The sequence below is a fragment of the Homo sapiens genome, chromosome 20 (assembly GCF_000001405.40).
Source record: "Homo sapiens chromosome 20, GRCh38.p14 Primary Assembly".
NCBI classification, from domain to species: domain Eukaryota; kingdom Metazoa; phylum Chordata; class Mammalia; order Primates; family Hominidae; genus Homo; species Homo sapiens.
The window spans coordinates 24,188,537-24,260,625 of NC_000020.11; the positions used below are offsets into that span (position 1 = coordinate 24,188,537).

At 41.1% G+C, this 72,089-nt stretch overlaps 1 long non-coding RNA gene and 1 pseudogene across 1 annotated transcript, besides 1 other annotated feature; both read left to right on the forward strand.

The window, feature by feature from the left end:
* Positions 1-11,230: 11,230 nt before the first annotated feature.
* Positions 11,231-36,052, forward strand: LINC01721 (long intergenic non-protein coding RNA 1721). The gene is made up of 4 exons (NR_040102.1): positions 11,231-11,298; positions 22,813-24,155; positions 31,087-31,166; positions 35,168-36,052. It is a non-coding gene; the product is annotated as a long intergenic non-protein coding RNA 1721 (long non-coding RNA).
* Positions 23,393-23,935: an enhancer, noted in NCBI's record as "OCT4-NANOG hESC enhancer chr20:24192565-24193107 (GRCh37/hg19 assembly coordinates)". NCBI's record gives its function as "activates a minimal SCP1, AML or CMV promoter by ChIP-STARR-seq in naive H9 embryonic stem cells {active_cell/tissue: H9 hESC(naive)}" and the evidence as "EXISTENCE:reporter gene assay evidence [ECO:0000049][PMID:30033119]".
* RNU1-23P (RNA, U1 small nuclear 23, pseudogene) lies at positions 48,719-48,862 on the forward strand (annotated as a pseudogene).

Genomic DNA, 72,089 nt, shown 5'->3' on the forward strand with positions numbered 1-72,089 from the left:
GTTGACCTGGCTGAGGTAGTGTTTGTCAAGTTTCCCCACCTCAAAGTTACTCTCCTCTCAACCCCCTTTTCCATACTGTACTATTTTGGAGGCGGCACCACTCATATTTAGGGAATTAGGAGTTATGCTTCATCTTCCTGAAACTGGAATATCTGCATATATTATTTGGAATTCTTATGCATAGGAGACTTATCACCAGTCCCCATTTATTTATTTGTTCAATCATATCTTTCATGAACTCATAGTTTTTTTTTTGCACTTTGGGTTATAATCCAATGTTAGACTACTTTATGTTATCAAATTATTCCAACCTTGGCTATTGGGAGTTTTTTGGTCAGTCCCTGTGCTTTTTTGACAAACCCTCATGAATGTAGCTTTATTTTACCTATTTCTTACTTTCTTGCATCACAAGGCGCTCCAGTCTCTATTTCGTATATTCCCTATCCCTGTCTTAGAATCAGCTCTTTTGCCAAGAAGCTGTGGTTCCTTACATTGGAAAACGGTATTTGAAACCAAGATGTGAGCTTGTAGTGTGATCATTGCTGCTGGGATGTGGTCTTTTCTAAGCTACCTCAGCTGACAGAGCAAGGAAACATGTGTATATGAATGTTTATACCATGTGTCTATGTATAGATGCACACACATATATAGGCTGATGTATACATATACATAAGCTAGTAAACCACATCCCAGCAACAATAATCACACCTCAAGCTCAGATATATATACACACAAACACACGTGTATATATATATATATATATATATATATATTTGAGCTTGTAATGTGATACATATGTGTGTATGTAATGTGATGTGTGTGTATATATATGTATATATAAAAAACCACATACATACATATATGTATATATGTGCATATATGTATAACCACATTCCAGGAGCAATGATATATATACACATATATGTATCTATGTGTGTATATGTACATGTATACACATATACATATATGTGTGTACACTCGTACATGCATACACATGTGTGTACACTTGTACATGCATACACATGTGTGTACACTAGTACATGTATACACATGTGTACCTGCATGTATACACACATACATACATACTAGCCCATATATATGTACACGCCTATATATAAATGTTTTGATATAATCATTTGTATCTATACTTAACTAAATAGGAGTTAATACTGATGTTTCCAACTAAGTCCATTATCATGTAAATCATTATAGCCTCCTCCCCTTGCTTGTTGGTAAACTCCCACTCTAACAGTGAGAAACTTGGCTTCCACCATCCACCACCATTTACTTAATTGTTCAATTCCAGTACACATGTAAAATAGTATCAGAATTGTTGACTCCTATTCCCATGGGAAACAATGTTATTAACTAGAGCACAGTGCTTAAATTCAGTTCCTTCACCCTTAGTTTCACATACTCCACTAGGATTTCCTGTTATGTCTTCCAAAGTTAAACAGTCGTCATAAGGATTCCTACCGAGCAATACAAAATTAATTGAAATCCCATCTTTATCATTTATAAATATTAGATCTCACTTCTGAGCCTTTATATGTTTCAATGATTTATGTATTTTTATGCAGATGTTTTAATTATTATACCTTTATTATGTGTTTTAATAACAGGTAATACACACATTTCTTCATTATTTTTGCTTAATGTTTGTTAAATATGTTTAATATTTAAAATGTATTCCCATTAGTCCTGAAAATTATCTTGTATATTTTCACAGTTTGTTTCCAACCATCTGGCCCTATGAAATACTTTCTGTCCCTACCTGTTCTAGAATTTCATCAAGATGAAATAACACAGTTATATATGCTTTCAGGCCAGCTTCTTTTGCTCAACATGATGATTTTAAAATTCATCCATATTGTTGTGTGTATTCATTAGTTAATTCTGGTTTATTGATAAGTAGAATTTCATTGTGTAAATTTACTACAATTTTGATGAACATTTTGGGTTGTTTCCAGTTTTGACTATTATAGGCAAAGTTTCTATTAATATTCTTATATAAACTTTATTGTAAACATTATATTTTATTTTGAGAATATCTAGGAGTCAAATTTCTGGGTCATATGGTCAGTGTTTTTTAACTCTTATTTTTAACAGCTTTATTGAAATATAATTGAGATTATACAATGTAACCACCCAAATGTATAATTCAGTGATTTAAAATCTATTTTCTGTTATTCCACCATGACTGCTATGAATTTTAAAACATTTTCATCACCACAAAAAGAACCTACACAACTTTTAGCAGTTAGTTCCCATTTCTCTCTGACATCCATGGTCCTAGACAATCATTAGTCTACTGTATATCTTTCCTGATTCACCTATTCTAGACATTTCATACCAAAGGAATCATTTGTGTTTGGGGCACTGGCTTCTTTCACTTAACATGTTTTCAAAAAGTACACTTACTTATATTGAATAATGTTTTGACATTTTATTCCTTTTTATGTCAAATAGCATTCTATTGTAAGGATATACCGCACTTACTTATCCACTCATTTGTTGATGAATATGTAGTTCTTTTCCACTGTTTGGTTGCTATGAATAATGCTTCTATGTACATTTTCACACAAGTCTTTGCATGAACATGTTTTCATTTCTCTTGTGTATATACCTGGGGGTGAAATTTCCAGTCATATGGAAACTCTGCTTAACATTTTGAGCAAAGGCCAAACTGGTTTGCAAAGCAGATATACCATTTTACATTTCCAATAATGTGTGAGGGTCCCACCTCCTTCACACTCTTGCCTACACTTTATATTGTTCATCTTTCTTAATTTTAGCCATCCTAGGGTATATGAAGTGATATCACCTTGGTTTTGATTTGCATTTCCCTAAGGGCTAGTGATGTTGAACATATTTTCCTGTGCTTATTGGCCATTAACATATCTTCTTGGCAGAAATGTTTATGTAGATCTTTTGCCCACTTTTAGTTCATTGTATGTTCTTTTTATTGTTAAGTTATAAGAATTATTTGTATATTTTGGATCCTAGACTTGTATCTGATACAGTCAATCCTCATTATTCACAGATTTTGTGTTTGTGAATTGCCTACTTGCTAAAACTTTTTGGTAGCTTCAAAATCAACACTCACAGTGCTTTCACAGTTATTCACAGATATGCACAGGGTGGCAAAACGTTTGAGTCACTTGGCATGCAGCTTCCCAGCTACAGTTCAATAAAATGATGCTTTACCTTGATGTTTTAGCTCTCAGACCGTAAACAGTTGTCCTTTTTTTGTCTACTGAATGCCATGATTTTTACATTTTTATGCTTTTTGTTGTTGTTGATTTCTCTGTTTTATAGGGGCTGTGTTGATGTGCTGACTACTGTCCCTAAATGCAGGAAGGCTGTCAAGTCCCTTACATAGAAAATACTTGTGTTAGATACATAGCATTCAGGCATGAGTGATAGTGCTGTTGGTTGTGAGTTCAATGTTAATAAATCAAAAATATTTATTAAATAAGGTGTCTTTAAATAGTACCATACATAAAGCAAGGTTAGGTATTGATTGGTTGACACAAAAGTGATATGGTCAGAAGCTCACAGAAATCTAACCTTGTATTTTTTACTTTAGGATCAGTGGTTCTGTATTTGCTAATTCAGCGTTTGTGGAGACTTTATGGAACATAGCTACTGTGAATAATGACAAATTGACCTTATATTATTTGGAGATATTTTCTCCCAGCCTGTAGGTTATCTTTTCACATTTTTTATTGTATCCTTTGAAGGACAGTGTTAAGCTTTGATAAAGTATAATTATCTATTTTTTCTTTTGTTATTTTTGTTTATGCTTTTTGTCTAAGAAGACATGACAACAAAGATTATGAGATTTGCCCCTATATTGATATTATAATCATGTGGGCCAATTTCATATAATAGGTCTCTTTCTATAGATACATATTATATTGGTTCTGTTTCTCTGGTGAACCATGATTGATTTAAAAAAATTGTTACCAAGAATTGAACAGAATCTTAAAGATAAATTTTCTAAATTGATTCTAGGGTTTCTGGAATTGGCTGTCTAATTTGATTAAATAAGACACTAATGTCTCTATGTCAGGTAGTAAAAAGAGGACTGATAGTCCATGGTGTGTTCTGGCAATAGAGATAGGCACAATATCATCATTGGATACTTCTAATCAAACACACATAAGAAGCAAAGGTCTGACTGTGTGTATAATACTTTCAAACATTTTTGTCAAACTAACAAGTATGGTGAGCACTTCTTGGATGCTTTCTTCTAATATCACTGGACATAGTTGGAAAATAAAAGGGTGCTCTCACTTTAACAGTAGATATTCTACAAGGCTAGAAATTCAATCTCTATTGTTAATTAGCCACTTGCAGGATAAGATTTTGGGTTTCGTTTTCAGCAATCTCAGCCTTGCGGCTACATGAGATAAACTATCAGAACAGACATAGATGCTTTCAAGTATTTCATGCAGAACTTGACCTGAAATTTTGAATCCCTGAGTTCTTGAACATATCCTGTAGCTATTTTTCCAGTTCTAGTTTACACAAGTGTAACACTCATCAGTTGGCAAAATCCTCACATTCGTTACCTGACCTATGGGGTGAGGGAAAAATTATAATGAAGAAGGCCAAGTGGAAGCCACTAGAATGGTTTCTACCTAGAAAAATAGTAAAGCAAAAGCAAGACTACATTCTAGAGGAATTTAAATAATTAGCACCACCATCAAGGACTTCAAAAATGCAGGGGCATTAATTTTCACTGCATCTCCAACTCACCTATTTGGCCAGTGCATAAGACAGATCTTGGAGAATGGCAGTGGATTATTTTAAGCTTAATTAGATGTTGACTCCAATTGCAGCTTCTGTACCAGATGTGATTTCACTACTTAAGGAAATTAACACATCCTGAGGTACCTGGTATGCTGCTATTGATCTGGCAAATGTATTTATGTCCATCCCTGCAAATAAAGACCACCAGAAGCAGTTTGCATTTAGCTCCTGAGGCTAGCAATACATCTTCACTGTCCTACCTCAGGGGTGTATCAACTCTGCAGCCCTATGTCATCATTTAGTTCACAGGGACTTTGGTTACCTTTCCATTTCACAAGATATCACTCTGGTCCAATACATTGATAATATTATACTGATTGGAACTAGTGAGCAAGAGGTAACAATTATTCTAGACTTATTGAAAAGACATTTGCATGCCAGAGGGTTGGAAATAAATTTAACAAAAATTCAGGGGCCTCATACCTTAGTAGAATTTTTAGGAGTTCATTGATGTAGGATATGTTGAGATTTTCCTTCTAATGTGAAAGATAAGTTGTTGCATCTGGCCCCTCCTATAACTCAAAAGAAGGCACAAAGCATACCGAGCTTCTTTGAATTTGGGAGGGTGACACATTCCTCATTTGGGTGCACTACCCCAGCCTATTTACTGAATCACCTTAAAAGCTACTAGTTTTCAGTGGGGCTCTGAACAAAAGAAGACTCTGCAATAGGTACAGGCTGCTGTGCAAATTGGTCTGCCAATTGGGCCATATGATTCAGCAGATCCAATATTACTTGAAGTGACCTTGGCACATAGGGATGCTGTTTGGAGCCTTTGACAGTCTCCTACATATGAATTACAGTGTAGGCCTTAGGATTTTGAAGCAAAGCCTGGCCATCCTTTGTGGATAACTACTTCCTTTGAGAATCAGGATGTGGACTGCTACTGGGCCTTAGCAGAAAATAAGCCATGGGTCACTAAGTTATTGTGCAACCTGAGCAGCCCATAATGAGCTGGGTGTCATCTTACCCACCAAGCCATAAAGTTGGGCAAGCAAACAACACTGTCATCAAATGGAAGTGCTGTCTGCATGAGACCAACCCAGGCAGGCCCTGAAGGCACAAGTATGTAACAGGAAGAAGTCCCCGAAATGACCATGTTTTCTACTCCTGCTGCACTGCGTTCTCTCTCCCAGCCTACATTTATGGCCTAATTGGGAGTTTCCAGGATCAGTCGACAGATGAAGAGAAGTCTTGGGCCTGGTTTACAGACAGTTCTGCATGCTATACACGCAATGCCTGAAAGTGGAATGCCGCAGCCCTACAGCCTTTTCCTGAAATACCCTTGAAGGGCAGTGGTGAAGGAAAATCTTTCCAATGGGCAGAACTCTAGGCAGTGTACCTGGTTGTGCACTTTGCTTGGAAGGAGAAGTGGCCAGATGTGTGATTGCATACTGATTCATGGGCTGCAGCCAGAGGTTTGGTGGATGGTCAGGAACTTGGAAGGAGCATGAATGGAAAATATGTGACAAGGAAATTGGGAAAGAGTATATGGATAGACCTCTATGAATGGGCACAAAGACATTTGTGTCCCAAGTGAATGCTTTCCAAAGGACGACTTCAGCTAACAATTTTAATAAATGTGATAGGATAACTTTAATAAATGGAGTAGGATAACTTTCTCTGTACATACCAGTCAGCCTCTTTTTTTAGCCATCCCTGTCATCACCCAATGAGCTCAGGAATAAAGTGGCTATGGTGGCAGGGAGGGATGTTATGCATGGGATCAGCAACATGGACTTCCACTCACCATGGCTGACCTCCTCACAGCTACTACTGAGTTTGTAATCTGCCAGGAGCAGGGAGAGACCAACACTGAGCCCCTAATAAGGCGCCATTCTCTGGGGTGATCAGTCAGATACCTCGTGGCAGGTAGATTACATTGGACCGCTTCTGTCAACAAAAGGGTGGTATTTTATACTTAATGGAATAGACACTTAGTTTGGATAGGGATCTGTTTCCCTGAATACAGTACTTCAGGCAAAACTGTCATTTATGGAATTACAGAATGCCTTATCCACCATCATGATATTCCACACAACATTGCTTCTAATCAAGGAACTCACTTCACAACCAATGAAGTGTGGCCAAGGACCCACGCTCATGGAAATTGCCATCCTGAAGCAGCTATGTTATAGAACCTTGAAATCGTCTTTTGAAGATTGGTTACCATGCCAGTTAGGCGGGAATACCTTTCAGGGCTGGAACAAGGTTCTTCAAGAGGCTGTATATGCTCTGAATTGGCATTCAATAAAAGGTGCTGTATCTTCCATAGCCAAGATTCACAGGTCCAGGAATTCAGGGGTGGGGGTAGAAGAGGTGCCATTCACTATTATCCCTAGTGACCCACCAGCAAAATGTTTGCTTCCTGTTCCTACGACCTTATTCTCTGCAGGCCCAGGTGGCTTAGTGCCAAGGAGAAGAATATTTCCACTGGGAGACACAATGGTATTTCCCCTGAACTGAAAGTTAGGACTACTTAACTTTGGGGACCTCAGGCCCCTGTATCAATAGGAAATATGATAGTTACTGTACTAACTGAAGTGATTGATCCTTACTACCAAGAAGAAATTGGTAGTAGAGATCAATCACTCCTACCAAGGAGGGCTGTTTAAGTTATATTTTTCTGTTGGTATTCTGTTGTTCATAGTTTTCCATTATAATCTTTTTTATTTCTGTAAGGTCAGTAATGATATCCTCTCTTTCATTCTTGAATTAATTAATATGTGACTTGTCTAGTTAAAACTTGGTCAAATGTGTTGATTTTGTCAAAGCACCAACTGTTGCTTTGTTTATTTTCTATATTTTTAATTTTATTGATTCATGCTCTAATCCCTATTGTTTCCTTCCTTTTGTTTGCTTTGTGTTTAGTTTGCTCTTCTTTTTACAGTATCTTAAGGTGTTCTTTGATTTGAATTTTTTCTTCTTTTTAATATAGGAATTATACATAAATTTCTCTCTAAGCATGGCTTTAGCTTTTTCTTGTGAGGTCTGGTATACTACATCTTCATTTTCATTCATCTCTAAGTATTTTCTAATTTACCTTTTGATATCTTCTTTGACCCATTTGTTGCTTAGAAGTGTGTTCTTTAATTTCCACATTTCTAAAAATTTACCTAATTGATTTCTAATTTCATTCTATTGTTGTTGGAGACTATATGTTATAATATTTCAATCATTTAAAACTTTTTGGTGTTCTTTTAATGACCTAGCATGTGGTTTATCCTTGGAAATGTTCTTTGTGCACTTGAGAAGTATAGGTATTTTGCTGCCATTTGGTCAAATGTACTATATGTGTCTATCAGTTCCAGTTGATTTATAGTGTTTGAGTCTTCCATTTCCTTATCGATCTTCTACCAGGTTATTCTACCCATTATAGAAAGAGGGGTATTGACATTTACAACTATTTTTTATTATGCATCTATCCCTTCAATTCAGAATTGTTGCTTTGTGTGTTTGGGGGCTCTGTTTTTAGGCTTATGTGTATTCCAATCATGATAGCTTCCTGGTAGATTTACATTTTCTCCTTTAAAAATATCTATCTTTATCTCTAATAATATTTTTGGTAAAAACATATTTTGCATGATATTAGTATAGCATCCCCATCTTTCGCGTACTTGGTGATTAGTTGATATATATTTTCCTACACTTTCCCCTTCATCTTATTATATCATTTAGTCTTAAGTCTGTTGTCTGCAGATAGTGCTTAGTTGGACTTTTTTTTACTCTGATAGTGTATGTCTTTAATAAAATTTTAAATCTACAGAAAATAATATAATTGCCATAATATAGCTACATGGTAAGATACCCACCCTGGGAGGGTTTCTTTCTGAGTTGTGCCTTCCTGAGGGTTGGCACAATTTTAAACACCTAATTAGCAAGTCATCTGCCCTCACTTAAAAGGGGACGTTTTATGAAAGATGGCCAGGATGAGAATGTATCCTCTCTCAGTAAAGGTACTAATTAATGCATGTAGAGCTTACAGCTAGGCAGGGAATGGTTTCTATTCTTTTTCTGGTGTAATAGTTGACCAGGACTGAACCTTTCTCCATTAAACAATTGACTGTCCCCACCTCCCAAAAAGAGAATTTTTTTAGTCTGGTGTTCAGTGACATTTGAAGGGCCCATAATAAGCTCCAGTTTGACTAAATGTGATCACCAAAATGGCACTTTGTCTTCTCTGGCTCTCAAACACACACAGAGTTTTAATAGGCAGATGTATATCTATTAGGGTATTTCAAAAGAAGCCCTTTGAGTCCTAAGGAAACAGGTAACTACTTACATATTTCTGTAAACTCCTTTGCACTGATGTCCAGCCTCAATTCCCTGCTAACTGTAATTTAAATACAATTTATGATTCAAGTCAAAATCCTGATTGCATTTAGTTTGCTAGTGACAGAATCAATCCATTTTGGTCAGAAAAAAATGATGCATCTGCTGTCAGACTTCCAGTCTCTGAGACATTGAGGCTTCCTAGAGCCATCTCTCTGCATTTTAGAGTGGTCTGCCTTTCTTTCTCCACTGATATTTCACAATGAGCAGCATTAAACATCATCTCACCTACTCAGAGGTCAGGGGCAGTATATTCTGATATATCATCCAGAGATAGCCAAGCAGAATGACTTCATCAACAACAGAACAGCTTCTTTACGAGGAGGATAGGACAAGCATAGAGACGTGTTGTTTAGTTTGCGGTAAAGTAGGCTTTTCACACATTGGTACTATTGTACAATGTGCTGCTAACCAGGATAAAAGTACTTACATGGCCAGGCGCAGTGGCTCACACCTGTAATCCCAGCATTTTGGGAGGCTGAGGCAGGTGGATCATGAGGTCAAGAGATCAAGGCCATCCTGGCCAATATGTTGAAACCCCGTCTCTACTAAAAATACAAAAATTAGCTGGGCGTGGTGGCATGCACTTGTAGTCCCAGCTACTCAAGAAGCTGAGGCAGGAGAATCGCTTGAACCTGGGAGGCAGAGGTTGCAGTGAGCTGAGATCGCGCCACTGCACTCCAGCCTAGGGACAGAGTGAGACTCCATCTAAAAAAATAATAATAAAAATAAACTCACACAGAGAATAATAACAGCAGGCAGGTGTGTGGTACTGTAGCTATTAGGTGCATGTAGATGGCCCTATCAAATATTTTTAGAAGATTCGTTCCTTATAAACGACCACTCATTCAATTTTTACATAATTTGCTAATCTCACACATCGCTAATTCAAAAACCAACTTTCTTTTAGAACTTTTAAATATCATAATGAGTTTAAACCAACACAATTTGGCACAATGCATAGACCTGAAATGGTGAAGTACACACTACCTTCCCTTTAAATAAGGTAAAGCTGCCATATCACTCAGGTAAACTATTAGTGTTCATGGCAAACACTTGGGGAAAAACACTGTCACTCAGATGACAGACCTTCACTTTCCTCTGTCCACACTCGTCTAGCAATCTGCAATCAGCTGTGGATCTCACTGTCAGTGAAAAACTCCAGACTCTCCCATCATCTGCCTGCCTGTCAGTTAGTCTTGTCTGGTGGGGCCATCACAGGTATTGAGAGGACTGGCTGAGACTCACAGACAACTACAAAGAGAGTCAGACACAGAGACCAGTATGTGCAATGCACAATCCCAAGTGAAGATACACAAGGATCTGTTTCTCAAATGCAGCCCAAGCCAGTGAGTGTCTTTGTATGCTGGCCCTTGTGCCAGGCACTGCTTACCTGCTCAATGTCTCACAACAGCCAGCAAGGTGAGATGCATCCTTCTTTCTCAGAAAACCATGATCTTACAAATAAGTTCCTGGGAGAAGGGAATGGAAGGAACTGGTTTGGAGAGGTCTTCTGGCACCAAAGCCTGTCTGTCCTTCTATTAGCAACCACCTGCCGTGCTGCAACACTGGAGCCTGAGCACAGCAGTCTAACTCTAGAACCCGGGGCTTTAGCCACCAGATGGACTGCAGCTCTCCCGCAGGACATAGAAGCCTGGCTTCCCCAAATAGGAGGCGGGAACTGAATCAGTCAGGATTGGTTCAGTTACAAAGGACAGGCAGATTTATCAGAGGCTCAAACAAGGCATAAGTGTGTTCCACTCTCACATGAACGTCCAGAAGTCTGAGACAGCCATGACCCTCCACTGTGCCAGCTACCCACCTTCCCTATCCTGTTTCTCTGCTGAGCATGACCTCAAATTTATGGCCTATGGCAGCCCTTTTATTTTCCAGGCAGTAGGATTAAGGGGAGAAGGAACATGGTAGAAAAATCACAAAGGCGCTCATCAGCTGTGTCTTCGGGGAGGCCTTGAATGCTGTTGCATTCCTGTGCTTTTATATCCCTGGACACGCCTGAGTGCAAGGGAGGCTGGGAAGTGTAGTCTTCCTTCCAGATGGCCAGGGGCTGCTACAAGCTGTAATACGACAGGAAAAATGGAGAATGGATAGTGAGGCGTGATCAGCAGGCTCTTCCATGACAACCAGCAGGTAGGGTGGATCTCTACTTGCAACTGTAAGAGACTCTGCAGAAGACACACCTTCCCGTCCTCTGCCTTATGGACTGTGAAACTGTCTTTATGTATACGGCCATCTGTTTAACTGTTACCTGGTCTGTGCAATGAATAACAGTGATTTCTTTCTGAATAATAGGGAAAATAGAGGGATGGGAGGAGGGTAGGAGGTTCGTGGGCTTTGGGCCAAATTGCTTGGGGGCTGCTGTCTTTTCGATAGTATTGGTGGTCAGTTTGGTTGAGAACTTGTACCACATGGAAGTTGAAGTCTGGAATTCATTTGTTTCCTAGAGATAGAGAAAAGGAAGTAAACGAGTAGAATACATCCAGCCACTCACAAATTTGGGGACCAAGCTGTCCACTGCCTAGCCCTCCCCTTCTCTAAGAGTAGGAGGCAAATGAGAGCCCAAGAGACTCTTGGATGAGGGCCCAACTGGGTAGTTAAAGGAAATATTTACATCAGCAGACACATTCCTTGCCTTAAAACAAGCATCCCAGAGGAAAACTGGTCCCCTCCTCAGTCTTCCCTTCAATAGCTGATTAGACAAGAAGCCCTGGGTACTTGGGCCAGGTCACCCACCTCGGATTCCCTTGGGTGCCGGTGTCCTAGGAGACAGTCCATTGCTGGCCGTGGTGGCTCAAGCCTGTAATCCCAGCACTTTGGGAGGCCAAGGTGGGCAGATCACAAGGTCAGGAGTTTGAGACCAGCCTGGCTAATATGGTGAAACCCCGTCTCTAATAAAAATACAAAAATTGGCCGCATGTGGTGGTGGGCACCTGTAATCCTAGCTACTCAGGTGGCTGAGGCAGGCGAATCCCTTGAAACCAGAAGGCGGAGGTTTCAGTGAGCTGAGATCGTGCTACTGCCCTCCAGCCTGGGTGAAAGAGCAAAACTCTGTCTCAAAAATAAATAAATAAATACAGTATGCCTCAAAACGCAGTGGGCCACTTCTCCACTGCCCTGCAGAGCAAGGAATTCTTGCTTCAATATGGATGCCTTAATATACAATTAAGTATCATTTAACGATGGGAATAAGCTCTGAGAAATGCATTGCTAGGCAGTTTTGTCATTGTGCAGACATCATAGAGTGACTTGCACAAACCTACATGGTTAGTCTGCTACACACATAGGCTATGTGGTAGAGCCTATTGCTCCCAGGCTACAAACCTGTACAGCATGATACTGTACTGAATACTGCAGCAACTGGAACATAGTGGTAAGTATTCGTGTATCTAAACATTAAAAAGTACAGTAGAAATATGGTATGACCTTATGGGATCACTGTCATTTACGCAGTTTATCACTGGCCAACATATCACGTGGAACGTAACTGAAAACATTCCAGACCCTCACTGCTGAGTGGGATTTATTTAAAGCAAGAACTGGGTCATGAAGAATCTGTTTCTGTCCATCCCAGTGAACAGTTACCAAACCCCCAGACAATATTGTTGTAAGTGGTGGCAGTTGATTCCTGTGGGTTCAGTACGATCACAGGTAAAGAATGTCTACGCACTTTACACATCTAGAAGCAGTAGACAAAATTTCACAGGGAAAGCTAGAAATCTTATCTTACTCAAACTACACAATGCCTCATTTTCCCACCATAGGGCCTGCTGAATCATTCCTGCTCCTGTGGAGATGAGTTTGGAGTTTTATGCTAACATCATCTCTGCTTCACTTTTTCTCCATGGCGAGTAATTTGAAGGGGATCACTGACCGTGCCATGGCACACAAAAGCACAACTTCAGAAACAAGATGTGGCTCGGGGACAACTTAGAGGTTATTTGAGACGCTGCAGGTTTTCAGCAGGTGCTTCCAATCCATGGACTTGGAGAAGAATGTCAGCTAATGGCTGCCACTGTGCTGCCAGGCTTCCATCCAGGGACTTTAGTAAAGTTCTGCTGAAAGAGATGTAAACCGGGAGAGGGATGGAGGCTGGATCCTGGAGTGTGAATATTTGACCATCCTTTACCCCAGCAGCACCTCCACGCAAGGTTTTACATAGCAGTGGGTTTGTGTTCCCATCAAACTGGGCCTGGTCAGGGTCAAGCAAGCCCAAGCCTCTGCCCCCGCATGCTGAGTAGGGGGGCAGTACTCCTGAAGGTGTTCTCACCAGTTCGAGGCCTGCTCTGCATAGCCTGGGCACTGCCCAACCAGGAGGATGTGTGTTTAGGAATGTTTCCCTGCAGAACTAGCTAAGTCTGGCTGTGCCTGGTTGAAGCCTCCTACATTCCAGAACATAAGCTGTGATCCCCAAATGAGCACGGTTGTCCTGCGAGAGATGTACTTTGCTCTAGTGGTCTGTGGAAGGGTAGAGATGCAACACCCTCTTGGTTAAAATGACAACTCACTTTAAGAGACACCGAAACTGTACAATCCATCCTGAAAGTCAGGTAAGTATCACCATCATACCTTGATTAATGACAACCCAGTTAAGCTTTGTCCTCCCATATCTTGTATGGCTCTCTGCAAAGGCTAAGGAAGGTTACATCTCAGACAACCAGGAAATTTGAGTATGGATTTTGTCTTCAGTTTCTCATCCTCTAAGTTGGGTTCTAGCCTCTGGGACAAGACAGCCTATGGAAGAATAGCAATGACAGCCTTGGAGCACCAAGGTCTCCTGCAGGGACAGCCGTTCTGAGGCACCCTTCCCAGGAAGAAGACCTGCCTTGTTATTAATGCAAACCTTAAGAGAAAGCTTCTGTCAGCTTCTTAAATTGTGCAAGATTGTCCAGTTTGAGAAAATTAGCTTTACGGAAAAGGCAGGCAGTGTATTATTTATTTATTTATTTATTTATTTATTTATTTATTTTAGATGGAGTCTCACTCCATGCAGTGGTGCCATCTCCACTCACTGCAACCTCCACCTCCCTAGTTCAAGCGATTCTGTGCCTCAGCCTCCCAAGTAGCTAGGATTACAGGTGTACACCACCACACCTGGCTAATTTTTGTATTTTTAGTAGAGATGAGGTTTCACCATGTTGGCCAGGCTAGTCTCTAATCCTGACCTCAACTGATCTGTCCACCTCGGCCTCCCAAAGTGCTAGGATTGCAGGCATGAGCCACTGTGCCTGGCTGGCAGACAGTGCTTTTAAAAGGAAGCCAGTGATGCCCCCACCTGAGACATGGGAATCAGCTCTCTCCAGTCAACTTGCATGGCCCAGCATGCTCCACTGGGGAACAGGCACAGTGACCTGGCACAGAGCACTGACTGTGTCCCAGGGCCCAGGTGCTCATCACACACCCAAGGGGAGGGCCACATCATAAAGCATCCCCAAACCCAGATGGCCAATGCTTCCTCCACCCTCATCTTGAACTGCTCCTAATATTAGGCTGCTTCAGCTCAGCCTGTGTTATGCCAGGCGTCCCACCCAGAATGAGCCTTCTGGCTCCTGGGGCAGTTCTGAGACTGCCCCTTCCCCTTCCTGGCTCCACACTCTCTGTTTCCCCTCAGGGCCCCCTCCCGTTTTCATCAGCAGCCAAATGAGAAACAAAGGTGAGGTGGACGGTGGACTCAGATGCACTCTTGAATCACCTTCATTTTATTCTTAATACTTTCTGTGTGTTTTCTTGGCAGCTATTTAGGGCTATTGGGATGGAAAAAGTGGCCGTAAAGCAAGGTGGGACTCAGAAAATGCATCCTCCCTGTCTGTTGGCCCTTGATGGACATAACACAGCCCCCTTCCTTAGCTCTGTGCTTGCTCGGGGACCTGGGACCCTTCTATTTTCCACAAATCCACTCCCTCTACTTGAAGACATGCCTGGCTTGCAGGAATTCTAGAATGAACACAGATTAGACTCTGACCGAGTCCTCTGTGGCATGAGACTGGACACATACCCACACACCCAGCAGCGTGCGCAGCCAGGAGGCTGCAGCTGCTTCACATGCAATCTCACTGCAAGTCACTTTTCATCGTACAGCATGTGAGTTAGATGAGACATGTAAAAGCATCTTCAAAATATGGGCAGATTGGATCAATGGACCCCATTTAAAATAAATAATAAACTCCACCTCCAGACCTTTAATAGCTCATTTCAACAGATAAAAATGAGCTGCTAAGCAGGCTTTTTTTTCAGGGTAGCTCTCCTCCTTCAGAAATGAGGATCTTGAAAGCAGAGGCCAGCATCACAGCCACGCATGTTAATGAGTCCCTCAGGCAGATAGGAAATAATTCTGCAGGAGTTGGAGTTGATATTCAGGCTCCGTCTTTATTTTCTCTGACTGATGGGGCTCATTGCTGCTGTTTTCAGACTGAGGTCCCAGCTATTAGTTGATGGTGGGCTGTAAAGCATCAGCAAATATGCAGTGCTAAATAAGATGAGAAAAATCAATATTTGTTCCTACTACATTTGTTAGGTCTGCATATGAGTAATTTTAATTTTAAAAACATGCAGCTTTAATAGGGGAATAACCAAATACTGCACACTTGCTGATTTTGGACATAAGGATAGAGAGTAGACAAGCAGCTTCGGAATCCTGAATTATTTAAATACAAATGGCCCTTCTTTTCCTCTGATGAGTGTAGAATTAATGTCACAAAACAGACAAATGGGAAACTACAGACCCATTATTAATAACAACAACAGCAGACTTTGAAACCAGAAAAGGTATGCATTGCACAGCTAAAGTGAATTTCAGGGAAGCTTTAGTTTTTGTACTTTTCTCTCAGTGCATCCCAGGAAGTTGGGTTAGTTTATCCGCTGCAGTGATGCAGGTGTGAGGACAAGGTGCCCAGCCCATTAGGGCCAAGAGGGAACATGAAAGAACCAGGACCAAGGCTTGAGGCAGCCTGGGGGAACCAAAGACAGTTGGTCGCCAAAGCCATAAACACCAAGAGGAGTAGATAAAGGAGGAGGTGAAGAAGTCAAAAACAGCCTAATTATTCTTGTCATCAAGGCATCCCAGAGTGCCCCCTGAGAAATGACATTAAGCGTCCTGTTGTCTGTGCTGAGAGTTGAAAGTTGCAGCCTTGTCCCAACCTCACTCTCAGGCAGACGCGGATCCTAGGGGCTTGGCAGATGTGAGAGCTCTCAGTGCCTTTGCTGTTTCTTTTTATCATCTGTAGAACTCACAGTCTGCAGGAGCCTTGAACTTTCTGCTGGGCTCTGGTTCTAATGAAAATACATCACAATAAAGACAAGACCATTAAATCAGCAAAGAGTGGATGTACGGGACCGAGAAAGCTTGTTGACAGCCATGAGCTCAAGGGTTTAGTTAAGTCGGAACACATGAGGCTTCACTTCCTAGGGACATTGCTCTTCTCAGTCTGAAAGCTCAGCTCAGGTCTGGCCAGGGTCCTGGTGCTATGGTCCAAGGTGAGCTGATGACTTTGGCATCCTGTTGTGACATCTTTACATTCAAATGACCAGAGATTGTGTTTCTAGTGAACTGCAAATCAGAAAAACTTTATCTCCAGGGCCTTGGAGTGAAAGAGAGGAGCAGAGGGCAGGGGAGGAGAGGGCGCTTAGTTGAAAGCAGAGCTTGGCGATCGCTTCCTCTTTCTGAGCTTTGATTGGAGCATTGCACCTCAACAAGAAATCACTCTGACTCTGATGGGCATTTGCTGGGTAACACTGCCAAGGCCATGCAGCAGGTGGCAGGAGAAGAGCTGTTCCAGCGACCTCACAAACGGGTGCAGATACAAGCAGGACTTTCCACAAGACCTTCTTTCAAATACAAGCACAGCCCTAGGGAGGCCCAAGTGTTCTTTCAGTTTGGCCTTGAAGTAGCAAGAATTTTGATGAGGAGAGAGGAGGTCTATTGGACAAGAACCTTGTGAGATGGTTTGGTGGTGAGAGTGGGGAGGCAGGGGAAGTGCGCAGAGAGACCATCGCTTCCCTCTGCTCCTTGGTCCATGACACAACATCTATTTCTCAGAAGCTCTGGGCTGGTGACTTCTCTCCAGCTGTCTGGGGGCGTCTTGTGGAATGGGAAGGACCTCTGTGATTGGTGATCTGGTGAGCCTTTTCCCCATAGGGGCCAGGTGTGTGCCCTGGAAAGTCAGTGGGTTAAAGGTCATCATTTCCTCACAGCCTTTATGTCTAGGACTCTGTGTTCTATGAGGCTTAGGGCAGCTCAAATCTTCCATGAACCTCACCCCACAAGCAGGTGGTGGAAGGGTGTCCCTGACCCTACCTAACTTTGGTGTGAACTTCCATTTTTCTAAGAATGTTGAGCATTAAGTGGCAAGTACAGTGGAAAGTTGCTCAGCATGGGTGGCAGCAGGGTAGCTGGGAGGACAACCCTAGACAGAATTGGAAAGTAAACATCGCCCATGTTCCAGGATGGATCTCCATGTCTTGGAGCAAATTTAAAACTTTTCCACTTGGGAGGGGGGTGTTAGGAAGAAGCTAGTTGTTTCCAAAAGACAAAGCTCATGGTAGTGTGGCGATACACTCAGGGGTGGTGTCAGGCCTCCAGACACAGAGTGCTCAACTGCCAAGAAGGCAGGTACAGGCAAAGAAAGATGGTGGCTCCAGGTGTGAATCTGCAGATTAAGAGTCCTGGGGTCGGAGAGGACCCAGTAGCAAAGCAAATTTGATGCATTTGTATAGTTTATGCATCAACTTGACTTGATCAAACCATGGAGTGCCCAAATGTTTGGTAATAAAATATTATTCCAGATGCACCTGTGAGGGTGTTTCTATGGGGTTAACATCTGGATCAGTGGACTGAGTAAAGCAGTCGGCTATCCCTAGTGTGGATGGGCCTCATCCAATCCACTGAGGGCAGAAAGAGACAGGAAAGCTCATGCTCACCAGCATTTCCTATAATTCCGCTACAAATCCTTCTAATAAGCCCCCCTGGTAGATTCATGGCAAAATGGTCCTATTTCTCCACCTCTCCTTGTATCTGAGCCCTCCGCAGCTCCTCCCACTGAGATGTGGAGTTCCTCTCCCCACCCCTCCAGTTTCGGCTTCCTCGTGATTCTCTTTGGCCAATAGAATGCGGCAGAAGCCATGCTATGCCCTCTGCATGACTGCTCTGGGACCCCCGTTCTGCCAGTGGCATGTGCTATTTTCAGTCACCGTTACATTGCTGTGGCAATAAGAGCAGCTGATGTTTGAACCAGCTTCAATTGCTTTCTGGCTTTTTGCTCCCAGGTGGTCCTTGGAGAAGACCTGAGCTCCTTCCTATATCTTTCTGCACAGAGCTGCTTGGCTGGGCTGAGGTGGACAGACTCTTTGATTCTGCTGCCCTGTATGGTTGCTCCCACTGTTAATGTGTCGCTGAACTGCCTCAAATTGAGCCCCCTTATCCTCTGGGGGTGGGGGGAGAAAATGCTAGCTCCGCTGTGAAGCCGCTAATCCTTGATCACTCACTGTTGTAATGTCTTAGCTCTTATCTACAAGCATGAGTCATCACCATTCTCCTGAATAACATGCTGTTCCATTCTGTTTCCATTTCTATGGACAGGGCAAGGTGACCACAGCAAGCCAGGTTTCCCAGACGATTTCTGTCGGTTGTTGAGAAAAATCAGATGGTTTGGTGGAAAAATAAGGTTTCCTGTTTTCTGGCAATTCTTCCCACACAGCACTCTGGTATCTCAACTGAACTCCACCCAGCCCTTCTTTGGGGCAGGAACCCCTCTTCCCCCAGACCCTCCTCTAAGGCCTAAAGAGCCAGGCAGGACCAGTTAATACAGGATCTTATGTCAGAAACTTAACTTCTTTAAGCTTCATATGCTCATTATATCATACGTCTGGGAATATTTTCTGTCATGGGTTATAGTGAGAAATGTAAAAATACATATATATATACATATACACCTGTGGAAACACCTACAACAATATCTGGCACCAAGAAAAAAGAGCTCAGTGAATGTTATACACTCTAGTTCCCTTCCCAAAGCATTAAAAAACAACAACAACAACAACAACAAAAACGGGCAGAATGAAGGAAAGGGTTAAAGAGCAAACTTCAGATTTTGAAGGTCAACTTGGGCCCTGGGTTTGGTAGTAAGCCAAAATCACTATCTTAGTTAAGATAGAAGTGATATGGGTTGTGTGTTTGTGTGTGTGTGCAAGCATAGGCATGTGTGTGTAATCTCCTGTGTGTGTGTATGTGTGCGTGCGTGTGTATGTGTAATCTCCTGTGTGTGTGTGCGTGCGTGTGTATGCAATCTCCCGTGCGTGCGTGCGTGTGTGTAATCGCCTGTGTGTGTGCATATGTGTGTGTGTAATCTCGTGTGTGTGTGCATGTGTGTGTGTAATCTCCTGTGTGTGTGTGCGCGTGCGTGTGTGTGTAATCTCCCATGTGTGTGCACGCACGTGTGTGTAATCTCCTGTGTGTGTGCCCGTGCGTGTGTGTAATCTCCCGTGTGTGCGTGCGTGTGTGTGCAATCGCCTGTGTGTGTGCATGCGTGTGTGTGTAATCTCGTGTGTGTGCGTGCTTGCGTGTGTAATCTCCTGTGTGTGCGTGTAATTTCCTGTGTGTGTAATCTCCTGTGTGTGTGTGCGTGCATGTGTGTAATTTCCTGTGTGTGTGTATGTGTGTGCGCGTGTGTATGTGTAATCTCCTGTGTGTGTGTGTGCGCGCAAGTGTGTGTAATCTCCTGTGTGTGCCCGTGCGTGTGTGTAATCTCCCGTGTGTGCATGCGTGTGTGTGTGTAATCTCGTGTGTGTGCGTGCGTGCGTGTAATCTCCTGTGTGCGTGCGTGTGTGTTTGTGTGTGTAATCTCCTGTGTGTGCGTGTAATTTCCTGTGTGTGTAATCTCCTGTGTGTGTGTGCGTGCATGTGTGTAATCTCCTGTGTGTGTGTGCGCGTGCATGTGTGTGTGTAATCTCCTGTGTGTGTGTATGTAATCTCCTGTGTGTGTGTGCGTGCGTGCGTGTGTGTAATCTCCTGTGTGTGTGTGGTGTGTGTGTGCGCGTGCGTGTGTGTGTGTGTAATCTAAGGCAAGGCTTGCGCCTGGGTAATTTATTTGGGAACTGGACCCTAGAGGGCAGAAGTACAGGACAAGGAGCTGAGACAAGAAAGAGGTTGATCTTCTATGTGTGAGCCCCCATGTGGGTGCACCACGCCAGTGCGATCATCTGAGGAGCTTATGAAAGGAGTCTCAGAACTGTTCACATGGAAAAAGAAAAGAGAGGGAAGTTTTTCCTCACACCCATCCTGCAGCCAAGGGGACCTCTGCTCTTCTAGGCTATTCTTGTTTCCAGTTTCTTCCCACCTGAACAGGTGAATACAACACAATATAAGTTTCTCAGAGCCAAGGGCAGAATCCTGGAGCTGGTCAGAGCGGGAACAGATGTGAACCGGTATCCTAAGGAAATAAGATTGGGGCAGAGCTTAAACTGGAGGGAAGAGCACCACCCTGGACTAAAAGGAAGTTTTCTTCCTCAAAAGGAAAACATAGAGCTTCTTGAATCCAATGAGGAGTTAAACTCAACTAGGTGATAACTCGGTTTTCAATTCTCCCGGATACTGCATCACCATTTCTATGAAACTTTGGAATCCTGGTGTCTCTACAGGCCCTCTTCCGTTTGCCCCTGCATTCATCTGACTGTCATCTAATGCCCCAGAAAGCTCATGAGGTACATGAATGATTGAGACACACAGCAGGGTAATGAATTTCAGCTCCATTCTTGGGGGAGCAGGAACAGGCAGACAAGCACAGTGAAGCTGCCCACACCAGGCGAGTGCTGTACTGGTTAATTTACCTCCCCAGTTCTGCTCAGCCCACCTATCCCCATGCTGCTTGTTTAATACAGAGCCCAGGTTGCTACCCCATCTTTTTCTTCCTCCCCTAGCACCAGCCATGTGTCCTTGAGGTGAGAGTAGGGCTCTGGCATGGCCTCCATTGTGCCCACAATGGTGTAAACCACAGCAGCCCCAGTGCCTTTGCACAATCCCAGCAGACTGTGCAGTTCTGGCTTCTCCTGTGATTTCACAAGCCACATGTGCTCCTTTACCAGGGGATAGCATTCTGGCTTTCCCACTAGCTATGGGAGTGGCTGCTGATGCTATCTGGAAGGGTGCTGGGGAAGGCAATCCCCCATGATGAGAACTTTGTCCTGGGAGAGCAGGAGCCAGGAGGGAACAGACAGATGAATCCTTTTCTCTGTTTTCCTCTGGCAGACCCTTCTGCCTGGCCTGTTTATACATGTCTCATGTGACGAGAAATTAGAAATCAGTCGTGTTTCCTTTCCTGTAAAGCTGTTGCAAGCTCAGGATCACCCTCTTCTCCCCTCATTTTTGGTGCTGTAACATTGCACCATGAAATGGTAGGCCGTGAGCTCTGCCTATATTTTACTCTATTCGTGATGTCATAACAAAATACTATAGACTGGGTAATTTATAAAAACAGAAATCTATTTTCTCACAGTTCTGGAGGCTGGGAAGTCTAAGATCAAGGTACCAGCCAGCAGATTTGGTTGTCTGGTGAGGACTGCTCTCTGCTTCCAAGATGGTGCAGACGACCAAAACGAGTGACTGAAGCAGGTGTCTCAACCAATCAAGGTGTATTGAGCCAGCCTGAGAGTGCGCCCACAACATGAGCCACAGACACAACCATTCTTTCCAAAGAGGTTCTCAGCAGGCTTAGTATTTATACATTTTTTCTTAAAAAGGAGGGGAGGCAGTGAGGAGAATGGTTACATACTTGTGAGACTTTACTTCTCACTAAATCTACATTTTACATAAGATAAGGTGAACCTTTGAAGAAAAAAGGAATACAGAAATAAAACAATTATGTAGCCAACTCAGGGAGGGGTGAAGGAATGATTAATCTCATCTTGCCTTTGTTCCGCACCTGGGGAGATAAGCTAGTAATTGACATTATCAGTGTGGAGCTTCAGGAACTAGATTTGGATTGCAGACCTAAAGTTACAATTGGCATGACCTTGCTTATGGGAGGCCAGCAAAGAAGTTACTCGTGAGTGGTCTGTGGGGCCAGACTTTCCAGATGTCTGAGGCCTTTTGCCTTTCCATGGGGTATCTGGAGGGTGCATACTGCTGGTAGCAGCTGCTTACTTGAATGACAGTGTGGCAATGACTGAACTTTAGGGCTTAATCTTCACTTTTGCATGAGGTTTTATATATATATATATATATATATATATATATATGTATATATATATATTCAATTTTACTTTAAGTTCTTGGATACATGTGCTGAACATGCAGGTTTGTTACATAAATATACATGTGCCATGTTGGTTTGCTGCACCTATCAACCCATCATCTAGGTTTTAAGCCCTGCATACGTTAGGTATTTGTCCTAATGCTCTCCCTCCCCTTCCCCCCGACCTCCCGACAGGCCCGGTGTGTGATGTTCCCCTTCCTGTGTCCACGTGTTCTCATTGTTCAACTCCCACTTATGAGTGAGAACTTGCAGTGTTTGGTTTTCTGTTCCTGTGTTAGTTTGTTGAGGATGATGGTTTCCAGCTTCACCCATGTCCTGCAAAGGACATGAACTCATTCTTTTTTATGGCTGCATAGTATTCCGTGGTGCATATGTGACCCGAGATTTTTATTTCCCTTTGCAGTGCCTTCTTGCTGCATCCTCTGGAGAGAAGGAGCCCTGCGTCCTCAGGGAAGGCAGAAGGGCAGGCAAGCCGGATACTGTGATGGTGCCTCTTCCATTCACAAGGGAGGAGCCCTCACAGCCTTGTCATCACCTCCTAAAGGCCTTGCCTTTTAATTTGATCACATGGGCCATGAAGTTTCAACACCTGAATTTTGGCAGAAATGCATTCAAACCACAGCAGACCCATTATCCTATTTCTAAGGAACCTGGGATAAGACAAGTCCATAGGACAGGCATGGACAAGCGTCCTGAGCCCTGGGGCCAGGGGAAATCCAAGGTAACAAGGGAAATTGGCGATCCCAGCCAGGTGCATGGCTAGAGCAGTTCTTTCCTTCGGAAGGGCAGCGATGGAAATTTCAGCTCTACTTTTTCCTTTTCCCGAGCTGTGTGATCTTGAGCAGCTTCCTTGCAGCTCATCCTTCATGTCCTAAAACAGATGATACAGCAACATCAGCAAGGTGGCAGACTAAGGAACTTCAGACACTACTTACTACCCCCAGAAACATTTTTTTAAAAACAATTAGAGGACCTTTGGAAAATAGTGAAAAGGTACAGGAGCCAAGCAACTGCCCATTCAAGAAAAAGCAACATTCAAAATGCAGGAGATTTTGTGGATTTGTACTCCCCCTTTCTGCACCCTTCCCTGGCACTGAGCAGTGTTGGTTTGGAGGAGGTGGCAGCCCAGCTCCCAGTTCTTTCCCTCTAATGTTAGTGAGCAGAGTCTAACCTGTCTGGGGATGGCTTGAAGGATTAGTCCTGCTTTGTTCAACTCAGAGCTCAGAATAAGAGAAGCAGTTTAATTCAGATTGCAGGCTGAGAAAAAGCTATGGAAAGCAGCAGGAACTGCTCTTAAAAACTGCAGGGAGGCTACAGAGACTGAAGATGCCTGGGCAAGAGATTTCAAATGGAAGCATGTAATAAACCCTCTAAGGGCACACAAAGAAGCTGGAACAAGACTTTTGGAAAATTAAGATGTCTAAAAGGAGCCATGTTTATGGGGAAATAGTTAAAGCCACATGAAGGCTCAGACGAGATGCATACTCAGAAAAAACCTGAGAAGATCTTAAGCTACTCCTTGGGCTGACTCCAAGGCTCAGAACATGTCCTGAGAATTAGTGAAGATCTTCCCCATCACATAGCCTGTCCGCAAATACTAGGAGAAGTGGCTGTTTTTTCAAATTCTTAATTCTCAACAACGACAACAAAAATCACAAGGCGTACAAAGACACCAGAAAATACAACTTCTTCAGGGAAGAAAATGAATTGTCGGAAACCACCCGTAAATCCAAGAAAATGATGGAGGCAAGTCTCAACCTTTTTAGAAGTATATTTTGCCGAGGTGAAAGACACGCCCAGGAGAAAGGAACACGTACCCACAGGAAACATCTGCGGTCTGTGCTTTTTCCACACAGGGTCTGGGGGCTTCATTATTTATAGGGAAAACAGCAGGCAGTAGGTGAAAGAGGAAGAGAGAAAAAAAGGGAGGGTAGGTAAGGCGAGCAGTTGCATTCCTTTCAGTCTTTTGATTATTTTCACTGAGTCCACATTTTTCATGTGAAAGAAGCCGGCTAAGGAAAAGTCAATTATGCATTCTTCTGGTTCCGTGAATCTGCGTTTTTAACATAAGATAAAATAATCATAGAGTATAGGAAGCAGTCAGGTACGGATTTGTCTCAGTTGAGCAGAGAGAGGACTTTTTGTTCTGTCCTTTGCCCTATGCCTGTGAAGATAAGCTGTTAATAATGTACATTGTCAGGGTGAAATTTAACAGAACCACTTTAGGGTAAAGATCTTGGGGCCCATAGGAAATTTTCTTGTGAGAAAAACTTGAGGAAGGATGTAGCCATCTATTTGGGAACAAAATAGGAGGCAGGTTTGCATGACCCAGCTCCCAGCTTGACTTTTGCCTTTGGCTTAGTGAGCTTCAGGTACTGAGATTGTATTTTTCTTTCACACACCCTTGAAGAAACATGCAAATATCAATTAAAAGAGAGGAAGTGTGGCTATATTAACATGAAATAAAATACACTTTAAGTCAAAAACTGTTACAAGACACAAAGAAGGACATTAAATATAGTTGAAGGGTGACTTCATCAGGGAGCAATGACAATTATAAACACATATGCACCAAACATTAGAGTGCCTAATTATTTGAAGCAAACATTGACAAAATTGAAGAGAGAAATAGATAGTTCTACAATAATGGTAAGACACTTCAATGACCCTACTTTCCACAGTGGATGAAACAGCCAGAAAGAACATAGATAAGAAAATAGAGGACTTGAACAGCACTATAGACCAATTGGATCTAATAAATATATGCAGAACACTCCACACAACATACGAGGAGTACACATTGTTCTCATGTAAATGTGAAACATTCTCCAAAACAGCCCATATGTGTGATATTATATATATAACATACATATTTTATATGTATCATAGATATTATATATCTCTCTATAGAATTAATATATAGATATAGATAGAGAATGGGATTGTCCACAGTTTCTGGCTCATAACTCCCATCATCCTTGTTATAATGTTGGGTGCTTTAGGCCTCAGAAGCAGACCTCAAAAACAGAATCTCTCTCTCTCTCTCTTTCTCTCTCTCTCTCTGACCTCCACCCTCCTTTCATCTGATCATTTTTCTCCACAAGACAACACTCTAATTTTTCCCACCTTTCCATAAAGGTCATCTGACCTATCTTGTCTGATGAGAAAACTCCTGCCCCATACCCTGGAGATGGGAATGCTGCAGAGAGAGGCCAAGGTGCATCTGAGTACACAGGCCTTGCTGAGTTTCCCCACTCATTCTATTAGCACTAGATCACACCCTTTTTGCCAAATCACATTTCTAACCTATGTTACAAATCCTTTATAAAACCCCAAAGAGGACATGTTGGGGAGCTTCTGGATAGCTGAACATGTGGAGGCTCCTGGAGTGTGAGGCACAAGGAGAGCATGGAAGCTCCGCGCCCTTTCCGCCATGCCTCACCCTATGCACCTTTTCATCTTTATCCTTTGTAACATCTTTTATGATAAACTAGTAAATGCAAGTGTTTCCCTGAGTACTGTGAGCTGCTCTAGCAAATTAGCCTAACACAAGGAGGGGGTCATGGGAGTCCCAATTTACAGCCAGTTGGCCAGAAGGCTCATGTCCGTGGCAGAGTTTATTGCTTGCTTGCTGGTGAGGAGAAATGCTGACAGTCTGTTCACAGAAATTGTCTGTATTGATTGTTGTGGTGTGAGAGCAGAGAAAAAAACTTTGTGTTATTTTTTAATTCACAATATATTAGGTCACAAAATAAGTCATAATATTTCAAATATTGAATCATACAAAATATTTTTTTCAGAATGGAATGGAACTAGAAATAAGTTACAGAAGGGAAACTAGGAAGAGGAAAATATAGAGAATCGCAATTTACCACAACAGAAAGCCCAGAGCAGCAATCCTTGTGGGAACCAGTGTGGGGACAGGAAAGCCTGAACTATAATTTGCAAATTGCTGGAGGCTTAGAGTGGACAAGTCTGAGAAGTAAAATCTCCAAGGGGACCTTTCCATTGTGGGCTATCCAAATGCTATGGTTTGAATGTGTCCTTTCCAAAATACTACCCATTGAATGGGATAGTATTAAAAGGTAAGGCCTTTGAAAGGTGATTAGACCGTGAGGGCTGCTCCCTTGTGAATGAGATTAATGCCTTTATTAAAGAGGCTACGGGCAGTGTTCAGTGCACTTGCCCTTCTGCTTTCCACCATATGAGGACATGCTGTTTCTCCTCTCTGGAGGATGTGTTATTTGAGGCACCATCTCAAAAGCAGAGCCCAGGTCGTCAACAGGCAACCAAACCTGCTGGCACCTTGACTGTGGACTTCCCAGCTTCCAGAACTGTGAGAAATTAATTTCTCTTATGTATAATTTACCCAGTCTCAGGTACTCTGTTATAGCAATACAAGTGGACTAAGACACCACCCTTGTGTGAGTTTTAACTTCTGGAGCTTTATTAGAGCCTCACAGTGAATATCACAGAAAAACTCCCTCATGCTTCTGGCAGGAAGAGGTGAAAAGGAATCATTTTAAACTATCCCAAAGCATTCTGTTTTCTTAACAAGGTCTGCCCTCAGGAGAAACTATTCAACCAGAGCCTAACGTGATGACGTTTTATAAGAGCCTAAGTGTCCTGGAGAAAGGGGAATACCCCAGCAGCCATGGGGTACCATCTAATGGAGGGGGAAGGAATTGAGAAGCACAAGTGAAGTTCACGATACAGAGGCACAGACTCACTAAAAGGCTGACACTTCATCATCTGACCATAAGACTACAGAATGCTGGCCTTCCTTCTCATATGACCACCACATGGCTAAAAGTCTGTTTACTGCAGTCCCTTTTATCAAGTATATTATTTATGGTTACCAATTAAAAATTATAAGACATCTTAAGAGGTAAAAACACGGTTTGAAGAGATAGAGCAAGCATCAAAACCATAATCTGATATAGCAGAGGTGTTGGAATTAGCAGACTGAGAATTTAAAACAACTAGAATGAATATGCTAAGAGCTGTAATGGATAAATCAATTGGCATGCAAGAGTGTCCGGGAAGTGTAAGGAGAGAGATGGAAATCCTAAGAAAGAATCAAAAATACATGCTGGACATCAAAAACACTATAACAGAAGTGGAAAATGCCTTTTATAAAAAACACATTTTTATAAAAAGGCATTTTTAGGCACATTAATAGACTGGACACAGACAAAGCTGAGAAAAGTCTGTTTTCAGCTTGAGGATATATCAGTAGAAACCTCCAACACTGCAAAGCAAAGAGAAAAAGACAGAAAAGAGAAACAAAACAGAACATACAGGAACTGTAGGACAACTACAAAAGGTATAAATATGTGTAATAAAAACTCTAGAAGGAGAAAAAGAGAGAGAAAAGAACAGAAGAAATAGTTGAATTTATAATGACTAAAAATTTCTCCCAAATTAATGTTTGGCACCAAACCACAGATCCAGGATCTAATAGACATCTACAGAACTCTCCACCCCAAATCAACAGAATATACATTCTTCTCAGCACCACATAGCATTTATTCTAAAATTGACCACATAATTGGAAGTAAAAAACTCCTCAGCACATGTAAAAGAACAGAAATCATAAGAGACAGTCTCTCAGACCACAGTGCAATCAAATTAGAACTCAGGATTAAGAAACTCACTCACAGCTGGGTGTGGTGGCTCACGCCTGTAATCCCAGCACTTTGGGAGGCTGAGGCGGGTGGATCACGAAGTCAGGAGTTCAAGACCAGACTGGCCAAGGTGATGAAACCTCGTCTCTACTAAAAATACAAAAATTAGCCAGATGTGGTGGCAGGCACCTGTAATCCCAGCTACTTGGAGGGTTGAGGCAGGATAATTGCTTGAACCTGGGTGGCAGAGGTTGCAGTGAGCCAAGATCATGTCACTGCACTCCAGCCTGGGTGACAGACTGAGACTCCATCTCAAAAAAAAAAAAAAAAAAAAAGAAAAAGAAAAAGAAAAAAAGAAGCTCACTCAAAACCGCACAACTACATGGAAACTGAACAACATGCTCCTACTGGATAAATAAGGAAATTAAGGCAGAAATAAATAAGTTCTTCGGAACCAATGAGAACAAAGAGACGATGTACCAGAATCTCTGGGACACAGCTAAAGCAGTGTTTAAAGGCAAATGTATAGCACTAAATAAGCATATTAGAAAGTGGGAAAGATCTAAAAGCAACATCCTAACATCACAATTAAAAGAACTAGAGAAGCAAGAGCAAAGTCAAAAACTAGCAGAAGACAAAAAATAACTAAGATCAGAGTAGAGCTGAAAGAGATAGAGACAAGAAAATTCCCCATTTTTAATCAGGTTCTCACTTAGGTGAGAATGTGACCAAAACTTAGGGCCCTAGCACCACTGTGAGTTACCATCATTTTGGCTTTCTGGTCTCAGCATGTCATTCATAGGTTACGGTGTCCTCATGGTCACATATTTCTTTCAGGTCTTGTCATTCTAGTTGAAGAGAGACCATTAGACATTCCAGACATGGCTGCATGCAGGCATTGAAAACTTTTGAGAGAACACAGTGCACCAGGGAGACTACTATTATGACTATTGGGAAGATAATATCGAGAGTTTGGAGTATGGTTCTTACCCAGGATCCCCATAAACCAAACCATCTAAAATGAAATAGATCAAACAATGAGCTAGATAAAGAGTCTGCTCGCTTAACTAAGCAGTCTCTTTTCTAATCCCCTACAACTGAATCTCTATACTACCCAATGTTTTCTCCATGTGCCACAAGTGTCAGCAGCTGCACAGATACTTCTGTTTAGCCAGTAAGTAATCTAGAGTAAATCTATTATTTAGCATAACTTTCACAAGAGAATTTAAGGTCTGTTGTGTAACCATAGCCTTTACAGTAGAATCTGCTATAGAGCCTATCATGAGGGATACATTTTTAATCATTGCCTCTTTTACTCCAAACCATGGAAAAAGGACCTAACAAATGATGCCCTTATAGAACAGTGAAGCCCTCCTGGCAATGTTCTTTTTAACCCATGATGTGGGTTAAGAAGAGTGAAACAGTGCTCTGTTTCTGACTATGAGGCAACATATGTACCATTAAAGTTTCTCACCTACATTGGGCCTTCATCTTTCATCTATCAAGGTATAAGGTTATCCATGCATAAGGCTGGCTGCAAAATCCTTTGCAAATAAAAGTATACCCATAAGTGCACACAACAGATCCCCTTTTCATTTCTATTGTTCATAGAGGCATAAGCAAGGGAAAAATATGCAAAGATAAGAGTTTTATGATAGTAGAGAAGTCTTGATCTGTGATCTTAGAAAAAGCTGTTCACATCAAGGATGCCATCTTCTTTTGGGGATAAACTTCCCTGGTTAGCTTTACCTTAAGTGTTCCAATGGGTGTACAGTTCCAAGAGTGTGGAGGGACCCTACTCAGTTGTGAAATTATGAACCCAATGTTCAAGGTCCTGAAGTTTAGTTTCAGTGTGGATGGCAAGGTCTGTCTTTCTCTGATATTCTCAGAAGATCCAGTGTTTGGGTTCTAGATTGTGAAGGGGTTGATTGTCCTCAGTCTGTGAACCATAAAAAGCTTTCTTTACCTGGTGAAAATAGACTGTGGCATAATAATCTACTGTTATAGCATTAGCCTTCTTGCTAATGGGAAAGCTTTTATACAACCAGAAAACATGCATTGAAAATGACAATGGAATGAAATTCCTCTATAAATGTTTAAATGGCTCATCAAGTAGCTGAATGTTTCTGAAGCTTTCATTGTCTTCCCAGGAATACGGATTTGACAAACCAAACATTGGTCATAAACTACTTTAGCAATTTAGAAGTCACCATACCAATATGTATTTAATTTCGTTCATTTTATCTTTTCCAGGATGTATCATGTAATGTGGAACTTTTAACTACAAAAGCTATAAGAACTTAGGAAGGGCAGGGAAGCTGTCCTGGTTCTCCATGAGTCCATGCTTAACATTGGACTTATGTCGTCTTGAATACCAGTTGTTTCTCCAATTTAGGCGCACAGCACTGATAACTAATGGGTTACTCTAGGTAATTTGACTTAGACCATGGAGTTTATTCAAATTGTATATCTAAACAATTTCAGTGTTGGCTGATTTAGGATGAAAATATGGCAAAATATTTTCTTGGTTTCAATTAATTTTTGTTCTCCTTGGGTTAGCAGTTTTATAAACCAGTCAGTTTTTTCAGTAAAGTTCCAGGAATTCCTACCCAGTCCAAATCATGATTTTAAAGTTACCAGAAACCTGTATTAAAGAGTGCTTTTCAGGGTCCTTTTCATCCTTTCATGAACCTCCTAAAAGATACCATATTCTCAGTTTTTGTGTGCTTGCAACGTTTTCAGAAACTGCATCAGCATTAAGCAATTAACAGTGGAAATGACTTTAAATAGTCACAATTAAAGACACAACTGACAAAGCAATCTAGTTATTTCTGTGGTTTTAATAACATAATAATCATAATTATGATTGATAGCATATACTCAGACATATTCGAATTTTACCATGACATATAATTTTGGAACATATATTAATGTCATTCACTAAAATATAGCCTGAAGAAAGTTATACATTATTTTTTATTTTGACAATGCTTCCCATGTAACTTGGAATGTCAGATAGTCCTGTTTTCCTCTTTTTTTGGATGTTTCAGGGACTCTCTGTAGTATTGTGTCCGGAATTGGTGGGTTCTTGGTCTCACTGACTTCAAGAATGAAGCCGCGGACCCTCGCGGTGAGTGTTACAGCTCTTAAGGTGGCGCGTCTGGAGTCTGTCCCTTCTGATGTTCAGATGTGTTCGGAGTTTCTTCCTTCTGGTGGGTTTGTGGTCTCACTGGCTCAGTAGTGAAGCTGCAGACCTTCGCGGTGAGTGTTACAGCTCTTAAGGCAGCGCGTCTGGAGTTGTTCGTTCCTCCCAGTGGCCTCGTGGTCTCTCTGGGCTCAGGAGTGAAGCTGCAGACCTTCGGGGTGAGTGTTACAGCTCTTAAGGCAGCGCATCTGGAGTTGTTCATTCCTCCCGGTGGGCTTGTGGTCTCGCTGGGCTCAGGAGTGAAGCTGCAGATCTTCGTGGTGAGTGTTACAGCTCATAAAAGCAGCATGGACCCAAAGAGTGAGCAGAAGCAAGATTTATTGCAAAGAGCAAAAGAACAAAGCTTCCACAGTGTGGAAGGGGACCCGAGCGAGTTGCCACTGCTGGCTCCGCAGCCTGCTTTTATTCTCTTATCTGGCCCCACCCACATCCTGCAGATTGGTAGGGCCGAGCGGCCTGTTTTGACAGGGCGTTGATTGGTGCGTTTACAATCCCTGAGCTAGATACAAAGGTTCTCCACGTCCCCATCAGATTAGTTAGATAAAGAGTTTCGACACACAGGTTCTCCAAGGCCCCACCAGAGCAGCTAGATACAGTGTGGATTGGTGCACTCACAAACCTTGAGCTAAACACAGGGTGCTGATTGGTGTGTTTACAAACCTTGAGCTAGATACAGAGTGCCGATTGGTGTATTTACAATCCCTGAGCTAGACATAAAGGTTCTCCAAGGCCCCGCTAGAGCAGCTAGATACAGAGTGTTGATTGGTGCACTCACAAACCTTGAGCTAAACACAGGGTGCTGATTGGTGTATTTACAATCCCTGAACTAGACATAAAGACTCTCCACGTCCCCACCAGACTCAGGAGCCCAGCTGGCTTCACGTAGTGGATCCCACACCGGGGCTGCAGGTGGAGCTGCCTGCCAGTCCCGCACCATGCGCTCGCACTCCTCAGCCCTTGGGTGGTCGATGGGACTGGGTGCCCTGGAGCAGGGGTGGTGCTCGTCGGGGAGGCTCGGGCCGCACAGGAGTCCATGGAGTGGGTGGGAGGCTCAGGCATGGGGGGCTGCAGGTCCCCAGCCCTGCCCCGCGGGAAGGCAGCTAAGGCTCGGTGAGAAATCGAGCACAGCGCCGGTGGGCTGGCACTGCTGGGGGACCCAGTACACCCTCTGCAGCCACTGGCCCGGGTGCTAAGTCCCTCATTGCCCGGGGCCAGCAGGGCTGGCCGGCTGCTCCGAGTGCGGGGCCCTCCAAGCCCACGCCCACCCGGAACTCCAGCTGGCCCGCAAGAGCCGCATGCAGCCCCAGTTCCCGCTCACGCCTCTCCCTCCACACCTCCCTGCAAGCTGAGGGAGTGGGCTCCAGCCTTGGCCAGCCCAGAAAGGGGCTTCCACAGTGCAGTGGTGGGCTGAAGGGCCCCTCAAGTGCCGCCAAAGTGGGAGCCCAGGCAGAGGAGGTGCCAAGAGCAAGCGAGGGCTCTGAGGACTGCCAGCATGCTGTCACCTCTCAGTATCTCAAAGTTAGAGGTCAGAAAAGACCATTTTGAAGCTGAAATTTGATTGTGGGAAGTCTAACATATATATTAAATGTTTAAAATACTTGATATAAAATAGAATTCCAGGTCACCATAAGTCATTCATTTAGCCAAAATGATGACTTAAAAATTTTTTTAAGCAAAAAAACTTTACTCATTGATAGAGGGAAGACTTAGCTTTCCAAACAATCTGTCTCTTGTCTTTCCCTTCCTTTTTTGGTAGTTTATTCAAAAGGCAAACAAAAACCTTTCATTATCCTTTAATATTACATGAAAGTCTTTTTCAAGATAGAAAGCCAAATTTCACCCTTGCATTAGTGTACTAGTAATGTTAACTCCAATCTTTAATAAAACCTTATAGACAAATTTATCCAATCTTAATGTGTTTGACCCTAAGGTAAGATTCTCATAAACCTTTTATAACCCTTTACAAATTTTTGCTAAGGAGCAGATCAGTGTTCTAGGAAAAAGTCTGTTGTACCTTTATTCCATTGTTCAATTTCCAGATAAACTGAATAAAACCCTTTTGATTTTAGCCAATATATTAACACATATAATTTTTTACAAGATTTTTTTTTACAAATCTTTTACAGCTTGCTCAAGTGTTTAGCTTTATTCTATCTCATTTAAAACAATCATTTAACCTTCTAACCTAGGCAAAAATGTACATTCTTATGGCTTCTTATAATCTTTTCCTAAAGGTGCATTTCACTGTCCTTACACACCTTGCATGTAAAACTGTTTCTTCAGTAGTTTCAAGTATATGTTACACTGTTACCTCTCAGCAACTTTTGGTGAAAAATCTGGCTAGTTAGTGATTTTATTTAGGTACTAGGTGTGGAGCCTAGGGCACCAGACAGAAGTGCAGATAAAAAGACTCTTTCCAGCATAGCTAGGGAGCATGGCTATCTCCACATGTTCCTAGGCCTTACTTAGCTGTAAAGTAGGCAACTTGAACAATTTTCAAAAGCCAAAGAAGCAGTTTATGACCTTAAAGCGTCTAGCAAACCTAGTACCTGACCTGCCTAATTTAGACCAAATGTCTTTATTTTACCAAAGATTACTGAGGTCACATGAACTAAAAGTGTTATAGTTTTTTTCTTTCAAAATATTTAAGTGCTTATTTTTCTTTAAGCCAATTAATCAGAGTTCTTCTATATAAGCACCACACACACAACACATATGTAACTACACAGACAGACAGAAGAATATCTAATAATTGTAGGGCTTTTCATTTGCCAGTTTCTTAATTGGATTACTGGCTTCAGGGTGCATCCCTTCAAGGAACAGAGCCAGGAGAGCATGTAGTTCCTAGGGCCTAATAAGCAGGCACACCTGTAAGGCAAAAACAGTTCTCCAAAGTTAAGGGTCCCGTTTTTATTTTGCATCATGGATCATGGATCCCAAAAAAGAGGGAAATGCTATGGGAGAAGACAGCGCAATGCATTTTATTGCAAAGCAACCCAAAGCCAATCAGCCCATTCTGTGATTAGCCCAAAACTCAAAACCTTTAGCTAACACAATGCAAAGCAGAACAGAGCTTTACATTTTTGAGAGAGATCCATCCACTTTCAATTCCTGGGGTTTCTTGAGGAAAGCACGTTTTTCCCAGTACAGATCTATGGTGCTTCCTCTGTTTTTCCCAAGGAGTGCCAAGCTGTTAGAAGTTCTCTTAAGTCCTCTCCTATGTGCATCAAGAGTGGCAAGACAAAAACAGAGAAAAATAATTCAATCAACTGAGAAAAAAGAGAAAAAATCCTTTTTCCAGAAAAACAAGATTCAAGAAGAGAAAAAAACAAACCATAAAAGGGCTTTTAAATATAGGTATAGCTTGGATATCAATTTTTAATTAAGCTGACTTTTAACCATAGTACTCTTTAAAGAAAACAAAAGTCCTTCTAAATTTCTTATTAACCCACTTTAGTCAGGCTAAACAGCTGGCTAATACTTCTGGCTTTTGAACTTTACCAAAAGTAACCTCACAGGTGAAACCAACAAGCCTCAACTAAGGTTATGACTTAACCTTGGCATACAAAGTATTTTCAAAAAGGAGGTAAGCAGTTTTTACAAAATGTAGAATTTTCAAAGGTAGCACAAAGAAAGAAAAATTCAAGAAGGAAAGCCAGAAGTTGTTCATGGAGAAGACAATCAACAAATGGCAAAGGTCACACAGATACCAACCAGCAGTACTTATTCCCTAAGCCAGGATTGAACCCAGGCCATCACTGTAAAATGGCAAAGCCTTAGCTGCTGAGTTGTAACATTAGGTAGTTTACATTGCTCTTCCCAGAAGAGTATAGAGCAGTCAATTTTGAGCTTGCAATGGTTTTTAAGTACCCAAAATAATTTTTAGAGCTAACTATGACATAAACCTCAAAATTCTTGTTCCTTAGACGGCAGAGACCAAGAGAAAATACTGTTACATGGTTACAAGATCAAGTTCACAAGGACATAAACAAGATGGAGACCTCATCCCGTTTCTTCGTTTGTTTCAGGGATCTGTAACAAAGTTTATTACTGACCAGCTTGCTGGGCTATCTTGAACAGCAAGCTTATGGGGTCCTAAGCTCATGTTCTATTTTAAGGTACCTCTCTTCATGGCAGAATGACACAGAAAGACAAATTCACAGCACAAAGTTCACCAGATTCGTTACAGCTTAAGACTAGCCTCATGAATCCTTTTTCCTATTAATTAAAACTTTGCAAGAGATAGTGATTTTTACCATTCCCGCATCCATTTTGCACAGTGAAGGAGTGAGAGAGAGAAGAATTGTCTGCGCTATCTAAGGTGAGGAGTTCAGGGGGGCCAGAGAAAGACCCACCCATTGCAGAGACACTGAATTAATAGTTCAGGTGGCAGCTGGTTGGTTGATAAAGAATCTTTTCCAGTCCCATCAGCTCTCAACTTTTCCCCTTTGGGGAGAAAAAGTTCTCCATGTTCCAAAGTCCTGTATATGCCTAATCCTGTCAGCCATAGCTGCCAGCAAAGAGTGCAAGGCAGATTAATCCAAAGAGAATAGTGGTTAAAATCCTATAGTGCCAAGTCCACTTTTGACCAAGAGGGACTTTACTGCACCCCATCCCATCCTTTACCTAGGTAAAATGTACCCCATTGCTTACCCAAAGTCAGCCAATTGGTACTGCAGTCTATTTCCTTTGGAATGGGATAGCAACTTAGCTAAAAGGTTAGCAGATTTAATTTTTTTAAGTATATTTGTCACTTAAGCTTTTTATTTGCCTTTCACAAAGTCGTTAAATAAAAATGCCAAAATCTTTTTAGAAACTTCTGCGTATCAATAAGTATTCCCAGATGAGACTAATTTGGAAGCCCTCATTTTCAAATGCACTTCAGTGCATTGTTGTTCATTTGGAACATTCCACTGTAAGTTATCTTTAGTAAGATTTTACCATTTCTGTAAGGCTTTGGTGCTTCCAGGGCCTAATACTTATTATTCATGTATAAGCCAGAAGGAACTCAGTTCTTCAGAAATTAAAGATTCCATTTTTATCTAAGATATTGGCTTTGCTCACAGGTTCCCTTGATTAACTTAGCCAGTGATTTTTCTTTTCCTACCTAAGTACTCACGAAAAATGAAACAAAGGGGTAAAACACAAAAATCCCCGTGAATTTCCAAAAGCCAAATTTTACACCCCCTACAACATTACCATTTACTACCAGTACCTTTCTGACCCAGTCAGACCTAAGAGACCTGTAACTGGATTCAAGCCAGTTAATTAGTCAATCAAACCCACTCCTAGACCCAGTCCAGTTTCTGTCATGACTTCCAAACCGAGTTTGGGTCAGAAATTAGCTCAAAGAAACTCAGAGAACTCAAAGCACAAATCCATGGAGCTCTAAAACTCAAGAGAGAACTTACCATGATCCCCAGTGGCTCTGAGAGATCAATGGACACAAATGGATCCTGTTGGTACCTCACTTGTTCACTTAGCGCCCCTGGGGGTCGTTAGAAGCTCTACTTCAGACCTTGCTTCTGACATCATCTGATAAAAGAAAAACCTCAGCCAAATTAAATTTGAAGGAGTGCAATGGAGCAATGAACGACTCGCGAATTGGGCAGCCTTCCCTGACAGAGTAGGCTTGGAGGCTCCGGCACAGCCACATGGTGGAAGAAGATTTATGGACAGAAAAAGGAAAGTGACACACAGAAAATGGAAGTGAGACACAGGAACAGCTGGATTGGTTACAGCTTGGTGTTTGCCTTATTTGAACATGGTTCAAACAGTTAGCTACATTTGATTGGTGAAAACTGGGTGACTGGCACGAGTGTAGGCTATGGTCTGTTTACAACTCCACTTGTTATAGTTCACGATGTACAGATAAACTCTTAGACCAAACTTAAAATACACAGGGAGGCAACTTTAGGCTAAACTTGATTTAACAGGTCTAACAGATAACTGTTCAAGTATCAGCCAAGTATTTGATTGTGCGTGTTTATAAGAAAAATGAACAACTGGAAAGATACAAAGAAAGGGATGGGAGAAAGGAATTAGGATTATTTTGTTATTATAAGGTGCCTACATTGTCTATGAAGTACTATGATCTTATTTGAGAGTGGATTTGTAGTTTTTGTAAACTGCAAACTCTACAGCAACCACTAAAAAAGTACAACTTGTATACTAAGATAGGAGGCAAAATGGAAAAAATCAAATAGTTAAAACCACAAAAGGCAAAAAAAAAAAAGAGTGGAGGGCAAAAATTGGAAAAAAATTAAAAAGTCAACAAATAGAAAACAGTAATAAATATGACACATAGTAATCCAACTATGTCAGCAATCATTTTGAATATCAGTGGCTTAAGTGCACCAGGTAAAACACATAGATTGTCAGAGTGAATAAAAAAACAAGACCCAACTACTTTCTACAAGAAACGTACTTTAAATTTAAAGACACATAAAGCAAATAGGTAAAGAAAAATATGCCATACTAACACTAATAAGAAAAAGTGCAATCAGTTATATTAATTTCAGAGCAGATTTCAGAGTAAAACTTATCATGAATAAAGAGAGGCATTACTAAAGAATAACGGTGTCAATGAATTCTCTAAGAAATAATAATCCTTAACATGTGTGCATTTAACAACAGAATGTCAAGACACATGAGGCAAAAACTGACATAACTCCAAGAAGGAAAAGATGAATCCACTTTTAGAGTTGCAGACTTCAATACTACTGTGAGAAATGGATAGAATCTTTAGGAAGAAATGCACTAAAGGCATAGTTGAGCTCCACAGCACCATGAGTCAACTGGATATAATACTGCTTCATCCAACTGCATATAGACTATTTCATCCAACAACAGAATGCATGTCCTTCTGAAGCCCACATGAAACACTCACCAAGCTAGACCACATTCTAGGCCATAAAATATGCCTTCACAAAATCAGAATAGAAATCATGTCATCTCTGCTCTCACACCAAAAAGGAATTGCACTGGAAAACAAAAATGGGAAGATAGTTAGAAAATCTCAAAATATTTGCAGATTGAAGAACATACTTCTAAATACGTGTGTCATAGAAGAAATCTCAAAAGAAAATGAAAGATATTTTAAAATAAAATGAAAACACAACTTATTGAAATTCGTGTGATGCAGTGAAAGCAGTGCTTAGGGGAAATTTATAGTGTTGAATGCATATATCAGAAAAGAAGAAAGACCTAAAATCAATCACCTATGCTTCCCTCTTTGGAAATGAGAAAAAAAAAAAGAGAGAGATAAAACTAAACCCAAACTAAGAAGACATACTGAAAATTGTAAATATTAGAGCAGAAATCAAGGAAATTGAAAACAGAAATTCAACAGAGAACATCAATACAACTCAAAACAGTGTCTTTGAGATCAATAACATCAGTGAGGCAAACAAATAAAAAACAAGAAAGGATACAAATTTCTATATGTGAAATGAAGGAGGAGCCATCACTATAAATCCCACTGGCATTAAAAAGATTTTGAAAAAGAATACTATGAACAACTTTATGCCTAGGAAGTTGATAACTTAGATGAAATGGATCAATTCCTTGCAAGACATAAACTGCAAAAACTCAAATAAGAACAAATAGACAATCTAAATAGGCTGTATCTATTAATGAAATGAAATCAGTAATTAATAACCTTCGAAAGCAGAAAGCACCAGGCCCAGATGGGTTCACTGGTGAATTTTACCAAACATTTAAGGAAGAAAGTATACCAATTCTCTACAATCTCTTCGAGATCAAAGCAGTGACAATACTTCCTAACTCATTCTATGAGACCAGCATTACATTAATACCAAAAGACATTACAAGAAAAGAGAGCTACAGACCAACATCGCATAACCATAGAAGCAAAACCTTGATAAACTATTAGTAAATTTAATCCAACAATGTTTAAAAAGAATTCTACAGCGTAAGTAAGTGAGATTTATCTCAATATCAAAGTTTGTTTCAACATTTAAAAATCAATGAATGTAATCCATCACATCAACAAGTTAAACAAGAAAAAATCCCATGATTACATCATTAGAGAAAAAACACGACAAAGTCCAACATCCATTCATGATAAAAACTCTCATTAAACTAGGAATAGATGACAACTCCATCAATTGAATAAAGAATATCTACATAAGACCTACAACTAACATCACACTTAATGCTGATAAACTAGAAACTTTCCCACTAAGATCAGGAGCTTCTGGAACTAGTAAGTGATTCTATCAAGGTTGCAGGACACAAGGTTAGGATATACAACCACTTTCCCATATACCACTAATGAACCAGTGGAATTTGAAATTGAAAGCACACTTTCACTCAGAAAATGAAACATTTAGGGATAAATCTGTCAAAATATGTACAAGGTCTATTTGAGGGAATCTATAAAATTCTGATGAAAGAACCCAAAGAAGAACTAAATATATAGAGAGATATTGCATGCTCATGGATAGAAGACTCTATATTTTTAAGATGTCAGTTATTCCCAGGGTGATCTATAGATTCAATGCAATCCCAATTAAAAAAAAAAACTCACCAAGTTATGACACAGAATAACCAACACAATATTGAAGGAGAAAGATTAGAGGACTGGTATGTCTGACTTCATGACTGACTACAAAGCTAAAATAATCAGAGGAAAGTGTGGTGTTGGTGAAAGAACAGACCACAGGGCGGGGCGTGGTGGCTCACACCTGTAATCCCAGCACTTTGGGAGGCCGAGGTGGGCGAATCGTGAAGTCAGGAGTTCAGGACCCGCCTGGCCAACATGATGAAACCCCGTCTCTACTAAAAATACAAAAATTAGCTGGGCCTGGTGGCATGCACCTGTAATCCCAGCTACTCAGGAGGCTGAGGCACGAGAATAGCTCGAACGTGGTAGCCGGAGGTTGCAGTGAGCCGAGATCGTGCCACTGCACTCCAGCCCAGGTGACAAAGTGAGACTCTATCTCAAAACAAAACAAAACAAAACAAAACAAAACAAAACAAAAGACAACCCACAGATTGAGAGAAAATATAAGCAAAAGACACATCTGATAAGGGACTGCTATCCAAAATATACAAAGAACTCTATAAATGCAATAATAAGGAAACAGACAACCCATTTAAAAAACAGACAAAACACCTGAACAGATACATCACCAAAGAGGATACACAGATGGTAAATAAGCACATGAAACGATGCTGCATATCATATGTTATCAGAGAATGCAAATTAAAACAACAATGAGGTACCATTACACACCTACTAGAATGACCAAAATCTAAACATGGACAACACTAAATCCTGGTGAGGAAGCAGAGCAACAGGAACTCTCATTCATTGCTGGTCTGAAGCCACTTTGAAAGATAGTTTGGCTGTTTCTTACAAAATTATACATATTCTTCTCACCATATAGTCAGTCATGCTCCTTGGTATTTACCCAATGGTATGAAAACTTGCACAGGTTCACACAAAGACCTATACATGGATGTTTATAGTAGCTTTATCGACAATTACCAAAACGTGGAAACAACCAACATGTCTTTCAGTAGGTTAAGGGATAAATAAACTTTGGTACATTCAGACAATAGAATATTATTAAACTCCAAAAAGAAATGAGGTATCAAGTCATGAAAAGATGTGGAAGAACCCTAAATGCATATTCCTAAGTGACAGAAGCCAATCTGAAAAGGCTACATACTATATGATTCCAACTATGTGACATTCTGGAAAAGGCAAAACTATGAAAACAGTAAAAAGATCAGTGGTTGCCAGGGATTACAGGGGAGAAATGGGTGAATAAGCTGATACTAGGGAATATCTAGGGCAGTGAAAATAGTCTGTGTGATATTGTAATGGTGGATATATGTCACTATAAATGTGATCAAACCCATAAAATGTACAACACCAAGGGTGAACCTTAATGTAAACTATGGGCTTTGGGTGATAATGATTTGTCAATGCAGGCTCATCAATTATGACAAATGTAACACTCTGGTTCAGAATCTTGATAAGGGGGAAAGGGGACAGAAGGTCTATGGGAAATCTCTGGATCTTCTGCTCAATTTTGCTGTGAATCCAAACTTCTCTGAAATGTAGTCTTTTTTTCAAAAAATATTATACACCATGACCAAGTGGGATGTATTCCTGGAATGAATGCAAGAATGGTTCGATATGTACAATTTAATTAATATAATATACTATATTATGAGACTGAAGAAATAAGCCCACATGATATCACAACTGGTACAGAAAAAATGTTTAACAAAATTCAACACACTTTTATGATGAAAAAAACTATAAAAACTAGAAATGGAAGAAAACTAACTCAACATAACAAATACTATATATGAAAAGCCCACACTAACATCACACTCACTAGTGAAAGACTGTAATATTTTACTCGAATATCAGGAAGGAGATAAGGTTGCCTGCTATCGCCACTTCTATTTAATATAGTATTGAAAGTTTTAGGCAAGGAAAATAAATAAATGGCATCTAAATGTGAAAGGAAGTACAACTGTTTCTGTTGCAGACTACCTAATTGCATATGTAGAAAACTGTAAATATTCCACAGAAAAATGTTAGAACTAATAAATCAATTTAGCAAAAATGTAGTAGCACAACTTTATATAAAATCAACATACAAAATTCAGTTATGTTTCTATGCACTACCAGTGAACAATCCAAAAGTGAAATTAAGAAAACAATTGCATCCACAATAATATTGAAAATAATAAAATACTTAGGATTAAACACAAGGAGGCAAAGAACTTGTACACTGAAAACAACTAAATGTTGCTGAAAGAAATTAAAGAAGACACAAACAAATGAAAAGACATTCCGTGTTCAAGAATTAGAAGACTCAATATTGTTAAAATGTTAATACTACCCAATCTACAGATTCAATGCAATTCCTATCAAAATTCCAGGGACATCTTTTGCAGAAAAATACTCCCAAGGGGTAGTACTAGTATGAAAACAGACCTATAGATGAATGGAATCGACTAGAGAGCTCAAAAATAAACCCTTGAATGTATGGTCAAATGATTTTTTACGAGGTTGCACAACTATTCAATGGAGAAAGGACAGTCTTTTCAACAAAAATTGCTAAAATAAATGGGATATCCACCTGCAAAGGAAAGAAGTTGGAGCCTTAATTTATGACATACACAAAAGTTAGCTGAAATGGATCAAAGACTTAAATGTAGGAGATGAATCTATAAAACTCTTAGAATGAAAACTTAGGAGAAAATCTTTATGACATTAAATTCAACAATGATTTATTTGGTGTGACACCAAAAGCACAATCAATGAAATAAAAAATTGATAAACTGGACTTCATCAAATGTTAAATATTTCATGCATCAATACACACTATTAACAGAGTAAAAAAGCAGCACACGGAATGGGAGATGTTATTTGTAAATCCTATATCTGTTAAGGTATTAATGTCCAGAATAAATGAAAATACTCTACGTATCAACAACAAAAACAAACAACACAATTTAAAAATTGGCAAAGGAATTAAATAATATTTCTCCAAAGATTATACAGATGATCAATAAGTACATGAAAAGATGGCTACTATCTCTAATCATTAGAGAAATCTAAACTCAAACCACCATGTGAGATCAAAGAATAAAAAGTAATAACCGTTGGTAAGAATGTGAAGATGCTAGAACTTTTATTCATTGCCGGTGTGAATGTAAAATGGTGCAGCCACTGTGGAAACAGTATATTTTACCTTTAAAAATTAAACAGAATTACCATAGTATTCAGCAAGTCCACTTCTAGGTCTATACGTAAAAGAACTGTATACATACAATTACACAATAGAATACACAAAAGCAGGGTCTTGACCACATATCTGTATGCCCATGTTCATAGTAGCATTATTCATAAGAACCCAAAGGTGGAAACAACCTGGATGCCCATTTATGGATGAATGGATAAACTAAATGTGGAATATATGTATAACAGATTATTATACAGCCCCAAAAAGGAATAAATTTCTGATATACGCTGCAAGATGGATGATCTGTAAGGCATTATGCTAAGTGAAGTAAGCCAGACACAAAGACAAATATCGTATTTTTCCACTTATAGGAGGTACTTAGAACAGTCAAACTCATACAGACAGAAAGTAGAATGGTGGTTAGCAGGGGCTCAGGGAGGCAAGAATGGGTTGTTGTTTAATGAGAGCAGAGCTTTGGTTTTGGAAGACTAGAAAGTTTAGTAATAGCAATGGTTACACGCCAATGTGAATGTGCTTAATGCCACTGAGAAGTAATCTTAAAAATGGTTAATCTGAAAAATTTTATGTTACGTATATTTTACCACAATAAAAACATAGATAATAGCATTTTTTTCACAAAACACAGGCAAATTTACTTGTAAACTAAAGATGGTTGAGCAAATGTTAGAGGAGAAGATATTTAAAGTAGATGTCCTCATGGCAAGGTCAGAATATCTTATCCTAACAGGTGGACCACAAGTTCTCACAGGGAAGTGGGAGGATCTCCCCCTTTGAGTGGCCAGCAGAAAGCTATAATTTCAGTAACTCCCAGAAAATTCCTAGGGAAAGTGCTCTACCCTCATAGATCTCTCTTGGTTGAAACCTTTCATAGCCTACAGCAGGATATGGTAACACTCTTAGCTGAGGCCCTGAGTTCCACTTCCTGGAAAGGAAAAAAAGAAAAGAATGGACCATAGGAAGCCTTCTGTGTACCGTTAGTTCTCTCATACTCAGAATGGAATTTAGAAAAGATTCAGAAGCACAGTTACGGGGCTAGCTCTGCCATTCCCTGGACATGCAATCATGCACAAATTACTCTGTGGCTTTGAGCCTCTGTTTTTCCATCTGTAAATGGGAATTATTGTAACATTCATTGCCGAGACTGTTTGAGTTAATAGCCTCGATTCCTCACCCCCTACAATTGCCCAGCTCCTGCTTCTGTGCTCATCCACTTTCTGGCCAATAGGATGCAAAGACTTGATATGTTTCCACATGTTCTGGCGCTTCTCCACTTCTTCATGAGAATATATGTCAGCCGGTTGGAGAACGAGATCCTTTCTCTTCCCCATGAGAACTTGGGGTCCATCGTTAGAGGATAAGATTGTCCACCTTCCCATGAGAATTTGGGACATGGAGCCGGTCATTGCGGTGCAACCATCCTGCATATTAGCTGGCCATACATGTATGAGTCATCCCTTGAGGCCAGAAGTGCCTCATTGAAACCCAACTCTTGGTCAATATCACTGACCCTCAGACTCCTGAGCTCATGGCTGCTCCTTGTTTCAAGCCTCTCAGCTTTGGGGTGGTTTATTCTATGGCTTTGTCTTGACAATAAACACTGACCTCTGTGCCTCCACCCTGTGGGGCTTGTTGGACAATAAGTTCAATTAGGTCATAGATGTGAACACTTCTCAGGCTTCAGTGTGCTTGAGAATTAACTGTGGATCTTATTAAAACACAGATTGCTGGTCCTTTCCTGGAGATTCTAAGTCAGTAGGCTTGGGGATGGGACCTGAGAATTTGCATTTCTGACAGACTCTCAGGGGCTGATGTTGTTATGAGTTTAGAGACCACACTTTGAGGAGCACTTCCCAAATATGATTACCTTTATAAACCCCCATGGGGCACCATAAAGGAGAGGTGAGTTGCCTGGGGACCCTGGCCAGAAGCTCACATCAAAAGCAGGGGGTCTCCCACTTCACATCTGCTTCAGGAATGAAGTTCAGGTTCTGAACGTTCTCTCTGACTTGCTATAAAATTCTGACAAGTATCCTTACTGCCCTCGATTTCAAAGAGTCCCAGATTACTAAACTATCCACGTCCTTCCCATTGTTCCAGGCTGCTAACTCACAGGAGAAATCCAAAGGCACCTGGGATGTCCCTGACCCCAAGGGACAGAAATTCTCAGGAACATCACTGCAGGCAGCACAAACCAGACGTCCCAGCCTGGGCTTCTTCACACAAGAGGCACTTCCTCTGTAAACCTGGACCACTCAGTCACCTCCCAGCCGCTGTCTCCTACCTTGTGAAACAGGGCCATTGTGCTGTCATTGCAGGCCTGAATTGAGCATCAAATGGGAATATTTCTGCAGTGCCTAGGATGATCCCCAGCAGAGTAAGGATGCTCAGAAAATGCTAGTTCCCTTAGTTCTCTTTTCCCAGGGGGCTGGTGACAAGACCTCACAGAGCCAAGCAGAACAGAAGCAGTTCTAAGCCAATGTCGGGAATCTGGCCTTTGAGCATAGGAAGACAGGGAGAGGAGGAGAGGCCCTAGGGCATGCAGGAATTCACTTAAGAACAAAATATGTAAACTTTAACATAGAAGCATACGGGTGAGTGTATGTTATGAAAAAAAGACAAGGAAAAATTATATATATGTAATATATATACTATACTATATATATAATAAAATTATATATATTATATATAATATAAAAAGTATATAATATATATTACATATTAAATATATATTTTATATATATAATATATGGTGTTGTATCTGCAATAAGGAAGAAGAAATAACACCTAATAAGACTAAAATAGCAACACATGGCCTGGGCGCAGTGGCTCACGCCTGTAATCTCAGCACTTTGGGACGGTCAGGCAGGCAGATCACCAGGTCACAAGATTGAAACCGTTCTGGCCAACATAATGAAACCCCATCTCTACTAAAAATACAAAAATTATCTGGGCATGGTGGCATGTGCCTGTAGTCCCAGCTACTTGGGAGGCTGAGGCAGGAGAATCGCCTCCTCGGGAGGCGGAGGTTGCAGTGATTCAAGATCACGCCCCTACTCTCCAGCCTGGCGACAGAGCAAGACTCCGTCTAAAAAAAAAAAAAGCAACACATATAAAACTGTAATTATACTACTTTAAAAATTAAAATTTTCATATTGAATTAAAAAGCAAAATCCAACTATGCATTATCTATTTGAGGAATACTTAAAAATAAGAAATAAACATTGAAAATAATGTTGCAAAAATATACCAGACAATATTGGAGGTCTCATATTACTCTTTTAAAAAGTAGAAGACATGTCATTATATCAAGGCACAATAGAAGTTCATTATCAACTGGGTATAAAGCATGAAGATGCTATAATTATCAGAATGTATTCATTTACAATATATGCTATAAAAACATTTAAAGAAAATAATCATAAGAATTAGGAGTAGACATAAATTACTACCTCCTGTAGATTTTAACAAATCTTCTCAGAAATTATCAGTCAAGCAGACCAAAAAATTAGATAAGTACTAATAACAGTCAGAAGGCACACATACATTTTGGTCTTACATTGTTGAACACAGAAAACTTGCATTCACCAGGCCAACCAACAGGGAATCCACAATGAGGACCCTGCTTTCTGAACTGGCTGTGGGCCTGTGAATGTTAAACAGCTACAGCAGCCTTTCCCATGTGGAGCTCCACAAATGAATAGGGCCCTACAGAAACAATTTGAGTGAACACTGTCTTAATAATACCAAGGAAGGGACATCACCAGGAGCAGCCTAGGCGCAGAGGGGATGCATGAGTATGTTGCCTGCAGTGGATTCCTTAGGACATCGGCTTGGTTCCTCCGTGAAGTCTGGCTGGGTACAGAGTGGGATCATGCAGGTGTAGACAGCAAGTGGACTTTCTTTCGTGGCTGCTTTATTGCTGCTCATAAAAACCCACGAAGCATGGGCTGAAGACCACAAGTGAAATGACGTGGAGGAGGTTGTGTGCTGTGTTCTTAGTGTTGTGAGCCCCCTCCAGTTACTGACGCTGGAATCCAGCCCAGCACGTCCTCACACTATTCATCATTCTTAGACCTAAGTTGGTACATAAAACACTGCTTTATGGTGTATTATGACTCCTGTGAAGAATTTGTTCTCCCAATTAGCAGAGTTAATCCAGAAATATTTATGCGTTTGAGAGAAATGGTGATAAAATACTGTTGTTAATTACAATGATTCTTTCAGAAAAAGTGAATCATATTATGCTTTTGTATCGTTATTAACAATGTGGTCTCTTTGATCACAACCGCTGTCTCATACACAGTTGAATAATCACATGGACTTTAATTCTGTAATTTATCATTCTACAAGTTAACAATAGAACAATTTAAATGCCTGTCTAGCTTATGAACACTAATTGCTTTTAATCACGTGATGTGCTATGACAGCATTCTCCCTTGCAAATGAAGCTCATGGGTTTGAAAATAGCACCCAAAGCATGGCCCTGATGGGAGGCAGCCTCCTGGGGATGGAGAGGCAGGCAGGGCAGCCTTGTGTCTGAGGCTAATCTGGAAGGAACTCGCAGAACGGACTTCAAGTCAACAGTGTTACTTACTTTTTTATTTTTCTCCATCTGCTTCCACATTCACCTACCTTCTCCTCCAGTCTTGTCTGGATTTTAGCTGGAGTTTTTTGTCTGTTAAGGTAGAGTAGTGTTTCACTGACCATTTCATTGTCCAGTGTCTTTCTTCTTATCTCACGTCTCAAAGATCACTCAAGCCTGTGTGCCTCCACGTGAGCAGCTCAGACATCCCCTGGGCAACCAGCCACCCTGGGAGCACTGTCCTGGCATGTGCAGCTGCCGGCTCTGCAGGCCCTCTTCCCTCATTCCATCACGTTCCCATTGGAAACCCCCCGTTGTCAGAGAAAGCAGAAGCAGATGTGAGCCAGGCAGCTCTCCTGTGCTTTGTTAAGTAGCTTCCAGCAATATGAGCCAAGGGCCAAGCGACCTGGGCGGCCACATTGGCCTTTTCCTTCTTTTCTTTGTTTTTTTTGTTTGTTTGTTTGTTCGGTTTGGTTTGGTTTTTAATAGAGACAGGGTTTCACCATGTTGGCCAGGCTGATCTCCAACTCCTAACCTCAAGTGATCCACCAGCCTCAGCCTTCCAAAGTGCTGGGATTACAGGCGTGAGCCACTGCGCCTGGACCCTTTTCCTTTCCAATAGAATTAGTGATGATCTCCTTGCCCAAATTTCAGATTTTAGAATCTGTGGTTCAGATGCACTACAGTGTCCTTAAGCATGTGGTTAAAGAACTTATACTTACATAGTTAATGTTTGACTTTAAAAATGGTTTTATTTTAATAAAAAATAAAGATGTATGTGTGCAAGATGTGAAAGCTGTAAGATTTAAAATAGAGTCACCTGTGCTAAAAAAAAAAAAAAAAAAAAAAAGCAAACTAACAAAAACCACCCTGATACGTAGAGCTGGGGAATGGCATGAAGGAAGAGTTGTCATGCATAAAAGTCCGATAACAGAAACTACCATGAAATACTCCACAAAAAACACAACCTTGCACAGAGACCATTGCAACCTTACACAAAACATTTCTGCAAGGACATCTGCCCAGCAACTGCCTGTCCAGCCTCGAACTGGTGTCACCCTAGTTGTGGATTCTTGTAGCCAAGGACAATTATTTCAAAACAATTATGTAATCCTCCTTTTTTTTCCCTTTATTTGTCTACACTTACCTGGCAGGAGAGACACCAGGATCAGGAAAGTGTTTTCCCAAGGGAGGCTCCTTGTGCTGACTCTCATGATTTCCCCAAGTGTAGGACACTCAACTGCATAATCTGTGTAGTGGGAGATAGTGTTTATGCCCTCCCCTGCAAATAAAATAAATATATTAATAAAATTTAAAAATGAAAAGCTTTTGCCTTTTTATTACCTCCCAAAATACACACACACACACACACACAAACACACACACACACACACACAACACAGTTCGCAGTGCCACACATATTCCCATTGCAATATCCTACTCCAGAATAAATATCATTTTCTTTTAGGGAGGCTCTCTCTGCTTGTTATTTAGGTAGACAAAAATTTTCAAAATATCAAATAAAGCCAAAGTACATACAATGAAATGTAGTCAGACTACCCTAAGGCAAGAAAGTGCCTGGTTTTCTCCCCAGAGTTGCTTGATTCTATCAGCTCTCTTTTCTGTTTTATTTCATTTTTCTTTGTTTGCTTAACTTTTGAGAAATAATGTATGCAAATACAAATACTTTTGCCCATGCAACATTTTTAAGATAGTATTTTGCTATGTAAAAGTAAATTTTCTATGCGAATACAAATATGTTTTTTCCTTTGACACCAATGAAAATATGTATACTATGTTACTACAGTTTTTTTATATTTTACATTTTGGAGATAATTCCATAATATCAAAAATAGAGACTTAATTCTTTTTCTAACAGATGCATGATATTTCTTTCTACGAACAACTCTTAATTATTCATCTGGCTCTCTGTTCATGAACATTTGCTTAGATCCAGACTTACTCTTACAAAGTCATTCTTGTACGTTGGTTTTGCAGGGAAGTGATCATATCTACATGTTAAATTTCCACACTGGGAATGAATGAGACAGACTGTGGTTCATTTTAAATTTAGGACAACATTGCCAATTATCCTTTTGAGAGGTTTTATAAAATTGACATGCCAACTAACCACCTTGTTTTTCTAAGCAGTTGTTTTCTGGACTTTGTCCAATGTATTCTGAAAAATCACATTTTCTAAGTATTTTTAGTTAATTATTTGGATATTTTCAAATATATAATTACATCTTGTAAAATACTGATAATTTTATCTTTTTCATTCCATGTATTGGAGTTCTTTTTTGTGTCTAATCTAAGTGACCAGTGTTTCCAGGGCAATAAAAATGAGAGATAACCATGGATATTCATGGTTTGTTCTTGCCTTTAAGGAGAGGAGACTCAGGGTGTTTACAGACAGCATGGGTTTGAATTGTCTTTAGAGGCATCTATGTGGAGACATGGCTACAGATCAGTATGTTAACAATCAATCCCTTTGTCCTTCTGAGCCTTATTCTTGATGTCTTTTCAGCATTTTTGCATAGTTATACCCTCTTTCTCCTTTGACCTCTATGATGCAGTACTTCATAGCATCTTATAGATTGACTAATATTGAACATTTTTTAGAGTCTTGGGATGAATTCCACATGGTTGCATTGAGTGATTTGCCAATATCTTACTCCAGACAGTTGCAGTGAGAATCTCCCATATTTCTGGACCTGCTTTGTGAAAGTCCAGGGCACAGATAGGCTGGTCCTCTCTCCTTTCCCTGTTATTGCTCTACAGCAGCATGGGTACAGTACTCCAAGCTTCCCGACTCCAGGTCTCCAGTCTGTCCTTTCTCACTTGCATTCTAAGACATTAAATAGTCAGAAGAAACAAGCCAAGGAGTAATCGGATGGGCTTCCTCTAACTGAAGACACCAGTGAGAAGCTACACAGACTTGAGACCACCTGCTGTGGCTCTGCCTGCTCACATGTGCTTTAAAGCTTAGTCCAACCCCTCTGCAGATAGACAGTCTGATGTCTATTTCTGCCACCACTGTAGCCACCAATACTTGACCAATTATCCTCATTTATCTGATACAGAACCTGAGGTCTGGGGAGGTAACTGTTGCCTGCAGTCACCAACTAGTGATCCGCTCATCGTCTCTGAGCGCTGCAAGGAGTCGGGTCCTCCTAGCTTTGAAACCTGGGCTTTCTTCAAGATATCTTATTGCTGTCTTCTTTTATTTTCCTCCAAATGTTTTCCTCCATTCAATATTTAGATTTGTTTCCCTATGTAGGTGTATGTATTCCTAAAATAATCCCCCCTCCCTTATGACCATTTTTGTTACATGTTTGTTTGGGGTAAACTATCCTTTCCACTGGCATCTACCAAGGAGGAATAGCAGCTCAGAGACAAGAGCCCTTTGGAATTAAATATACTCTACAGGAAACAATTCTTTCCTGGGTTCCTCTCTCTTCTGTGCCACATTGTTCACCTCCTCGATATTTCAGAATCCATCCTTCCACTCCCTCACAATCTATTTCTTGTGGCTTTCTTACCAATGTATTGTTTCCACCATCTTTAGGATTCTTGTAACCTCACTAGCAATCCAGTGTATTCATCCCACTATTATCAGGGGCCTCTGGAACCTATAGAATGCAGCGTTCATTCTCCTGGGAAAATAGGTTTTAAAAAACCTAGGATCACATTATCTTCTAACATTTAAACCTTCCAGCAAAATATAATAAAGGTTTCAAAATGGAAGTATGTTGTCATATAACAAAATGTATTGACATAAGCAACCATGGTAGTTTAGGATAACATTGCGGGTGACCTTCTGCTTTATTTGCACAGTGATTAGTAAGATAAACTATGGGAAATCAAATTTGACTTTAGGAATTTAAAATTATTTTGAACTAGATTCTTTCACCATTTGCCCATTCACCTAGAGGCCAACAAACCAACCACAAGACTAAGAATGATCTGAGAGCTACTCAACTATTATTCTACTACCTTACTTTTATCAATCATTATCCATTATATTTTCCAAAACATTTTGATATGGATTATCTACATAAACCTCAATAGATACTAAGGCACTGTTTTCTTGTTTCAGTTTTATCTTCGTCCTGTATATGCAGATCTTTTAAATTTCCCAATGCCTGAATACCCTGCACTCATTTGAGGACAGGGAATAGATCTGAAGACATAGATTATTTTGCAATCTTTAATCCCCTAGAGCAAATACAATTTAAGAAGTTGACACATCTTTTAAGATAATTTGCACACCAATTACCCTGGAGATTTTATTTGTGCAGAGATTTCTCTGCAAACGTGAAACCTATTGACCCTGTTGAGTGGTGCCTTAAAGAAGCTGAGCACTAAAATCACAGCTTCTAAAAGTTTTCTAAAAGTTTTGCCAGAATTAAACTCTACTCACACATCGTCTCAATTATTCCAGCTCTGTAGAAAAAGAGTCGAATGTGCTCTTCTAGTCTCTCGCTGTCGCCAAGGCTGGGGTGCAGTGATGCAATCTCGGCTCACTGCAACCTCCTCCTCTCAGGTTCAATTCTGAAAAATCACATTTTCTAAGTATTTTTAGTTAATTATTTGGATATTTTCAAATATATAATTACATCTTGTAAAATAGTGATAATTTTATCTTTTTCATTCCATGTATTGGAGTTCTTTTTTGTGTCTAATCTAAGTGACCAGTGTTTCCAAGGCAATAAAAATGAGAGATAACCGTGGATATTCATGGTTTGTTCTTGCCTTTAAGGAGAGGAGACCCAGGGTATTTACCTCCCAAGTAGCTGGAATTACAGGCATGCACCACCATACCCAGCTAATTTTTTGTATTTTTAGCAGAGACGCAGTTTTGCCATGTTGCTCAGGCAATCTGCCTGCCTTGGCCTCCCAAAGTGCTAGGATTACAGGTGTGCATCACCACACCTGGCATGACTCGCCATTATTTTTAATATGAAGAACACTTCTGATTATGTTTGGAGAAAAATCATATAGACAGTTAAAGTGAAATCGAGTTAATGACATGGATCAGAGTGTGTTGGTTGTGACAGTGCAAGCAGATTGGATCCCTCAACTAGATCCAAAGCAGGACTAGAAAAAGGACATTTCAAAAGTGAGACTCATTTCTGTCACATTTTGTCACCTAAGTCATGATTCCCTAAGAGATATGAGCTCCCCAGGGTCAGGGGACAGCAGGGATCATAGACACCTAAGGCCAGGAGGAAGCTCATGAGCTCATCTTCGTCACCCCACTGCCTCCGGACAGAGAGGACGCAGTACCTATACCTCCTCCTCGGATACCTTGAAGATGCTCTGTTTGAAAGATTCCTTTTTTTTAACTTTTATTTTAAGTTCAGGGGTACATAAGCAGGTTTGTTCCATAGGTAAACTTGTGTCACGGGCGTCTTTTGTACAGATTATTTCATCACCCAGACATTAAGCCTAGTAATCATCAGCTATTTCTCTGCTCCTGTCCCTCCTCCCACCCCCAACCATCTGCTAGGCCCCAGTGTGTGTTGTTCCCCTCTATATGTCCATGTGTTCTCATCATTTAGCTCCCACTTAGAAATAAGCGCCTGCGGAAGATTCCATCAGGCCCCTCAACCTGCCATCTGCACACTATCCCCGGCTGATACTCAGGAGGTGAGTCTGAACTCAACGTGACTCTCCACATCAATTCCCAAAGTGGCAACACACAGTGAACTTAGCCCTGACTGTCCCCTTTCCAGCCTGCAAGCCCGCATGATTGGATCCTCTCTGTTCAGAGACCACGTTCTGAACATCAGGAAACCAGCCGCCACTCCACTGCACCACCCAGGCCTCTGGTGCCGGGTTATGGACTGTGTGTGACCCTAGCACTCCCCTCTGCTAGCAGCAAAAGAAGAGTAGTCTGAGAACCCGCCTTGGGCCTTTTCCTCCCAGTCAAAATTGAAATTGTAGTCCTCAGCTGTCACTTTCTAACATCAAGAACTTGACCTCAAAGAGAAAGCAGGCTGAGGAGAAGAGCTGGTCATAAACGCCTGGGGCATCCTGGGTTTCCTGAGAAAAGGGTTTTTTGAAGGGGCATGTCCAGCCTCACAATTCCCTGGATTTATTCTGGATTTTTCAGAAATAAATAAAATGTGGAGAGACCCATACATATAGAAATAACCTCTTAAATTATAAGAGATGCAGCCATACAGAGAGACTCCACCCCTCAGGACCCCAGCCCCATCCCACTGTAACCCTGAGAGCCCTGGGAGCCCTGCAGTCCTGTCTTCTCATGAGTTCATTCAAGGAAGTGGCAGCAACATAAGAAAATGCAGCAGAAATGAATGGAACATGCATTCAATCTCTTAAAAAATAATCAAAGCGGGAAAGAAAATTCCTAATTTACAGGAAACTTTAAAATCCTCCCAACATTCTCCCCACTAAAACTTTTTCACATCCTGGATGACCACCACCCTGCAGCTCTATCCTCGTCACTCTCCTCCACACCCCTTCCAACCCAGGCTGTCCCATGGCGAAGCTCCGCTTTCCACCCACTTCTTCACCTCTGTGTCAGAGACTTCCTGCTGGCTTCGGTTTTACCTCCCTTTTCCCATCACTCAGATTAGGTACAAAAGGAGGGCAATGGACCCAACAAGCATGAATCCTTAGCATGACAAACACCTAATACTCCATGTATTTTCTTTCGTTTCCATTCCATTTGTCAGGCAGCATATTCTATTCCCTAGCACCACAGTTCAGTGTCCTGTTTTCTTGCCTGTATCCATTTGTCCCCTCATGCACACACACACACACGTGCACACACACACGCAGACACACACACATGTGCACACATGCACAGACAGATGCACACATGCCTGCATACATGCACATGCACAGGCACACACACACACGTGCACACATGCACACACAAACACAGGCACACATGCACACACACAAAGTGGATGTCTGAGTCACCTGTAGGGATGATTGCAGTGAATTAACTCTGTTGACTTCCAGGCTTGTACATGTAAGGATTGAGGATACTTCTGGATACCATGAATTTCTCATGGATAGAACCCTTAAGGCACAGAATTGCAGCTCCTGTAACTCATTGTCAGCCTGGGTGGAGGTTAAAAAATAACAGCAACAAAGTATTTCCAAATATTATACCTTTTGGAAATCAAATTAAATCTCTACCCAGCTCTCTCTTACTCCAACAAATGATCCTTCTCAAACATTCATTCTTCCCCAATCAACTCCTGCCATCCAAAATTATTTGCCTGATGTCTATCCCTGATGAGACAATTACTTTAAATGCTCAAATCATTCTGTGAATGAAAGATCCTGAGGGAAATAATTTTTAAAAATATAATCAGATCTGGAGTTTTAGGGAGTTTTTATGTAGCTCTGTATAATTCAGTCCTTCTTCAGAGGAGGGATTCTCAAGACAATCCATGTGGCCTCCTCACGTCCAGCCTGGCCAAGTCTGATACACACCACTCCGTCTCCCATGCATGAATGTGTTCCCTCAGCACACATGGGAACTCAGGTTCTACAGAGTATTTCAGCCTTTATCCACCAGCTTCTGCTTTCCCTACTTACAGAGGATATTAAATAAAATAAACAGTGGAAACATGCCATGGAAATGCCCAGAGAATGTGGGGCTGGACATCGTGTCAGTGTCACCAATATGCACTGGTGACATGAAAATCAGATCTCTGAGAAAACTCAATATTTTTAACTAGTCTGAGTTGGGGGATAATCCTGCTTACAAACACATATTCAAAGATGACCAAGAAATAGTTAACTGATTTCATCTTCAGTTTTTCTGCTTAATTTTTGGACAACAATATACCCTCACCTTAGAGAAGGCAGAAGGTATCAACATTTACATTTCCCATATGATTCAACCCCAAAACAATTCTGGCTGGATTTCAGGATCTTCATGAAACTATCTGTTCACGGCTGTGTAGTAAATAATTAATCTTACTAAGGTGAGGTCTGATCTTAGTACCCACTCCTGGGCTCCCGAGAAGTAATCTCTAAAGCCTTGGAATATTCTGGTAGTAGTCTTTGCTATTCATAGTGGGCCCCCTGGGACCACACCTGATAGTTTATGCTATGAGTGGATTCTGTATGGAGGCTAGCTAATCCAGGAAGACCACTTGAGTGATTAGATGGTTGGGGCTTTGAGCTATGCAAGATTAGCTTGAGCTCCTGGAAGGGAGAGGGGCTGAAAAATTAGTTCAGTTATGTTGTTAATGATTTAATTAATCATACACATAATGCATTATTATAAAAACTCTGGAGACTGAAGCTCAGGTGAGCCTCCTGGTTAACCACACTTTATGTGTATTGCTGCACGTTGATGATGGGAGGGTAACGCACACCTGAGGATGACAGAAGCTTTATGTTTGGAACCCTCCCAGACTTCTCCCTGTGTCTGTTTTGTTAGCTTGTTCTATTTTGTATCTTTATGCTATAATAAAATTTTAATGCAAGTATACTTTTCTGAGATCTGTGAGTCATTCTAGTGAATTATCCAGCCCGAGGGAGTTTGTGGTGACCCCTAAATTCGAGCCAGCTGATATGAAGTGATGCTGTCCCTGGGGACCCTAAAATTGCAGCTGGTGTCTGAAGGGAAGACAAATTTGTGGGGAGTAGTGCCTTAGACTTCGCAGTTTGAATAAACTCCTTTATAATGGATACAACCAATACTTCCTAGAGCTGTAAATCTTCTGATTCTTCCAGGCAAGGTGCTATTAACACCTCCAGGCTTTATGTTCTATAGTGGATCCCAGGTCACTGAGGTAATGTGGTCTTGTCAAACCTGAGTTTCCAAGGGATATGATTGAACTGTTTTGGAACAAGAACTTTTAGTGAGATCACGGGACAACCTTCTCCCCTTTTCTTTCCTAACTGTTCCTTGGCTTATAGATTGTTGATAAAAGAAGAGTACTTTGATACCTACTGGGGTTCAGAGGAGAACAGCAGTGCCACAGTTTCAGGAATATCACTGAGCAGGTTTATTTCCCAGCGTTACCAGCCTTCCTTGTTCCTAAGGAGACAGATATCAGGCTCTGGTTGGCTAGTATCCATCCTAGGAGAACTCTGGACTCCCCCTGAGTTTACACCTTCACCATCTCTTTTCCCCTAGCTTCAGTCTTTATATCTGCAAAGTGTGGGAAATGCCAGCACATGGTGGTGATGACATTCATTGTAATGCTAATGGCCCAGACTTCTTAAAGGGACAAAAGTAGTATATATCAAGGTTTTGCAACAATTGAAGATGCTGAATCAGTGATGCAGGCTCCAGTTCAGGGGTGGTCAAATGAGAGGAAAAGTGGTAATGTAAACACAGGTCTCAGAGGAAAAAGCACAGAAATAGATTACATATCGTCAAGTGGAAGACAGGAAAAGAAAATTCTGCATGCATACGCAGCAAAGTTCCTCACAAATAGGCTTATTCCTACAGCGTATTTCGTGATAACCCTTCAGTTTCCATTTCATTTCTTAACTTGTGATATTTACCCACAGCATGTCGGGGGCAACCCACAGCATGGTGGGGGCAATTTTACCCACAGCATGTCAGGGGCAATTCAGTGTGTGATACATGGTATGTCGGTGTGGGTAGCATGTTTCAGAGTCACCAGAAGATGAGAGTAGACTTGGCACAAGGGATTCAGGGTATTAGGAAGTGAAAGCTTCAAATATTGCAGATATTGAAAAGTTATGGATTTAAAGCAGATTATTCCATTGGCATTCCTCTGCATGAGGACAGCAGGTGTCCTGAAGTGAATTAAGTGTGAATGCAACAGGCTTAACTAGTTTGAAACCCTTTTGGATCTTGGGTCATAGTCAAACCCCTAGGGCTGATTAAACCGTTTGAGGGTGAGAAATACAAATAAAATTCCAAGCCCCTCCAACCAATTGAAAAGTCCTCCTCTTGACCAAGGGGACCTCCTCTTGACCAGAGAAGCCTTAAAAACTCAACTCCCAGCTATGACAGGACAGAAAGTGGGACATGCCTCATTACACCCCCTCCCTCACTAACTACATTAGACTTCATTTCTTAAGAGTTAAACAGAATCCAGTGTTTTTGAAAGAAAGACTTGCTCCATCACTTATTTCAACAAACCTCCTGATGCTGCAGCCAGACCCCCTCCGCTTTTTGCAGTTTCAGAACAACAGCCCATCAGCATTTCCTCCTCATAAGAGATCACGAATCACAACCTGGCTCTGGCTGGTCTATGGAGGCTGCAGACAGGGCACCTCTGTGTCCTCCATGTCACCATTTCATGTGTAGAGCCTAACTGTAATGCATTTAAGTGTTAAGTCTCCACTCCAAAGTGAACACAGGATTTATATAACATGTATGTTTGCTTACTACATATGTGCATGTGAATATCCATAGTTCTTCCCATAACCTGTTCAATGTGTCTTCTTAGCCAGCCTGTTGAGCATAACTTCCTGTCTCACCCATCCGTCTTCGAAGTGCCTGCTTTTGTTTCTGCTGGAGGATGTGCTTCCCAATCTGTAGGGTGGCCAGCCTGCAGGCTGCAACTCTTTATGAGAAATAAAGCTCTCCTTTCCAAATCTATAGGTCTTGTGATTTTAAGTGGACAAAGGTGAGGAGCAGATCTGGGCAAGCCAGGGTCTTAAGCAGGGAGCTGGTCAGTGCCAAGACCACAGGGCTAGGAGGCTGCCCCTGGTTATCCTCAGCCAGAACATCCTAGGACCAGAACTCAGTTCCAAGTGAGATCAATGCAGGAACCAGTACAGAGAAATCCAGAGGGAAGATATAGCAGAAAAAGGCATGTAGGCTCAAAGGATGTGGCCTGGAGATGGAGTGAGTCTTGGGGCCACCTCCAGATATACAAAGAGAAGTTGATACGAGGACCCCCAGAAGCAACAGAAGGACTGGGACTGAAAGGTCTTACCCGAGATCAGGGCACTTGTCCTCCTGCCCCCTAGCTCCCATTCCTCCACTAGAGTTCTTGCCTCCCTTAGCACTTCTTCTCAACCTCATAGATATTCCCAAATCATTTTATGGGTGACAACATGAGACCCATTTTATGGTCAAGTCCTATGCTCAAGATACACACTAAGAAATGATAAAATGTGCAAGTTTCTGACAGCAAAGCCAAGGTTTCTTGCACATTTCCAGTCTGTCTCTCTGTGCATCAGTGCTCCAGCCCTGGGACTGTCAAGTCACCAAGCACTGCTCCCAATATCTAAACTTGAACATCTGAGAATGTGGGAGAAGCACTCAGTTGCTAATTTAAAAAAAAAATGACTGCTCCTGTTTGCTGTAACAAAAGCTATACTTGAAAGAACACAAGGATACCAAGTGGGCATGGGATGGCAGAATATGACAGTGTGACAGCCGGGACACGGTGTCTCTTTCACTAATCACTGAAAACAACTGAATCTTGTTATCGGGACCTAACCTCAAGAATGTGATACCCAGACAGACACTTCACAATGGGTCTCATTGTCTTGTCCTGGCTCATCTTCATGGCTTTGCACCCCACCAAGTCTGCTCCTGTGATCTGCTGTTTCCCTCTTTCCCTCTCCCTCTCTGATATAGTTTGACTGTGTCCCCACACAAATCTTACCTTGAATTGTAATAATCCCCATGTGTCAAGGGCGGGGCCAAGTGGAGGAAATTGAATCATGGGTTTGTTTCCCCATACTGTTCTCATGGTAGTGAATAAGTCTCACGAGATCTGATGGTCTTATACATGGCAGTTCCCTTGCACAAGCCCTCTCTTGCCTGCCACCATCCATGTAAGACATGACTTTGCTCCTCCTTGCCTTCTGCCATGATTGTGAGGCCTCCCCAGACAGGTGGAACTGTGAGTCCATTAAACCTCTTTCCTTCATAAATTACCCAGTCTCAGAAGTGTCTCTGTCAACAGCATGAGAACAGATTAATACACTCTCCCTCCTTCCCCTGCCCTCCTTTCCCCCACTACTTGTTCTCACTTTCACTCTTACTCTCACTCTCACTCTATCTCTGGAAAGTATATAAAAACAGGAGCAAATATACAAATCAAAAAAGTTCATAAAGATTTCCTCAACCTGAACAAACCATTGGAAAACTGCTCCTATTTGAGGTGAAAGCTGCACCTGATGGCCCTTGGGTGTGACTCAGAGTAGTTCACAGGAACATAATCCCAGAGGAAGGTGCGGAGAGGCTTCATGGGCATCTGGGTGGATTATAGTCATGAGATGGGGTTGCTTACATCTCTCTACACCGAGAGTATAGACAAGGGTGATACAGCTGCTGAGAAATGTGGTTGTTCTACTCCTTTAAAATAATCAGAATGGTTCTGTTTCCAGGAATGTGGAAAATACATACTTTTCCCTGATCTTCCCCCTCTGTACAATTAAAGACCCTGGAAATTATAAATAAAGACTATAAGCAGACTACAAAAGATAAGGAGAAGAAAGAAGACTGGCTAGGAACATTAGGACCCAAAGAATGACATGAAGGTCAGCTTCCTGGGTTTTCCTTTTTCCTCCTGTATCCCAGATGTGAAGCTGAAAAGTTGCAACCCAAAAATGCCACCAGGTAAAGACAACAAAGTCACAGCAAAAACCTATTCCCTCTGGCCAAAAGACTAGTGAATGGGCAGCCCAGCAAGACAGAACACCTGTAGGCAATAGCTGCTTCACTCCACTCATCACCACAGAAAGCAGGGCCAGGTTGGGGGCCTAGACCTCCACCTTTACTGTGCTGTCACCAGGCACATGTCCCTCTCCCTGCTGGGGTGGCGGCTGAGCAGGCCTAGTGCAGAGCCAGCTTTCACCAATGTGCAGTAGTAAGGAGGCTCTTCTCCCGGCAGTGTCACTGGAGGCTGTGTGGGGAGCATAATGAGGCCTTCCAGCCTGCCCCACCAAGGGAGGCATCAGGGACATCAGTGGAGGTGGGGATGGGTGGGGTGGAGCATGGGGAGAAGCCAACTGCTGCCCAGCCCAGCAGGAACAGATGCCCCCATCTCCAGAGTTCAACTGAGCCCACGTGGGCAATCTGGATTCTCCGACCCAGCACTGAGGAGGCAGCCCCTTCATTTCCCCTGCAGAAAAGGTGCCAGAAGAGGTCAGCTAAGACAGAAAACTTAAATAAGATCCAGAGTCATACAATATAATACTCAAAAGGTATAGGTTTCAGTCAAAATCCACTCATCACACAAAGAACCAGGCTGACATCAAACTAAATGAAAAATTGGAATCAATAGATGCCAATGCCAAGATGACAGCTGTTTGAACCAACTTACAGAGATTTTAAAACAGCCACAGTGAAAATGCTTTCATAAGCTATTGTGAACGTGCTCACAACAAATTTTAAAAAATAGAAAATTTTAGCAGTCTCACTAAAGAAAAAGAAGCTATGAAAAAGAATCATGTAAAAATTTTAGAACGGAAAAACATAATAAACGAAATTTAAAAACTCAGCGGATGGTAACAACAGAGTAATGGATGTGGCAGAGGTAAGCATCAGTGATCTGGAAGATAGAAAAATAGAAATTACCCAATGTGAACAATAGAGAGGGAATAGACTAAAAGCAAAAATTAAACAGAGCCTCATAGACCTGTGGGCTAAAGCAAAAGTTCTAACATTCAAGTCATCAGAGTCCTAGAATGAGAGGAGAAAGAGAGGGTGGGCCTAAAAAAAACTACCTAAAGAAATAATGGCTGAAAACTTCTCACATTTGGTAAAACACATAAACCTACAGATTGAAGAAGCTGAGCAAACCTGAAACAGGAAAGCCTCCCCAAATCCACATCAGGGTAATGTCATCAAAGTAGTCAAAATTCTGAAAACTGTAGGCCAAGGAGAAATCTTGAAAGTAAATAAGAGGAAAATGACACAATGAAAGTAGGGAAAAAGTAATTCAAATGACAGTGGAATTCTCATTAAAACCATGAAGACCAGAAGAAAGTAGAACTTTTTTTTTCAAGTGTTGAAATAAAACAACTGTCATCCCAATATCCTATAGCTGACAACAATATCCTTCAGAAGATATAAAGACATTCCCAGATGAAAGAAGACTTAAGAGAATTTGTCACCAACAGATCTACCCTAAAAGAATGATTCACAGGAGTTCACTAAACGGAACAAAAATGAAAAAAGGAGGAATCTTAGAACATCAAGAAGAAAGAAATAACATGGGAAGCAAAAATATGGGTAGATACAAGAGTCTTTCCTACCCTTCTTGTGTCTTCTAAATTATGTTTGATGCCTAAATTAAAAATTATAACTTTGTCTAATGTGGCTCTATGTAGGGTAAATATTTAAAACAATTATATTATAAACTGGGAAAGGTAAAGGAATATACAGGATGGTTACTTTTATAGGAATTGATAAAATGATGACATTAGAATATATACATACATATATACACATATACATATATATATAGTGTCATACCTACAGCAAACACTAAACAATGTTCAAAAAGCTACACAAAGAGCTACACTGAAAATCACTCTAAATAAATAAAAATGGGATTCTAAAAAACGTTCAACTGACCAGAAATCAGGAATAAATGTTTAAACAAAAAACTACAATAGCTACAAATAAAATAAAATACCTAGAAATTAACTTAACCAAAGAAGTGAAAGATCTCTACAATAAAAACTATAAAACATTGATTAAAGGATTTGAAGAGGACACCAAAAAATGGAAAAATATTTCATATTCATGGATTGGAAGAAAGTAGAGTTAAAATATCCATAGTATCTAAAATTCAATGCAATACCTATCAAAATGACATTCTTCACAGAAATAGAACCACAAAAGACTCAGAATAGCCAAAGCTATCCTGAACAAAAATAATAATAAAACTGGAGGAATAACATTACCGGGCTTCAAATTATACTACAGGGCTATGGTAACCAAAACAGCATGATACTGGCATAAAAACAGACACATAAACCAATGGAACATAATAGATAACCCAGAAATAAATCCATACATCTATGGTGAACTCATTTTTGACAAAGGTGACAAGAACATACATTGGGGGAAGGACAGTCTTTCAATAAATGGTGCAGGGAAAACTGGATATTTTTATGAAGAATGAAACTAGACTCCTAACCCTCACCATATACAAAAATCAAATAAAAAATCAAAAGACTTAAATCTAAAACCTCAAAGTATGATACTACTACTAATAGAACAAAAAAAAATCAGCAAGGGTACAGAAGAATTCAACAACACCATCAATCAGCAGGTTCAAGTCAATATTATGGACCACTCCACCCGACAGCAGAGTATCCATCTTTTCAAGTATTCAAACAACATATGCCAAGATAGACCATGTCCTAGGCCACAAAACAAACTTTACTAAACGTCATTGATTGAAAAGATCAACAAAACTGACAAACCTATAGCAAAACTGTCAAAGACATAAGAGAGAAGACTCAGATTACCAACCTCAGGAATGAAATAGGAGATACTATTGCAGACTTTTGAGGTAGCAAGAGGAGAATACGGCAGTACTAAAAGCAACTCTGTATTCATAATTTGACAACTCAGATGAACAGTTCCTCAAAACACATAAACTACCACAGCCAAACCATAGATAATTTACATAGCCCCATAACGATAAGAAAAGATAGCATAGTTCTCTTTTCATCTTATGAAGCTAGAATGAACCAAATAGCAAAACCAGACAAAAACAGTAAAGAGAAAGAAAACCAAGACCAATATCTCTTGTGAAAATAGAAACATCTTTAACAAGATAATAGCAAATATATAAAAAGAAGTAAACACCATGACAAAATGAGCTGTATTCCAGGGATATAATCTGGTTTAAGTATTAAAAAAACAATTAATGTAAACCACCAAATCAACAGGCTAAACAAGAAACCATACGTGATCACATCATTCAATGTAGAAAAAGCATTTGACAAAATTGAACAGCCATCTATGATAAAAATTTTCCTAAAATATTAAGAATAGAGGAGAACATTCTCAACTTGATGACAGCATCAATTATACAAGTTGAAAGTAGCAGGATGGAAAACGATATATCATGCAAACAGTAATCAAAGAAAAGCAGGAGTGACTGTATTAAAACCAAACATAATAGACTTCAGAGCAACTGTATTAAAATCAGAATTTAATGAATTAGAAAAAAAGACAGTAGACCCAACATGTAAGTTTAAAAGATATTGCTTTGATTCTGTTTCTCATAATACAGAGAATACATTCACTAACTTGGGGGAAAGCACAAGTACACCTTAGAAGAAATGATGATTGGAAAATAACTGTTAAAAGAGAGAAAAAATACAACAATCAAAGGATACTAATTTACTTAGCTCTACACACACAGAAAAAAATGGAAACCTGATGAAATAAGTAATTTCCTACTGGTAAATATTATTTACCAACTGATCACAGTAATGATATGAAATCTAAAAGAGAAAAACTTCTCTTCATGGATAAAATAGAGAAGACCTTCAGTGAGCTTGTACCCTGCATCCCCCCCAAAAACACTCACAAAGCCTCAGCCCAAATGGTTAATATGGGTAAATAATGGTAGATAACAAAACTTCAAGAACAAGATAATTTTATGTTACTTGAATTGTTCTGGAGCATAGACAAAGAAGAAAATATTCCAAATTATTTTGTATGGATCAAATGTAATTTTGTATGAAAAAGGAAGATACAAACAAATATCACCTATGGATATGGATACAAACATTCTAAACATGTTAGCAAACAAAATCTAGCAGCCCTGAGGCGCCATTTCTTACCCATCACATTACAAGATAAATTACAACAAATCTTGCAGTGACTTATGGGGAAAAGGCAGAACAATATAACACTGTGGAGGAGAATTTGAAAATATCTGACATTGATACCTTTGACTCAGCAAACCCATGTCTAAGACTTTAAAGGTGCACCTGCTCAAATGTGAAACAACATGCTACTTATTCAGTGTGGTATCATTTATATCACGAAAATATTGGAAACAATGCAATCCGAATGCCCATCTGTAGAAGAGTACCTAAATAAACTACAGTGTAGCAAACACTGGATCACCATGAAGCTCTTTTTAAAAATGGAGGCAGACAGCTTCCATGCACAGCATGTGGAATAAGGGTGACTTTCAGGTTTTATTGTAAAGTGGAAAAACAAAGAAAACCAGGTGCAGGGCAGGGCATGTAGGATGCCACAATTTGTTTAAAATTTAAAAGAACACCGTAAATACATAGGTTTCTATGTGTAGATGTATAATTTTGTTTTGTTTTGTTTTACTTCAGAAATAAACACTGAAAGGGTAAATCAAATGCTATCAAAAATCGTCATCCGTAGGCAAAGGGGCCGAGTAAAGGGAAGAGAGATAAAGCTGGGCTTCCCAGGGCAAGTTAAGTTTAAGTTAAGACTTTATGTTTATAAAGTTTAAGTTTAAGTTAAGTTTAAGTTAAGACTTTATGTTTATAAAGTCTTAACACTTGAGCCATGCAAAATCTTACATAGTAAAAACAATAAAAACAAAATAGAAAAGAAAAAATAAATTCTAAAAGTGAAAACAAATAAGCCTAAGCATGTATCAAACGCGAAGCATCACCACACAGAGAAAACATTTACTTCAAACGAATTTAAACATAGCCCTCTATGTATCTTTAGGGAATACGTTCTATTGACAAGAAGAACTGCAATGAAAAAATTATCTTTAATCACTAATTTTCATTAGTAGCAATACTGATATAGAAATGTTCAAGCTATTTTATGTATATTGTATGGAAACAAATAAACTAATGTTATTAATCCAGTTCTTAGATGAAAGAGAAATCATGCACAACTATAAAAGTTCAAAAACTCCTATAATATAAGGTTTTAATTGGAAAAATTAAAAGGCCCTACAGCACTGTCACTGGTGGCAGCGGGTACCCAGTGCAGAACCAGCAGATTGTGATGAGTGCTTGGTACCACTCTGGATATGGCTGACTCCAAGTCTGGGGCAGGGAACATGCAAGGGGAACCCAGATGTTCTATGTAGGTGCCAGAGGATGAACAAAAGACAAACCAACACACACCAAAAACACACAGGCCAGAATCCAAAGAGGTTCCCACCAGGCACATGTGGGACAATTTAGACATCAAGAAAAATCACTGTAATTGATTTCAAAATATTGAATGAATAAGACTGTACGTGCCCTTAGTGGAAATAGGAGGGAACTGAGAGACAGAGGACTACGCCTTTACCCTCAGTGGAGGTGACTGACCAATTTCTTTTCCTAAACATTGATTATTAAAGGAAATAATTAATCTTTTGTCATGCCTGTTTATAAATAATTTAGTCACCCTCAGTTGACAAAGACAAACTCTTCTTCCTAGAAAAACGCCCGCTGAAAGAAATGACAGAATTGGAAAATGACCTTTCTGTAGCCCTCGGTGATGGATTGATTCCAGCAAGGATCACCAATGGACACTAAATCTGTTAGGCTACAGGTCATGGGAAAGCCCCACAGATTACTTGTTAATTTCAAGAGAAAAGTTAATTTTACAGTGGAGAGATCAGGCTGGCCCTCCATGAGCCAATCGGTGAAACCTGATGTCAGCAATTATGGGATGCAGAATTAAAGAGATAGTGTTACCCATGAATTGTTCTTGCCAAAAACATTCAGACTGAGTCCGATCAAGCCATTAGACCAACTTCTAGTATACAGGAAATACAGGGTCAGGGGAATAAGTTAAATGACACCACAGGAAATAATAAGATAAATCTGATGTCAGATACTCTACATGACATCAAGCTCTGTCTATCTAAAAAGCTTGCACTATCACAGAAAAGAAGAAATGGCAGTAAGTCAGTCCTAGATTAAAGGAACTATAGTAACAACAACCCAAGGTACTGTAGCCACTGGTCAAGATTAATTGGACCAGAGGTCTGCAATCGGGCCAAAGATGGCCAGTAGGAATGCCCTAAAACGACAATGGCCAACTGCTACATCCACCTTATCAGCCATGGGAAAGGAACCAAAATAGGGAGTAAGAGAGAAAACAAGATAGGCAAGCCTCACAGGAGAGTTTTCACATTTCTGAAGATTCTACTGAGTCTTTGGAATAACCCCATTGCATAAGGGAGCCTGATTGTTTCTCGTCTTTGAAACTTAAAATAACAAGACCTCAAACCCGGGTCACTCCAGTATATTCTAAGAAGCTTCTTTTTGATAGTGACACCTGAGCCCAGATGCAGGGCTGAAGGACTCTTCATGTCAGAGAAATCACGTGTCATTCTGAATAAAAGGTTGGATTTGGGCCAGGCGCAGAGGCTCATGCCTGTAACCCCAGCACTTTGGGAGGCCGAGGCGGGCAGATCACCTGAGGTTAGGAGTTCGAGACCAGCCTGGCCAACATGGCGAAACTCTTTCTTTATTGAAAATACAAAAATTAGCTGGGCATGGTGATGGGCACCTGTAATCTCAGGTACTCGGGAGGCTGAAACAGGAGAATCGCTTGAACCCAGGAGGTAAAGTTTGCAGTGAGCCGAGATTGTACCACTGCACTAGCCTGGGTGACAGAGCAAGACTCCATCTCCAAAAAACAAAAAACAAACAGAAACAAAATTAGGATTTGGAGCCCTCTAGTTTTTTGCTGTTCATAGTGTGGTCCATGGGCCAGCAACATTGGCATCGCCTGAAAGCTCATTAGAAATTAGAAATTTTTATTTTAACGCAGTTTCCAAGTATGCATTAAAATGTGATAAGGCCTAGCCTGCATTGAAATCTCAGCCTTTCATGACCAAACATTAGCTCTGAGAATCAGAGGCGATGCAGTTGTTGCCACTGGGAAGTTTAGGCTGGTCATTATCATGAGTTCATTTTCTTTAACTGGGTCTTCGTTTGGGTTTCCCCAAAAGCAGACCCTTAGATAAAAATGTGGGTACAAGTATTTTATTTGGGAGGTGATTCCAGAAAACATCTTTGGCAGAGTGAGGAAATGAGACTGGAGGGGCAGGCGGCTGTAGAAGGCTATATTCCTGGGTGAGTCACCACTGTGGGCAGCTCAGTGTCCCTGCAGACCCTCTAAGAGCCTGTGCAGAACAAGCCTCCGATTCATCTCTGAGGAGCGAGGATGCTGGAGTGTGCATTCTCCATCCCCTGGCCAATGATCATTGAGGGCTGCTTCCAGAACATTCTCTCCCAGAATCTCAGGCTGACACCGTGTGTGAATTAAACCCTTTCTTGAGGCCAGGGCCCACCTTCAGGTAGAAAGACGCAGGAGGCCTCAGCCTGTAGGGAGCTGTGCGGCGGTGGTCACTGGGGGTGACTGCCCAAGAGACACAGCAGGGCATGGGCAGCACTTGCCAAATGCTGCTTGTGGAGCACATCAAGTTAGGGAATTGTGACGGAGCGCTGGGCAGCATGCTGGGCCTGTGGCTTAGTGTGGAGACATGTGGCACGAGATGTGTGGTGCCAGCTAGCAGCACCCCTGGGTTCGTCTGGCCCACAGCTGCACTACTGGCCCTGCAGGAGCTTAAGTGACTGAGAGAAGTTGGCTCATTTTCATCAGAACTTTCTGGCAATGGCTGGCGTGCTACTCTGTCTTCAGAATAATTAGCTCGCTCATGGGGAAATGTGCCCTGAAAATTATCTAAGATAATTAATTGGCACATTTTAGTTTGAACCAGAACTTGTCCCTGAGCATATCAGCAGTCGCATGACTATGAAACCAGGCATTCCTTTCATCTTTTTCTCCATCATTTTGATGATATATTCACAGCCATCAAACAAGAGGAGATGCTGGCGTATATTCATGAAAGAAGGAAAAAGGAAAGTGGAAAGAACAGAAGGAAATACTGTTATTCCCACAATCTCAAAAAAAAAAAAAAAGGTTAGCTCAAAGCATATAATGGGGGAAAATGACAGCATCTTTTTCTAAAGGTATTGTTTTTGATCCATTTTCAAGCACGTTTGGCTCCTTCTCTCATCAACCAACATTTTCAACAGGATGGAAGCATCCTTTTAATCTACACCAAGTCTCCTGTCAGAGCAGAAAGGAGTGTTGAGAATAAAATCATATGAGATAAAATAAGAATGGCCCCTTGTAGTTTAAAGTTTATAGCAGATTTTCCAAATGCAGTGGTGAAGAAATAACCACCAGAGAATGTTCTGGTCTTATAGACCAAGTGCTAGTGAGTCTATTGTATGGTAGATAATGACAGAATAGCCTTGACTCACAGCTCTTCTTACAGTGTGTAGGCCTGGCCACTAAGAAAGCAGGCATGAGTATGTGCACTGCAGAAAATATATTTGCGGTAGGTTCCCACAGTGATCATCGTTGCGGTTTTGCTCTTAAATACCATTACCCTCTGTGGGGCTTATTCTCACCACATGGAAAGCTAAGGGAATTTACCATCTAAGACCTCCTCTTTTGCTAACTATCTCAGACTTTTGCTTCTGTTATTTACTGTTATTGATGTGACAGAATCAATAGTTATTTATAAAATAGGATCCAGCTTCCTCGGCTTTCATTCAGTTCATTGACGAGAACGAGAGTGGTGTGAAGACAGAGGAGGGAGAATAGGTCAGGTCACTGTGGCCTTGAACCACCTAAAGAAACAAAGAAAATCAGATGACAAAACCAGGACTCCTTGACCTCCATAGAGGGACATGAAAAGCTACATACAGTCTTAGATAGACAGCACAGAGGGGGCATGAGAAATGGCAGGAGGCAGAAATCAAGTCTGTATAAATCCAAAGACAAGAACATTGTCACTTTATATTGATCTTTACTTATTTGAGAAACTGGGTTTTTTCCAAGTCTCTGCTAGTCATTGTGATTATTCAGGAGCCTCAGGAACTACAGAGGAGAAATGTGGATGGAATTAGGCAAGGAGGGGCCTGAGCGATGGGGCTCACAGGCTGGAGGACAGTGGACCCTGTGAGGTGCTGAGGGGTCTGGGGTGCTCAGACCAGACCCAGCCCAGATGCAAGGGACAGATGGCAGTGAACAGTGCCTAAGAGAAGATGATTACTAGAAGCAGGGCTTTTCTTGCTCTTGTTTGACAAGAAACTAGTAAGCCAGTCAAAGCAGAGATTTATTAACTCATAACCAGTCCCCAGGAAGGACGCAGAGTGCCTGGTCTTAAGCCTGGATTCCACAAACCCCAAAACCCGGATTCCACAGGGGGCCCCTCACCCTTTACCTCTGACCTCCACTTCTCACTGCATCTCTGCTTTCCTTCCTCATTGCCTGGATCCCTCTCAGGGCAGACACAGTGCCACCTGGAATTCCCAGGACAGACCTCCTGCCACCTTGCTGCCTGAGCAAATGAGCTTCACTGTCAACAAGCTATAGGGCTTTCCTTCTGAAGTTGAATCCAAATCGACATCTTTCATCTACCTAATATACCACAGATTCCTGGCTTTGTATTAGAGATAGATAATGGGCTACCTTGAAGCTCACGGTGAGCAGCTTTAGGTCCTACAAAGAGCAGCAGTTGGGGCTCTCTCCCCACTTGGCTTTGAACAACTAGGCAATGAAAACAGCATTCTACATATTCTGGTAAGCCCTGGGATCATGTGTCCAGCAGAGCCTGGCATTTGTTCTCTGTGTCCCTTTATAGAATGAGCTGCTGACCCCTGGTCAAAAGCACAGCTGAGGCTGTTAGCTCAAATTTAGACCTCACTGGAGATGTCAACTACATATGACTGAAAGTAGAAATGAAGGACTAATCGAGTCCAATGCCACACAGGGAAAAAAGACTGTGAGGTTTTGTGAGGTCAGGAAACCAAGAGAGGTTTAGCAGAGTCTCCCAGTCTAGCCCACCAATCAGCTGAGTGGGGAATGAGTTAAGAATGGTGTGAAGTACTGGTGCTTCTAGAGGCTTCTCATGCTGTGCAATCTAGGGGCAGGCTTGCTTCCCAAAATGGGAAAAGATTTGATCCTGTAATCTGATGGAAGGGCACAATCATCCTAGTTTATTTGGGACTCTGGGGCTTCCTGGGATGCAGGGCTTGCAGTGCTAAAACTGGAAAAATCCTGGCCAGACCAGGACTCCTACATTTGAGCTCCAAAGGCCAGCAATATGAGCAGAAATATTACCACAGCAGGGCCCTGAGAAACCTGTCTGGTGACTGTCTCAGGAGGGGGGTCATTGGAGCTTCAGTGCAGTTTGATTCCAAGATTCCTGCAGGCATGAAGCCTGCCCTCAGATCAGCTAATTTGCTTAGCCTTAAATAAATAAGACCCTAGGATTATTTTAGAACAGGTTACTTTGGAAAGCAGCTACTCTAATCCCTACTTTTTAAGTACTTTTTAATCCCATATTTTGAAGCCAAAGATTAAGTGTTTTATTCTGTGTGAACAAGGCTAGATAGTGGTAAAGACAGATCTGGAAATGGAATAGTTTTGTTTCACCTCCTGTGCTCTCCTCCCTGTAACCCATCATCTTATAATGTAAGCCCAGCATCAGGCTTATGGAAATGCTCGGGCCTGCATGTCCAGGGCACAAACAGGAACCTGCTCATCTCTTCCTGGTCCATTCTACCTTCCAGCGATATTTACTTAGCAAAACCAGGCAGTTCTGAAGAAACCAGGGTATATTCTTGGGTTTACATGAAGACTAAATAATACGTAATTTATCTAATAGTATCTTTAATTTAAAAAAATACATATGGGAAAAAGAAAACAATAGCAGAGATGTACTTAGATTTAGTGCTCCTGAAGCTTGAGATGGAGCATTATATTATAGTCCATACAGTGGGCACCACACTAGGACCTGAGTTCTGTGTGAGGGGATCAGGAGGAAAACACAGAGAGGTCCAGAAGAGTGTAGTGTAGGAAAGGTTTAGCAGGGTTTCATGTTGAAAAGTGGATGTAGTTATGAAGAGTCAGAGGTGTGGAAATTGTCTTGCAGTGCAGTATGCATCCCCAGTCTTCTATCTATAGATCCTCACTGCTTACTGACTGAAAACTTGTACTCAGAATCCTCTATTTAAGGGCTGGCCTCTCCCTTCTGTTGCTACCATGTAATTGAATAAATATATAGTAATCTTCTACTGCATGCCAGTCATTGTACTTGGTGCCCTAGGTATGAAGATGAACAAATCAGAGTGTGTGTTGCAGATTCTGGAGAAGGACATATATCAGGGGTCCATAGATCATTGCAGGTGGCATCAGAGCACACACAAGTTACAGGGGCCCACACTTCTTGGTGGAATGGAGGCTTTTCACAGAAATGAGGTCTTCGAGCTGAGTTCTGACTAAATAAGTGTCCCCCGGGGGAAGAGACAAAGTTAAGACTGATGAATGTGTAAAGCCAGCTATGTCTGTATTTCTGGGGCCTGAGGGACCATCTTTCTTCTCCCCATACTGATCAGGAATTCTTAGGGCCGCTCTTATAGTCAGCATGGAGAGGGCCTCATTCACAGGCAGAAACTCAGAGGTGCTACAAAACCTTCTTGACTGATTGCTCCTGCACCCCTTACCCAGTTCCTATTTGCAGATTCCAAGGGTCTCTGGGTATGGCCTGGAAAAGAGAGCTTTATCCCCTCTATCTCCAT